This window comes from Convolutriloba macropyga, chromosome 7, assembly GCF_964194025.1.
Source record: "Convolutriloba macropyga chromosome 7, txConMacr16.3, whole genome shotgun sequence".
Classification (NCBI taxonomy): domain Eukaryota; kingdom Metazoa; phylum Xenacoelomorpha; order Acoela; family Convolutidae; genus Convolutriloba; species Convolutriloba macropyga.
Window position 1 is genome coordinate 25,877,928 of NC_134474.1, and position 72,089 is coordinate 25,950,016.

General features: G+C 35.9%; 1 protein-coding gene across 1 annotated transcript; it reads right to left on the reverse strand.

The window, feature by feature from the left end:
• Positions 1-10,732: 10,732 nt before the first annotated feature.
• Positions 10,733-57,446, reverse strand: LOC142342176 (uncharacterized). The gene is made up of 3 exons (XM_075393400.1): positions 56,673-57,446; positions 46,702-47,341; positions 10,733-11,506 (listed from the first exon to the last, which is right to left on the reverse strand). The coding sequence occupies exons 2-3, from the start codon at positions 47,122-47,124 to the stop codon at positions 10,763-10,765; spliced, it is 1,167 nt and encodes a 388-aa protein (XP_075249515.1). The 5' UTR covers positions 47,125-47,341; positions 56,673-57,446; the 3' UTR covers positions 10,733-10,762.
• Between the last annotated feature and the right edge of the window lie 14,643 nt (positions 57,447-72,089).

Here is a 72,089-nt window from a genome sequence, read left to right on the forward strand (position 1 = left end):
TGGACAGATCCATGTGTTCATCAAAGATCTTACCCTCACTAAAGCCTAATACGAAACTATCAGTATCCATATAATGGAGCTGTAAATCTTTGAGAAATGGTTGAAGAATATTATAGAATACAGGTTACATGTGTAATTTACTTAGTTCTAACATAGTAACTTCTACATATACTGGAGAATCATATTCTATTTTTTTCTTTATATATTCAATTTGGCTATAATCCTTATATCTAGTTATAATCTTAGATGTTGGTTTACTTATACTTTTCATTATAATTTCTTCATTGTGTAAGAACTTACTTTGAAGGCAGTCTAGAGGATTCATGCACATTTTTCCATATAGTGAGTTGTTCATTAATTTCCTTACATCCTTTTCCGCTTCAGTTTTAGCTGTTGCTCTTTTATGAGTATTGTTTTGAATATAGTCTCTACATATGTCATCTTGTTTAAATTACTCTATGAATTTTAGTTACTTTTACACCCATCTTAACATAAAACTTTAACATCCTATATTGAACCATATATTCTGTTTTGTTGTTTTGATCTAAGATTAATTTCTCTGTTCTCGCCCTACCTCTCTCTCTCTCTTTCTATGTGGCCAAATTCCTTATCATTTATCTTTCTTTTATTAGGCACTAATGCTTGTTGCTCTGTTCTATCTTTACAACTATTATTACAATTAAAATCACAATCTATATAGTAACCATGATCACTATCATCTGGAGTAGTTAATATTTCATCTAGAGATGTGCTATAGTACTCAAAGTCCTTATGGGTAGCTTTTGCATTATTGCATAGACGTATAGGTTGTTTGCGCCTATGTACCAGATGGAGCTGTTACTTTCATTACTATTAAAATTTCTATCACACGTTATACCTCATATAACAACTCTCTTTGCTTCAACGAAATCATCTAGCAGTTTATCTTGTTATGTATCTAATGTAACACCACTTGAGATTAACCAATAATCAAAACTATAACCGTGGAGACTTACATAGTGTAGAGGGTTGAGACTAAATTCTTTCATACTTAATTTAACACATTCATTCATGCAGTCTAATAATTCCTGTAAAAACTCTATAGTTAGATCTTTACCAGTTTTTTTTTACTGAGGTCTTTATTAAAGATATCGACTTCTTCTTGTGTTTGTAAATTATTAGATAGTGAAGTCTTTTATGTTAAGATTACCTATGAGACTGTTGTAGTCATCTAAACCAAAGTGTTCATATGTATAATATGTTTAAGTTTTACACCCGTATATCTTTGCCATTTGATCTAGAGACATAGCTAAGAAGTTATAACTATCTAAGAACTTAAGACAACCAATACGAAACATCTTAGACTTCCCAACTGCTAGTGGTATGTTATGTACTTTTCTTCTATCATTATTCTGTTTAAAGAGTTCACTATGTAGTAGATTGAAATCATAAGCACTACCATTATGGAATATCATAGGAATTAAGTTTTGTTGTTTGTATCTTAGATTACACATTTTAGGTGCTGGTCCTATATATTTACCAGTTTCATGACAGTGATCTCTTATTTTATTAATACATGCTTTGCCACATGTTTGACAGGTGTTATTGGCTTTGTGATACAGTTTTTCATCTTTATAAAACACCATCTTTTCATTACGCTTGAAATTATTCCTTGTTTTTTTTTCTAATAGATCTTTAGCAAATCTTTCGATACAGTCCACACCAAAGTAGTATTTAAAATTACATTGTCAGATGTAAACCAAAATTATTAGTATGTTTTCGGCTATTACTTATTTACAGTTTTAATTGTGACATCAATGACGCAACATTCTATACCGGCGGTTATAATATTTTTTATATTCTGACGTTTATGTTCATTTATACTAGTAATATGTTTTTTCTTAGGACAAACAGTCTCTGGTTTGAATGGGTCGCTACATTCGTGTTTGTCGTATTTAATTTGAGAGTTAAACCAATATGTACATCTATTATAATAATAGAATTTGTTGTGGCTCTTTTTCGGTCTTCAAGGTTTCTATTGTTTTAATTAGTGCACGGTGTTCTGTTAGTCCATTCCCCCAAAATAATATTCTGACATCCTTTGTATCTTTATCAAAATCATCCACCGGTTTAAACAACTCCACTTTACCCTTACCACAAGGTGTGTATACCTAAATTTTAATATTGTACAATTTCTGTTTTTTTAACATCTAAGCAAAGTCATCTTCATGTTGTTTTCGTGGTTCAATTAGATAATTTACATATTTACTCTCACGTGTTGCATGGTCCATAGCGGGATGTAGCCAAGCAGTAATAGTTAGTTGTAAGCAGTTGTATTTGGAATTGCGTAAATTTAATACTGATTTAGAGTTTTTGAGATCGGGGGTAAATTTATATAACTACCATTAGATGCTTTTTGTTGGTTCAATATTTATCTGAATACTTTTTAATCCAAGAAACTCAAAGTCATAGCCATAACCCTCATATATTTCTTTTTCAAAGTTTCAGCCATTGTGTGAAGTCTCCATTTTAATATATTGCGTTATTAATAACATATTCAATGTTGAGAAAGATTTTAGTAGTTTTAACTTCTTCTTTGGTTCTCTTCTTGTACTCACGTTCGACTGTGATCTTATATTTAAAACTCTTAACTTATCTAAACTGATAACATTCTTTAATTTCTTCTAAAGAGTTTAATAGCTTCATCTATATCTTCAATGTAATTTCCGGTTTTATCAGTATTATAAATCTCTTTCATGTTCTGGCTAGAGTTTACGTCGAAGTATTCTGTGTTTTCTAGATACTTACGATTATGACTATTTGAGTGAGAAGTTAGGGCTATTTTATTTCTAAATTCTGATTGACAATGTTTACCTTCATACTTATTTCCAGAGTAGATATTATCTTTAGTTTTAGATTTGGGTTCGGGTTTAGGTTTAATAAAATCTTTGGTGTTAACTTTAGTTTTAGTTGCAGTTTTAGGAATGAAAAAGTATTCATCTTCATCCGGGTCATACATTATCGCCGTGTTTTCGGGTACGGTTTGGGCTATGGGTGAAGCCCTTTTAGCTTTAGGCGTGGGCTCTATAGGTTCGGCTTCATCAAGATTCTTTATCATTTCCTGGTTCTTTCCTGATGTTCATTTGATAATGTGTGTTTGAGAAAATCCTTCACTGAATCGAAGGATAAATTGCAGACGACACAATCGCTACCTCTATTGACATCCATTTCTTTAGTGAAAAAATGAATTTTCAAATTATGAAAAATGCTTTCATAGTGTCCTAACTGTATGGATAAACAGTGAAAGACTGTTGCTATAAATGTAGAGAACAACCTTATGAGTGTTTTATATGTAATGGTATCATTAAGGAGAGAGAGAGAGAAATAGCCATATAAGTAAGCATTATGAAGAAGCAGGGTTATACTTAACTTGTAGTATGCGTAAGGTTGAAAAACTTATCTCTTATTTCAGGTTTAAGGATAATAAGTGTAGATTGTGTGTTTATTTAGGGTATAGGTTTGGGCGTACTAAGGATAGATTTATTGAGTATGTTAAGATACATACTATCTGCGAAGGGTTTTCGCCCTTTGTCACCCAAGGAGGCTCCCTTTGATTTAGAGTTTTTGTATTTTTGCGCATTATATTTCTCATTAATCAATCATTTGTTTATCATTTATGAAAATTGTAATTCTGTCATGCACCTAGACTGTAACTGACTATCCTTCTGAACTTCTGCTAAGAACATTGTCAGAAAATTTTTCCATTCCGAATAGTAGTCTGTTGAGACTAGGAACCTTGGATAGTTTTCACATGCTTGAGTGAAGTTTATATAAATCTGGATAGTAGAGTAGGAATATCCTTTATCATTCAGCAGTCGTTTCCAGGGAATATCCTTATTGTTCTCTTGATGATCTTGTTTCACGTTCCCCCATATGTATCCTCTGTCAGACATTGTCAGCAGATATAAACGATTCAGCTTTACCTCCATATTGTTGACTGTGGTTAGATAAGACTCAAACTCGCCAACAATGAATGAATTTCTCAGTTTACGGTGGAACAATAAATATTCTGGCATATTCACTTTAAACTTGTCCAGTGTTTCCTGAAGCTCGTAATTCCGTAGGACCTTCTTGAACTTGGTAAGGGATAACTGGAAGAGTTCTGCTTTTGTTCGTTTTCCAGTCTCACTTTCATGTTCATTGTGTTATCGGGTATGCATTTGTTCTCCTTACGAAATGTAATCATTTGATTTGTTAAATTAGTCAAATCGTTTAGATTTTCTGCAGATAAAGAAGTATTTGATAAAGCTCCAGTTAATAAAATCTCGTCAAATGAAGAAAATTGTTTAAAATTTTTCGCTAAGTTTTGTAGTTAAGTGAAACTCATGATGAATAGACAAAAAGTGCTGTGGAGAAAAAAGGTCCGCTCATGGAGAATTATTCTAGAACATTCTTTCTTCCAGACATGTTTGATAACTTAAAATTAGCTATCCTTTCCCAAGTAAGTACCTGTTTTAAAATTAAAGACATAATTAAATCCTTCTATTAAATTAAATACTCAAAATTTTAATAAATACTTACAAGCTTATATTTAAAGGTGTGTTGTTTTCGAAATTATCACTCGTTTGATACCATTCTGCTTTTGGTGATGGTCATTTCTGTTGATGGTGACGACCATTTTAGCATGGCATGCACTTTTACTTTTCATCATTTAATGAATTGTTTACAGATTATGCAAAGTGTGCACGTATTGTGCTCATAGTGGTGGCTATCTTTGTTACAGATTTTTATTTAGAGTTCAGTCAGCTTAATTGTTAAAATTTTAAAATGTTCAAGAATTCTGTAGTTGCACCCTCCCCCACAGTTAGCCATTAAGATCGGTCAAGCAATACTGCCGTAGCGTGATAAAGGTGAGTCAACCTTTTGAACAAGACCTCTCAATACTCGGCTCAAAAAAGTACCCTGATACATAGAATCACTCAGTTAAACATCATAGATCAATCGTCTCCAAGGGTAAAGTCAAAATTATTAAGAAATCTTATTATCCAATTCTAAGCAATTTTGAGTGATTATCAGTTCATCCGTTTCTGTTGAAAAAAAACTTGAGGGCCGGTTAGCCTGATTTGTTTTAGTATAGTTTGGTATATTAGATATGAAATTAGGCTTTAAATTAATTTTGAAAACTTTTGGGTATTTGCGTATGAAATTCATAAATTATACAGGCCAAATACTTTTTTGTACTCAAAATTGAGCGAGTATTTGTATATATATAGTGGTGAATATAGTAGTGGATAAAAGGGGGCTTTCAGTTAGCAGAACGATTTGTCCCGTTTCGACATATACGGTTAGCATATTGAGGAATGGGACAAATTGGGCTGGTGGCTGTAGGCCCCTTTTATCCACTACTTCTGTTCACCCCAAAGTTTACTTCATTAACTCTGCCTCAGATTTATCTATCCTCAATTATAGAACCAATGAAGTCGGTCTGCAAGAAAAATGGGGATTAATTTACTGCGGTGCTACTAAAATAGAGTTTAAATATGGAGTTCGTTCTGTTTCAGGACTGCACTGTCACTAAAAGTGTGAAATTAGTACGTACAGTAAAAAAAATGTTCTCCAAGATGAGGTACTTGACCGGAAAACCGATATGGGCCAGAGCAAACAGACTTGGGTCACCATAGGCCAGACCAAACAGACCCAAGGCCGACACTGCGAAGACCAAACAGAACCAAGGCTGACCCCGGTCCAGACGGAGCAGACCCAAGACCACCCCTGGGCCAGACTGAACAGACCCAAGACTTGAGCAAGACCGAAAAAACCCAACGCCGACCCTGGTAGACTGAGCAGACACAAGACCAACCGTGGGCCAAACTGAACAGATACAAGACCCGGGCCAGACGGAGTAGAGACAAGAATAACACTAGGCCAGACTGAACAGAATTTGGTTGCCTTAAAACATTAGTCCGTTTTAATTATTTAGAATTACACTGAGCGAAAGATGGTTTATGCTTTTCAAAATTTTATCTCAAAAGTTAACTTGCACCGTTTTAGTTGAATTTAAAAAAAATCGTCTGATCCAGGAACCACAAAGTATTCATTAATCGCAATTCAGTGTATGATTAATTGTTAATATTTATGTGGCTAATTGCTAAAGATCGGCTGCCGCTTACCAAGATGGTCAATTCAGGGCTCAATTATTCTTCGTTGTAGAGAACTGGCTAAAGAATTGAGCTGGTAATCTGGGCATTGATCAGTCCAAATAGTTTTTTTGTCACTGATTGGAGCTAGTTTTCTAGAGTTAGCTCTGTTAAGAGGTTAACAGGCTGAATTTTGTCGGGGTTGCACCAGAAAATAGTTATGGACCAGACCTAAATTTGGGCATGGGACGGACCAATCAGACCAAAGACTAGGTATGGGCCACACAAAAGAGACCGAAGACCGGTTATGGGCCAGACCGATCAGATCGAGGATTGATTATGAGCCAGATCAAACAGACCAAATAGCGGGTATCGTCAAGATAGAACATACCCAAATCAGGTATGGGCCAGACTGAACAGATCCAATTCAGGTATGGGCCAGACAGAGCTGCGCGACCAAAAATTTGTCCTTACTATGAGCTCGGTCGTTTCAAAAATGGTACCTATAAATCATTAAAACTGATATGAGACTTTAACTTTAAATTTCCTCTCCTTGCTCCCGGCTGTCACCATAGATCAGTTTTAATTTTGTTTCCGCTTTGAAAAAACCGGAAAATAATTGTACAGTTTGCCTTTTTGTAGAGCCAAACACTGTTTGCCACAGTTGAATTTGTTATCAGGTTTATTCTCTACCTTGTCAGTGTCCAAAACAAAATCTAATTAATTTCGCACAACATATAGTAGTTTTCAAAGTTTTTTATGAGTTACGTAGCTTTTATGTATTATTCATTGGGATTAATTTTGAAAAACAATGATTATGCGTTTCAAGTTTACTCGAAATGTTGCAATCTTAAGAATTACGCTACGCATGAAACTTTGTAGCAAATATGAAATCAATCAATGAAAAGAAACTGATATATCAGTTGAATTTCAATTAGGTATCCAGTTCGAGTAATTTTGGCAAAACTATGTTAGATAAGCGCTAACTAGCGTTCACAAATTAGAAAATACAACGCTATTTATGTCAGAAATTATGTGGGAATAAAGCGGTGAATTTTCAAACTTGTCAATGCTTCTTGCCGCTTATCTTGAATAGTTTTGCGTGTCTAAGCGTAGATTTATCACCTAATTTTGTTAACATTAGGTTCGATGGGCTTTCTAATGAGGAAAAAACAAAAGTACTCAATGAATCAAGATGATAACTTATGGCGCTCATTTCATTGTGATTTGTTGAGTTTTCATCAACAAATCACAATGAAATTTGCTTTTTCTTTTATTTTTTCTTTTGTTGCTTTTTGGCCTAGTCTGAATGATCCATTGAATTTGGGACGAAAAAAAGTATTTACTGTTTCCAGTTGATAGTACTTGATTTTTCGAACTTTCTTATGGTATGTACTCATTAAAAATTGGGGAATTTTTGCGTCTTGCCCATTTTTAGTGTGCAATTTGTTGTCCCATAGCTTAGCTTTGGTAAGCTCATGTCCCAATGCCTTTTTAATAAAACATGTTTGTTAAATCTATTAATTGTTTTCAGCTTAACAGTTTTTAACTTTGTCGACGTGTTTTTCACAAATTATTATCAAATTTTTGAACTTAACCACCATTATTTGTTGTTTTGTTTCGTCGTGCGATTGAGGCTTTTTTGTGACAGTTCCATTGGGTCGTCAGCTGAGATAGTAAAATTGTTAAATGCATGCAGTGTGGTTTTAATTTTTCGATTACTTCTGCACTATGTTTCAAAAGTAAAGTCTGCATAATAACGGGCCTCATCAGCACTCAACTGCTGCAAAATGTCATCCATTTAACTTCTTGTTTAAAGTTGACATTTTTTTTACCTCAGTTAATATTGAAAGAACTTTGCTCGTTGCTTTGTTTTGATATAAAATGTTTTGTTTTGGAAAAAATTTTTTGAAACTTCAATATTTGCTCTGTTGTGTCTGCGGGGTCAAGAACTCCATGAACCATCAAAACGCTATTTTTTCAAGAAAACGTTAATGTCGGTTTCTCATTTTTTACAATTATTTATATTGTTTTTAGGTTAATCTTGAATCACCATGTTTGGTGAGAGTTATTGTATTGGGGTCACCAGTCCAAAAAAAACTCAATTTGTTTTCTGTTCTCCTTTTTTGAAAAAAATGAATCTTTTTTGTTGAAATATTTTACGAAATGTTTACTATTATTTAAGCCAATTTCTGGTTCTGAGTTGGTTTGAGTTAGTTTATGAGTCCTCCGGTTGTTTTTTTTTTAGTTCTTTTGCGTCCCTCTTTTGGTACGACCATTTGATCAAGCTTCCTGAAAACAGAGAAAACAGAGTCAATCCGCTGGCTACGTTTGGTCAGTGGTGAATAAATTTCGAGGAACTTGCTGTACTTCATTATAAAACTTTGACTTGCTTTGACTCCAAAACGCTTTGAAAATGAGCTCTTCTGATTTTTTAACAAAAAAATCTGATTTTGAAAGTTTTTATTGATTTTTAAAGAAAAAGCCAAAAAACATACAATTTTTATTAGGCAGCCATAGCGATTCTGTTTATCCAACGACGCACTTTGTTGAGCAGTTCATAAAATGATTAATTCTTGTTCCTTTTTTCTAACAAATAGAAGAAAATTCAAGAAAAAAATTTATGAAAATGATTTAAAGCAAATATGTCGACTACACTATGGCCTTGTGCGCCTATAATTTTCAACCTTCCTTTTGTGTCAAGGTCGGCATATATAGTGTAACTTTCGTGTCTATAAAAACATCTAATTAGGCTGCTCGATTTTGAAGGTATCCCAATTAATCAGATTTAGTGTGCTCTTCTCAGTGGATCACGTATCTAGTTTTTCTATTGGTACTCAACTATTACATCTTCGATACACGTGTAGTTATTGCTTTCAAAGACATAGACTTCAAATAAACAGCTCGTTAGGCAGTGGTTATTCTCTAATTTTACCCTTTTTGCAGCAAACTTATTTATATAACTCCTTTTGTTTGTTGCTGACGTACTTTTTACTCATTCTCATTCACTTTTTTTTGAATAGTAAATGTAACTTTTTTGAAAAGAAAATTTGTTCAGTGTTTTTTGTTACGCTAAAATGTAGCGTAATTAACAAAAGATTCAATTTGCTGTTTAATCTTACATAGCATAAGGTACATAGCATACATAGAACATTTAGGAGTTTCAAGAAAAATAAATTTTTTTCAATGCGTTTGATATAAAAAGAATGGCGAGAAAAATATTTCTTCGAATTTTCTATTTTTTACTCTGTTGTGTCTGTTGGGTCATGTGCTTCATAGACCATCAAAACGCAATTTTTTCTAGAAATTCTTATTGTCCATTCTTTATTTTTTTTAAAAATTTATTAATATTAATTTTAGGTTACTTGTTAAATCACCATGTTTGGTGAGGGTTATTGTATTGAGGTTCCCAGCCCCGAAAGTTTTCAAAATGTTTCCTGTTCTACTTTTTTGTAAAAATTAAATACATCACAAAAAGTTTGAATTATTCAAATGAAATTTTGTTTCTTTGGTGAGTTCGAGTACTTCTAACACTGATTCAGCTGAAAAATGTGGTCAACAACTTTTCTCACTGCTTTTCGTATGGGTTGATTTGTCATTAGTTTTTTCGTTAGTATGTATTATTTCCTTCAAAAAGGACATCTGCGCTTAGTTCTGAATTAAAGTGGAGAATGATAACAACTCTGTTTTTTGTATTGTACTCTCTTGTTTTTCCTTTTGATGGTATTGTTCAACTAGGAATCTCAGTTCTTCTTGTAGTTCTTTCTGTATCCAACGATGCATTTTGTTGAGCCATTCATAAATTGAGCCATTTATTTTTCCTTTTCTAGCAATTGAAGTAAAATGTGATCAAGATACCAATTTTTTTCAGAAAAAACTATGAAATGTTTTAAAGCAACTATGGCGCCTGAAATTTTTGTTTTTCTTGGATTAATTATTTTTAGCTTTCGAGGTTTTTATGTAACATTAGAGTGACTTTGTGTGACTACAGATTCCTTTGAATTCCTTTTTTGTCAAGGTCTGCATATGTATAATTTCCGTTTCCATACAAAAAAAATCTAATTAGGCTACTGGATTTTGAAGGTACCCCCAATTGATCGGATTTTGTATGACATTCTCCGTGGATCACGTATTACGCAGTTTTTCGTACTCAACGTTTTAAGCAATGGTGACCCCCAATTTCACTCTTTTTGCATCTTAATTTTCAAAAAAACTGGTGACCCGCCATTTCACCCATTTTGCTTCTTAATTTTCAAAAAAGTAAACCATTGCTTTTGCAAAATCATGGCATGGAAAACGAAAGCTTTTGACACGGAACATGAAAAGGAAACCAGGAAAAGGAAACGAGAACAAAAAAAGGAAAGAACTCATTCGAAAAGTTAAGTCGGCAATTGTTAAATTTCAAAAAAAAACCAGCTAAACAGAAAGCCTCATCAAATCCAAATTTACACTTCAGTAAAATTTATGAAGCAATTGAAGTCATGCCTCTCTCCCTCCCTGTTTAGCTATTGCATAATGCATGCAAACTGAATCCACAAATGTAATTTCACGAACTCAAAAACTCCATATTACTCTACTTATTTTCTAGTAGGACTCATTTTAGGTTCTGGAGAACATTAACCAAGAATAATTTATTTATTTCATCATTATTTTAATTTCATTGTTTTATTATGAGTTTTATTATGAGCACAACTTTTAACATACTTCTTAGTTTTGACTAAATAGCCCAACAGACCCTTTTCTTTGAATGCTAAGTGAGAATTATAGGTTTCAATATGACCATCCGCTATTTTAAGCAGCGCATATTCTGTTATGTAACTAGCTTGTGGTTGAGTTGTGAACGGATATCTGCTGAAAAATTTTACGTCATCTGAACCGAAAATGAAAGGCCTGAAATAATTCCGAACCGCTTGAACATAAGTTGAGTTTCTCGGCAGGTCAGTCATCAAATAAATAACACTTCGTTCTTTCGGTACACCCAAGCGTTTAATTTTCTGAATAATTTCATGAGGTGACATTTTTTCCCTTAGACATGGTCGATCCGTTCCTCGAAGATGAATGACAATGAATTTCCGTTTTAGTTTATTTTGTTGACATTTACGATAACAGATTTCTCTAATAGCAGCAGCAGACCTCAAGAAGAAGTCTGAAAATGGAATTCCGTCTGTTGCTGATTTTCCTTTGAGACCCGATGGTTGTTTTCTGTGAGGTAAGTAAACAACAGATTTAGTTGTATTGATATTTTTACCTGTTCGCGTAACTGCCATATTTTTGGGTAATCTGCCTTCATCAATATTTCCGTATTCTATTGTGATAATGCTGTAATTGGTGGAAAGAGTGGAAATTGACTTTTCACGGCTCTCTATCCGAAGTTTGCACACTGTTTCCCTCTAAAAACATAAAAACAACCCAACTAACTATGAATTTCAGAAAAGTTTATAGAGCATCACCAAGACGTTTTCTTTTATCCAAGAAGAAATTTCAACAAGCATTTTTGTATATTATCGAATCGAGCATAATAATGATTGCTGAGCTGTCCCAAATTTTCTTTTTTTTAAATCAAATTTACGATACAGGAACGAAGACGTGTGCATTTTGAAACCACAGTTTCTTTTATAACTTTTGTTTCAAATTGTTGTTGGAAAAACTGTGTATTATGCTCTGGAAATGAAACTCATCAAGAGGACTCGGGCAAAAGGGTCATAATTGACTGCAGCTGTCGAACTAAAGAGGGTAAATCGTTACATGAGCATTTCAGATCTATTTGAGAACTAAACTTGACAAGTCAAGATTTCTAAATTTTAATGCACGATAAAATCTCAATATATGCAATGACTTTTCAGAAGTCTCAAAAAGATTGAACTGAAAGAACATCAAATTCTAAGCAATAATTTTAAGGCAATGGGTTTTTAAAACCTTAAAACTTTGATTTTAAATAAGAAAACAAAAACGCTATTCAGTGAAGAAGAACTTTGAAGGCATTGTTCGTCAAAAATTAATTAGCACTAAAAAGCAAAAAAAAACTTAATCGTGGTGATGAGAGTGTTTGGCAAGGGTCTATACAGAAATTTAAGTTGCTTGAAGAATCAATAATACAACACCGGATCTTAACTTTGCTCTTTAATACTTTTTGCTTGCGCTTGATTTGTGAATGGACAAAATTTTTATGAAATGACTAACTCTTCCAATTTGACGCACACCTGTTGGTTTATCATATTCTTGGTTTCAATTACGACTTCATTACGAAGCAGAAGTATACCCCAAAAATTCCACCCTAGTAAAAGTCGACGAGGAGTCTTTAGCATTTGTTTTGCCAATTCATCTTTTGTTGTGCATTTCGTGCATTGCGTTCTTGCTCTGATTGCGCTGAAGATCCGATTATCGTTTTATCGTTAATCGGCTCAAGAGGAAGTTCTACCATTTGGTTGTCGGGCCGAAAACTTTGTCCAGAATGATGTTTTCCTCGACAAGCAGGGCTATTTTCTAATGTACCCTCAACTTCTCCCGTCAGTGAGGTAGATCTGGTGTAGAATTCTCCCGAAAGGCGTCAAATCCTATTGGGGTTCGTTTGTTTGCTGACTGCATCATGTCGTACTTTATCAAATTACCGTTGGCTGCGCCACGCGAAGACACACTTTTAATTTGTAGTTGGATTTCGCTTGGCGAAATACTTGTCAAATTCAAGCATTGATTTAGGGGAGCGGTATCAAACAGAATAAGGCAACTGGTTTTGAATTAGGAATTAAGTTGAATAAAAGTGAAGTGGTTGTCGACAAATGAAATCAGGTGTACAGGTGTGTCTGATCACGAGGCGGTAAATAACATTCTACTGAATAGAAGCAAATGAAAGCTGGAAACGTGAAATACTGTCTGGAGGTGAAATAAAGATGGAGGGTAAATTGAAATAAGAAATAAATTATGATATCGCACAAATTTTATTGCACTAAAGAAAATAACAATGAATGCATATGTATCACACAACTTTTTAAAAAGCCAACTCATGCTTTGGTTTTGTAGTGTTTCAGACAATAAACAAACGTTTGGAAAATTATTTCTTTCCTAAAAATCTTGAAAAACTCTTATGATCTAATTGCAAAAATTTTATATGAAACTTAAGAACGTTTTATACAGAGAATTATTCAATCAAATTAAACTTAATGACAATTTTGACTGACGAAAAATTTCTCAAATTTTCACTTTTTTAAAAGTTTCCGATAATTTTATGACGAAATTTGCCCTTTCCAAAATCCACCAAGGTATCTGCCTTCACCAATACGCGATGATTTTATTGGTATTTGTAGGAAGAAAGAATGAAAAAAATCAATTTTTGTCAATCTAATTTCTGAAATATGGCTCTTCTGTACACGATCCTACACAAGGCACATTTTTCCAGTCTGTACAGTTGCTTTTGGATCTTCAATTTTTGTTCAATTTCTTATGCATTGCTATTTCTAAACGTCATCACAACAGATTTAAACTACCGATTCTGGTACAACTTGAAAATTATCCAGAATTGTCAATTGCTTGTGTAAACCTCCTTTTGATTTTCATGTAGTTCAGTCCAATCATGATGATGACAGCAGAAAATTTATCAAAAAACAGATTTTCATAAAATAATTGCAAACCTTACAAAAAACTGGAAGGAAAGGACTGCTGAATGAACCTAATTTTTAAAAAAATGTGCCATTGGTATTATCAAACAACTAACAAAAGATCAAATTTTTCCGCAGCATTGCAATATACATCAGTAGATAGGTCTGACAAAAACTTGCAATTATTACGCGGTTACAGAGAAAGAAATTTGAAACGGTCATTTTACAGGAATGACGAATGCTATTTTGCAACCAAATTTCACAAATTGGTGAACACTTTTTTAAATTACAATGATCTTGCGCCAAAAAAGAGAAAAGAATTAGCCCTGAAACATTGGTACTGCTGGAAGTGATTGCACTCAAAACAATGCCAAGAAACGAACACACAAACAGCAAAGAGTATGAAATGAGTAAAAATCTGCTAGAGTATATTGCGCAATAAAACAGCAACAAAATCAAAATACTCCTAATGTGCAACATTTTGAGTCAAATGGCAAATTGCAATGCTCTCTTTTACTATGATATATGCGAACGCACCTAATTGAAAAAAAATGTGTAGGCAACCCTATCGTTATACAAATGCATTTAGTTAGTTTTTGTTTGAAGTGGCTTTCAACAACTAGTTAAACTATGTGTACCACTGATACTCTGGGAATGTTTTCTTTGCCATTTTTGAAATCAACCTCGATTTCCTACATTCGAAAGCAACTGTACGAGCAAACAACGTGTCCCAACATCCAACTTCAAAGTTTCATTTCTCTTTGTTACATCGTTTCTCCAACTACAAAAGAATGAAACAAAATATATTCTAAAACCAATTTTGCCATTTCCACGTAAAAAGAAAGCATTGAAAATATTTGGTTCCAGAGTAAAATTTTTACACCAAAAAACCAGAGATTTGGCAAAAAACTTCTTTTGTTGAAACAGATAACTCAACAGACTGGTTACAATTGCATATACAATATTCTGATTTTAGTGAAACATGTTAAACCTTATGCTGAAAGATTTGATATAGATCAAAAATATAAAAGAAAATTTTTTGTGTTCGAAAAGATTTCATCGTAACAACACAGACAAATCGGTGGTTTTGTACTGTATATACAAAAAAAGAATTGAAAACTCGTCATCGCGATGATTCTAACTGCTTCTGAGATATGAATTTTTAAATTGTACGCTTTGATGGGATGAAGTGTACTTGAAAAATTAGCATTAATTTAAAATTTATTACAATATCCCGAAAAAAAGTTATCAACGCTTTGAATGCGGAAAATCGGCCGTGGGAATTGATTTTGCTATGACAGGAGGAAAATTTGTCGTGATGATTGGAGACTGCAAAATAGACTATAATACAAAAATGTCCTTCTTTCTATAATTCATCGATATATTCTCAAACCATCAAACATTGATAACGCTAAAAAATTGACTAAATCTTCTTCAGTTCTAACTGTCTAAATCATATCATACTATTATGAAGCAAGCAAAAGAGCAGATATAAGTTGAGGAAGTTATTTGGTGACAATCACTATTCTCCATTGTGATGATATAATCAAAAATAAAAAACAACACTTCTGTGACGAAAAAATATTCAACTATAGTGATGCAAAACTTCAATGAAAAATCAGTTTCGAGACGACTTTTAGAGCAATGGCAAGTGATATGATGTTAGTAGAATTTCGGGAACTATTGATGCAGCAGCGTCACTACATGCTCCAATTAAAAATTGTTATGTTATAGAGAACATAAGTCTTTTGGTCCTAAAAATATAAAGGGCAACAAAAAAGCTAAAATTAGTTCCAGCAGAAACACTGTGTTGTCTCATAAGTCATTTCATTACAAAGTGAAAGTTTTGGGATTATACGAAGAAGCCTATGTACTCTCTATAACTACTATCTTCAAAAAAGAGGTTCAGTCAAAATTAGAGCTATTACAATTGCTCCCACAATGACAAAAATGTTAGTTCGTAAACAACAGATTTCCTAGAACCAAAAAACAATAGCTTTCTGCCAGTCAGCGTGGTAAGAAAAAACTTTATTTTTTTTATTTGAAGCCGTCTTAAAGCGCAAAGAGCAAATAGTTGACATCTCAACAGGAGAAAAAGGAATGCAGCTACGTTTATAGATCTTTCAAAGGCTTTCTACCAATTTAACAGAAGATTATATCAGAGCAAGAACGGTTATTTTTGGCCTATACTGAATCAATCGCACCTGATAGGTTTGAAAAGAGAAGGTAAAATCTTTTTGGTCCTCTGTTTTTACCAATTGTGCAAAAAATTGTACGCTCGTCCAGTATACAGAGGATAATTTCATTTTTTACACCCAAATTTTTACAGATTGTCTAATTAAATGACATTTTTTTTACAAATTTCAGTTAATGGTGAATAAGCAGAAGACAGAGTAAATATTGTTCAGCAACAGGAAGAGGTTTGCAGTAACCTTTTTGAAAGTCGACGACAAAAAATATCAGAAATAACTAGTGTGAAATATCTCAACATAGTTTTTGATGGCAAACTAAAGTTTGAAGAGGAAAAGAAAACAAACTTTTCAAAAAATGGCTTATGAAATCATGATTTAATCACACTAACTAAAAACTTGCTACATAAAGCATCAATAAACTTAAGCAATGCGTTTTCAGTGAGCCATTAACATTATCCAGCTTTAGTTCTGCTGGGTATGCAGAAAACTTTAATCACAGCTTTGGAAAGACAATTCAATTGATTAACGATCGGTCAACAGATCTCAAACCTCCTATCAAAACCTTTCTTGTTTCTTCTCTGAAATTACTGTTGCCCGAAAAAAAATGTCTGCTCATTAAGTAACAATGTTCAATCATATAAAATGATTTTTTTCTACAATGGGGTAGAAACAACATTACTGGTCAGACAACTATTTAAGATTTTAGCTGATTATTTTGTTGCAGAAGTCAATCGATATTATAACAGCTCGCTTCCTAAAATCAGACTTAGGACAACACCGAGAGCGTTCATGCAATAGAATTTGAAGAAACATTTGTGGAAAAATTTTGAAGGATTTAAAAATAAATTGATTTGAAAGGTGAGATCTCATTGAAAGTATTTGATTTAGTTATTAGTTACATTGCAAATATTCATGCTATATATTAAAAAAAATTGTAAATGGTTTTTTGCTAGTCTTTACTAATGTAAGCAGCAATTCCATAAATAACAAAATCATTGTTTTTGTTCCTTTTTTTATTTATTCAACAAACTTTATGAAAAATTCTTTTTTGAAATGTACAAAATTGTGGATAAATAAAATTTGCTCAAAACCATGCTAACGTTCATTTTAAACACGAACATTCACTTTGGAGTTCGATTTTACAATCATTTTAAAGCTCCGCTGCAAAGAAATTCTGTTTGAATCTTGTTGAAGCTATTTAGTTTCCCAAATTTCTTTTTTTTGCAACAAGTATAAAAAACTTGCTCAAAACCATGCTAACGTTCATTTTGCACACGAACATTCAATTTGGAGTTCGATTTTACAATCATTTTAAAGCTAAAGCTCCGCTGCAAAGAACTTCTGTTTGAATCTTCTTGAAGCTATTTAGTTTCCCAAATTTCTTTTTTTTGCAACAAGTATATTAAAAATATATCCATACGGTTAAATTTACTTGAAACAAAAAACACTTCAAATCATTCAATCAAAATAATATAGTAAACATCAACAAGTTTCTTAAAGAATCAAGTTGAAAGTTTTCTTTCGATTGTTTTCTTCCTAAAAATAAAAATAACTTTTAAATGTTCCTACGTTACTATTCAAAGGAATTTTTCATGTTGTGAGAGCATGAAATCATTCAACGTTTTTTTTAAAAACGTTTTCAATTTTTGCCAATCGAAACCACTGTGGTAACTTATTCCATTTTTGTACGCATTGACGAACAATCGAATCCATTCCAAAGCTGGTTTTGGCATTTTGTCTAATTATGAACAGCTTTGTTCGAGGATTTTGATGAAAACTCAGATACACGTGAAAATTTTCAGATTTTTCTGGCCTAGCGATATCATAATGAAATTTGATTAGCGACATTTGTGCTAGTATTAGCTCAACTGGTAGGGTCTTTGTCTGGATTAGCAGATCTCTCGCTTTGTCATACTTTTCGCGTAGAAAGCACACCTTTATAACCCAGTTAATCTGTCGGTTCAGGCGTTTTAGGTTTTTTGCAGATAAATATTGAAAAACGATTGCCGAAAATGATAAATGTGAAAGCACAAATGATTTTAGAAGAAGAATGCGCGTGTTCAGGGGATCTTGATGTCTTATAAGGTAAATTGATCTTATAGCATGGGCCATCTTTTTCAAGGTTTTATTCAGCTGCTAATCGGAACTAGGATTCATCGAAACTGTCAATTTGAATACCAAGATATCTGCAACTTTTTGAATACCAATTTGAATACCAAGATATCTGCAGCTGCTCATCGAACTCTCAATTTGAATACCAAGATATCTGCAAATTTTTTTGTGTTGTGAGGACTTCGTTTTTGTAAATATTAGATCCGAAATCAGAATTATCCCGCGAGAAAAAGATTCGAATTGTTTGTATTCGAAATTAGTTTGTTCATCTCTACCTATTCTTCTGTTTTTAGGTAATATTTCCGTGAGTTTTCCATGTAAGCTAACAGACAATACTTGTGTCATCTGCGAATTGAATTGTTTTTTCTGTTGTGTTCATATTAGATGAGAAGTCGTTCACATATAAAAGAAAAATGAATGGTCCTGAAGCAGTTCCTGTGGCACACCATCATGATTCACAATTTCACAATCAGAGAATATGCCATTAAGTTTTACCATTTGTCGGCGGTTGGCAAGAAAAGAAAACAGTAATTCTTTCGCTTCCTGGAAAAACCATTCATTTCAATTTTTTTGCGGAGTGGAATTAAAAGCTTTTTCAAGGTCCAGAAACATAGCAACAGTTTCTTTGCTTTGATCTAAATTAGCCGAAATTGTTCAACCAGCTCTAAAACTGCATCTGTTGCAGATTTTTTTTTCTGAAATCCGAATTGCTCTTAATTTATAGTTTTATGCTTATAAATGAACTCCCTCGTCTGAGTCAGAAAGAGGCGCTCCAAAAATTTTTGCAAAATTTGGAGTTACAGAAATTGGTCGATGATTAGTGCTATCTAGTTTATCACCATTTTGAGAATTGGTGTTACATAGGCTAGTTTCATTTTAGTTGGGAAAATTTTCTCCTTAATGAACTCATTTAAGGCGAACTGTAGATGTACGCCTATAGCTAATTTGCAAGATTTTTTTAGTCGAATTGAGATTTCAACAGGTCCTGCGGCTTTTTTTGTCCTGCGAGTCAATGACTGAATAAAATTCTTTTCTAATCAAAGTTCTGAAAATAAATACAGGTATATTAAATTTATCATGGTTTTTACAAGCAATATCCGAACATATGAAAACACCTAGATTAGCAAATGATCTACTTAAATAATTGACAATGATTTCTCGTTCCATTGAAATTTCGCCACTGTCTAATCTGATTTCATCAACCTGGACACTTTTTTCACTCTGACTGGTCTTCTGTTTAATGAATTTCCATTGCTCCTTAATTTTGGTAGTTTTTTGAAGAAATTGATGCAAAAATTGTTGTGCAACTCCCTCAATCTCCCATTAACTAAGTTTCTTAAACGCTTAAATTCTTTGAACGTCTCATTGACAGGAATTATTCCCCTTTATTGAACAAAAAATGTTTTTGGGCGATCAAATGCTTCATTTCTTGGGTGAATCAGGGCTTAGAACTCTTACAATTTTCTCCCCCTTTTTTAACAGTCTGAATTGGTGCGTGTTTTTCAACTATTTTCTCAAAAATATCGATGAAAAAATCAAACATATTGTCGCCATTCTCACATTGGTACATTCTACACCATTCGGCGAGGGCAAGATCTCTGTTAAATTTAGAGCTTGAGAAAAGTCGAAAATTTCTCATCGTTATAACGTTGTGGCTCTCACATTTCAATGAGAGGTTTGATTTGAAGATAACAAAATATGGTCGGAGTAAAAAGGGGTTGTTGTGACATTGTAGGCAATTATCTGATCTTTCGAAACGAAACAGTGGTCAATAAGCGTAAATGTTTTATCAGTACATCTGGTTGCATCCCTTAGATTAACAATTTCTAGTCCTGAATTTGACACAAAGATGTCTAGTTTAATTTTTCTGTTTTTTTCAGATATTTCAAGTTGTAATCTGCCAGCAAAGTAACGTTATCTGTAACGCTATATGCCCCCCGAAAATTCGGTACTCAACTGATCAAGAAAATTCTCACCAAGACGTTTGTTTGGGCAATAGGAAACGTTAACAAGTAATTTTACTGTCAAAGGGTCAGTTCAAACCAAAAGGATTCCAAAAAAACTCTCATTAACCGTTCCAATGCTTGATTTGATATCGGCGGTAAATTTTTTCGGGACAAAAATATCTATTCCTCCGCCCTTTGAAACCCCTGATTTGTCTGATTTACATTTCCCAAAGAAAGCATGCGATACTGTTCAAAAGTTATTTTCAATATTACAATCAGTTTCCAACCAGGTTTCAGTTACAGCGACAAACGTATGAATGGGAGCTGTTTGCAAAAAGTTTGCAAATTCTTCAAACTTGTTCCTCAAGCTTTGACAAGTAATAAGGTAAAATAAAGGCGAGTGGCTTGATCCTCTGTTCTTTAAGTAACTTGAATACTCATTCAAATTTTCCAGATGAGGTCCTGGGTTCAATCCAATGTCCCCTGACAGCATGAAACGTACAAGTGAACAAAAAACTAACAGTATTAGGAAGAAAACAAAAATATATGAGTCAACTGTTTTAATAAAATAATAAATATTAGGTTTGTTGGAATAATACTTTTCAAATGTTCGCTTATGAATTTCAGTATGATTTTCTCTTCCCATAAGTATACTGAAAATTAAAAAATAATCTAAGCTAATCTTGCAATAATTTACTTGAAGATTAAAAATTAGCAGTTTATGTTGGACTGAAATGTAGTTCACTTTTTCTATAAAAATAAAAAAGGAAACTTGCTAAGCAAACACACTAAGTGGTCAGAAAAACAAGGCATATGACATGTCGTCCAACAAATATCTTCACAGCAGACAAAAAGAAGAACGTGTTTTACAAAACCAATATTATTTGGGTTCGCGTGTCTTCCCCGAAAACTTAAGATTTAATTTCTAAGAGGCGGACTAATATGAAAAATGACTGTTTGTTCTCTGTCAACCATTTCACGTTTGGGTTGAATTACGTATGCTTTATGACAAAATATAATAGGCAATTTAATAAAGAAAGATCGGGAAAGGTTTTAGCTCAATAAAACATGAAAAATTCGTGGTGCCATTTTGCAAGGTTCTTTTAGATACTTAAATCAAAGGCGTTTAACTCCAAAGCGTTTGTTTCCTAATTTCAACAAAGAAAAAGGGTCGTTCGAAACACATTAAGAACTGAAAATAAAAAAACTCAATAGAAAGATTGTTGGTTAGTGTTTATAGAACGACACTTTTGGATCAAAATTCGTTAATGTATTCTTGCGGGAATTTGCAACAATCAGGTCAGATATTCTCGTAAACTTTGGGCATAGTCAAAATGTCTGCTTTAATTTTTGGGCCGAGATCAATGTGCTTATCTAGAGCTTTTGTACGTTTAAATTTCACAGAAGCGACAAACGTATTAATGAAAATGAAGTTCTGAAAATAATAAAAAATGAAATATAGTTCTGAAAATAAAAAACTCAATAGAAAGATAATTTGTTAGTGGTTATATAGAACGACACGTTTGGATCAAAATTCGTTAATGTTTTATTGCGGGAATTTGCAACAATCAGGTCAAATGTTCTCGTAATATTTTGGGCATAGTCAAAATGTCTACTTTATTTTTTGGTTATCAATGTGGTCATCTAGAATTTTTGTATTTTTAAATTTCACAGAAGTATATTTGTCAACAAGAGGTAGCAATAAAAATTATGGAAAATCAGTGGATAAAAAACTGTAGACAAAAGTTTTTATTGGAAACATCTGTTTGGAGTAATAATTAATGTTTGAAATAGGCAATTTATTTGAGAATTAGTTTCAAGGCTACATAAAAAGTACCGGAAGTTTTTAAAATTGACAGGAAAATGTCAAAGCTCACAGCTTCAGAGAAATGATTTCGAAATGATTGTTACTTGAAAGACGAGTGTTAAAAAACTGAAAGACGCCTCATTTTGATTTATTTGGTAAGCAAACAAAAATAATATCCGCGTAATCGAACGAACTAATGCACTTTCAAAGAACACTAAGTATTGCATTCCACGTGACCTAACTAATTGACCTAAAATGATAAAACGGAAGTTAGAAGTCAGCACCCCCCCCCCCCCCCCCCCTCAAATTCCTAAAACAATACTTTCTTTCTCCCAATTTGCTTCAAAACTGAACTGCGGACTCATCAAGTAAACGTGAAGGCAAAAGGAAAAAAGGTGGGCTCTTTTTACAGCCTTAAAGTATAAAGAGCTAGGGCCACTTAATTCTGCGCGCGAAGCAGGCTTATCTCTCAGAATAACCGACTCGGTACAACACTGAAGGTATACTTCAAATATAACGATGTATAAAAGAGTTAACACCGGAGTCAGAGGTAAACACATCCTGCAACTACTCTATTAGACTGACTATAGTTAGTGGGGTTCTTTCTATATAAAAGAGAATAGTGTCTTCTCAGTCTGTGATTGGCTGGAGGTGTATATCCAGTATTTCTACTGCTACATTCATCCGGGGTTTCGAGTTTTAAATCCGAACTCGTAAACTATAGCAGGAATACGCTGGATATGTCATCTTCGTTGAATGGTGGAGTGAAGATTCGTGTCCTCTTTGAAGTGGCGTTGGGACTTGTGCTGTCGTCTAAAATCCTTTGTCAGCAATGTGGGGACTAGTGTCGTCAGTAAAAGGTTTGTCTAATTTTAAAACCAGTGAGGGTGCCAGTTACAGGGTGTGCTGGCTAGTAACGTCAGTCCTGTTAGAGTAGTGAGGATTTGTTCCCAGTTGGAGGAGGGCTTGTAGTCTGTAGTCTCTGTCTGGTTTGTACAAGGAGATTTCTGTTTATCCCCATCTGATACAAGGTTTGAACCAGTCGGATTTAACAGCTTAACTTCTGTGTGAGCTACTTTCCCTACTAAATTTATAAATTGAATTTAATACGTACTTAGTGAGCCCCGACCGGGAGGAAGAAGAAAAGAACTAATCCTAATCTTCAATTGTGGCAAAGAAGAAAGGGATATAAAAAGGAAATAGTGTATATAGAGTAAAAGAAATAGAAAGAAATGAAAATTTAAAAGTTTTAAGTAAGTTTTAAAGATCAGTGAGTCTTTAGTTTCTGAGGTACTGTGAGCCAAATGTTGTAGGACTGTGGCCTACGTCGGATAATCGAACTCAAAATCTGGGGCCCGATTGTCAGGATCACAGAAAAATTCAAAGAATTCCTGATCACGTGTTAGGCCATCTGCAAGTGCACGAGGGAAGAGGTCGACGTTGCAGTGTGGCTGCAACGCAAGGAGAAGATTGAGGACCTGTGTCTCCTCTGCTGACGGTTCCCGATTGTCCAACTTGTCCGTTGTCCAGTCCCTGTAGAGGAGGTTAAAGGTGTTGCCATACATACACTTCGTGGCTCCTTCCTCTACGCACTGGAGATATTCGATTGGAACAAGAATTGGACGGTTGGTCTTTGCATAAAGTGGCGAGGACAGGAAATAGTTCCTTATCGGATCGAAATTGTGGAGGGTGCCTTCACAATAATTTGGTTGAATTATATAGCTATAATTCATGTAGTAGTTTGAAGTGAGTTTTGTGTTAGCATATTGGAGACGCGAATTCATATGGATGAGTGGCTTTGTCCTGTGAAAAATGTGGTGGACAAATAAATAGTTGTGGATCGTTTGTAACATTTTCACTCTATTTACTTTTTGTGTTTGGTTATTCATATCCATCTGTGTAAAAAGACAAACTGAAGATAGAAGGGGTCGTATTTCTAATAAATACAATAAGGGGCGATATCTCGAGTGAAGAACGTGTTCAAATAATCGTTCTGGCGGTCCGCAAGGGCAAACAAGTTTTTGGATTGCTGCCAGAGACGTTCAGTGAAGCAGTGGTAGATCGGAAAATTGAGATACTCTAGTGCGAGGTCTCTATCCCAACCTTATTGGACATATTCATTCTCCAGTTGTCCAAGGGACCAGGAGCTGGCTGTGGGTTTGAGGCTGTGTTGTGGCGTTGTAGATGTGTAGCTAATCCGCTCGGGAACATGGACACCATAGACTGTGTCGATGCCGAGAGCATTTGTGAATTGGTGAAAACGGAAGTTGGGTCCTGGCACTCTATAAGTGATGCCTTGCGTGGGTGCAAAGGGAATTCCTTCATCGCGAGAGGATGAGGGCTCTGGGCCTCTTGGGGGCTTGCAGTGTATCGAACAGGCGATTGTGAAGTCTGGATCGGAGATGAGCGCACAGGATAGATTTCATGTGCTGTGGCTCTTGGGCGTCTTCTGGGTGAAGGGTTGGTACGCAAATAATTGTCCATCGATGTTGGTCGATTGTAGGGTTTGATTGTGGAAAGGATGTCTGTGGTCGGAGAGGTAGAATGGTTGGGCCATGCCGTAGTGAAGGTCCACGTGGTCGTTGGGACAAGCGTGAGGGAATTACTGGTGGTGAGTACACCAGTGGTTGAGACCGGGGTCGAGGTCCGCGAATTTTGCCAGAGTATGCCCAGTTTGCGACAACCGTTTAAGGCGTGGAACGACCTGATTGTTCCGCGATTGAAACCTCATCAGACCAAGAGGAGATATTCATAGGCTGAAGTGGTAGTTGTGATGTGGAGGTCAGTGTGTTTGTGGTTGTCGCGAATGTTGGAGGTGGCTGTCGCACCAGTTGATCTCTTTGAAGGAGTAGCTCTTGTGACGAGCTTGGTGGTCCGACAGTAACCAAGGGGGAACTCGTATCACTCTCAATACAGAGATGGAGTTTTCCTGAGGAAGAGGATGAAGTAGCGGGTGAAGGCAGTGGGTTCACCCGTGCGTAGTTGATTGTGTCAACAGACTGTGGCTGTGGGAAGGATTGAGCCATCGTGAAGAGGGCTGGTGTTTGCTTCTTGCACACTGGTTCTGGTACTGGGTAGGGCAACACCAAAGGGGTGAGCGGCGGAGGCAAGATGTCATCGACCTTCAGCATGATGAGGTCATATGCTGTGGAGGGCAAGTTTGGAGGGATTGGTGAACCTCCTTGTGTTGTCGTGGTCACTGCTGTGAAGTCACCAAAAAGTGCTAGGAGTGCTAGGTAAATTTGAAATGAGCTCTTCTGGAATTTCCTGATAATCAGGATCATTTTCAAAAGTGTCCCTTGCAAATGAAAAACCGCGTGAGCATATACGTCTATTTGGTTGAAAAGTGTGCAAGTGTAATGATCGAAAATCAGGTTTCTTATGTGATGCCACTGGTAATTCCCAGCATTCATAAATAGAGGCGGAGAGAGTAGAAGCGCGATTATTATTTGAGTTTTTGTGTACAGGAGAGTAGAATTTCATATAGAAATTTTCAAAGTTTTTGTGTAATAGATTTACTTCAATTTGAGAGTGTGGAGTGCAACTGTCAACAAAGTGTTTCCGTCTTTTCTTAGGTGATGGTGGTTAATATTGTGTGGAATCGGATTGTAATACATGGAATATTGTCTGTGAAAATACTCCGAAAAATCTAGAGGTAATAATCTTAGCTAATCTGGTATTAGGACCTAAGAGTGATTTGAGAATGTATGCGTTATATGCGCTACGAAATGGTCCGGTTAGGCATTGGGGAAAATTAAATAGAGTCCATATAATAACTATTCCTTTTAATACGTACCAAGGGTATCCAAAGATTCCTATGAGGGACTCTTTAAAATAGTTACTGTTGATTAAATCACGCCAATTGAGACGAGGGCCAAGTGTATATTGTTTGCCGTAAATAAAGAGTTTGTTAACATAATTATTGTATTGGCTTTGTAATTGTGAGATGTGTGCTTGTAATTTTGCTTATTTTGCAATATCTGCAAAGTTTACAGCTTGTGCTACTTCAAATTTCTCAGCGGCGTCATCTACTAATTGGTTAAATTTCACCTCATCAATGGACTTAGTCTAATCGCGTTGACTATTTATGGCGATTTGTTGTGCTGTAAAGTCCGCCTGGGTTAAGCGGTTTTCAACTTCGTCAGGCGTGAAAGGTCTGCCTGGGTTTGGCGCTTTAATTGGATAAGGTGTTAAACGATATTACTCATCGCCATCCGAATCTAGTGAGATTTGCTGATTTCAAAATTAGCTGATTTATATGGTGCCTTAATAGACCAAGGAAAATTCTTACGTGTGACTTGGTCTACAAACTGTAGTTTGTTCTGGTAATGCATTCAAAACATTGTATTTCTAATACAAAAAGTGGTGATGAGACAACATTACATTGAAAAAGTGAAATAACATTTGAGCTTTTAAGTGTAGCGAATGTGTGTTGCTGTCCGATGACAACATATCCTACAAGTGGGAATATTTGTGTTCAAAGAAAAATTGCAGTTTGTTTGAGATAACCGTCCAAATCGCAAAGTTTTTTGTAGACAGATATCCTCCTGTGGTCCATTTTCAGTAAGACTCTGCTAACCATATGGTCGAATTTTGCATCAATCTGTTCATTTGAATGTACGGCACGGAACAAATTCTGTTTTCTAAAAAGTTCATATTTTTGAGATTTACGATAAACGGATGATTCTTGTGGAATAACATATCCATTGCGGATATCTGCTTTTTGTATATGGTGTGATGAAAGCTGCTCCATTAGGAATAGTTATGTGTACATCGTTAAATTTGGCTGATGCTTTGCCTGTGATAAATTTAAAGCCTTCTTGCTATTGAATAAAAATGTTTTGGTTTTGTATAGCATAATAGGGGCGATCTTCCTTACATTTATAGAGAGCCTTTGTGAGAACTCCAAATAGAGAAAGTGCAGATTTATCATAGAGATGTTTTTGAAAGCGGCTAGAATACATGTGTGCATTATGTTTGCGAACAGAATTACTTTCATTATTTTCTGTTGTTTAAATGAAATAGAGTTTTTGAAATCTGATCATGCGTGCATATGATTCACCAACTTCAAAATTACGACAGTGATTGTCTGATTCCCAAAAAACTGTTGCTTTAATAGCGTGATTGGGAGGATAGTAGCCTCTTTCAAGGTCGCATTTAATACCGGTTTTGCCATAGTAAATGTTTTCTGACTTTACAACGAAACTAAGCGTAATGTTATTTAATTGAAGTGACCATCATTGTGAATGAATGACATCATATTCGTGTTCAGGATTTTGACCAAGACAATTAGCCCAGGTATTATCTGTGGCGTTTGGGATCCATTCATGGTCCCCGTGGATTATATACCATGTTTCCGTGTTGGAAAGCAAACGATCTGTACCGATCAAGTTCAAAACGGCCTTGTTTGGCTTCAACATTAGCTTGCCAGCGTGGATCGTCGAGTACATCAAATTGTATTATTTGTGGGTGATAGTGTTGTTCACTTATGAGACCAATGCGTGCAAGTTCTCTACGAGCTTCAATTTTTGTGGGAAAGAAAGGTCCTTCCATATTGTTGACATACCAATTATAGTGACAAAATCGGAAGCCCCTTTTAAGTGATTTTGTGACAAAAGCTTTCTTTGTCGCTAATTTTAGCTTGTATGGCGTAGACAGGTACTTGAAGTGTTCAAGTTTGTGAGAATATTTGTACTTGGGCGGGGAGCATTTGAAAGACTGCTGGTTTGGTCTTAAATTCGTCATTATTTTGTGATTATAATACTACTTATTTATGATATGCTTTTGGGAGAAATCATAGTGTGTGACTCTTAGATCCTGTACTCCTGATTTATGTGCGGAGATATTCTATGTATCAATTTTAATAGGTTGTTTTATCGGAAGTGGGTGTCAAATGAATAAATTAAGCAGTAAGGAGATTAGATTTGTAATGGACCTGTGTAAGAGAGTCGAGAGTGAGGATTGTAGAAGACAAAATTTCGCGCTGTGTTTTTCATCAATCTGTCAATTTTATAGTGTATCTATGACACATAAAGGGTGATGGGTTTGTTTTAAATCGAAAAATAGGTGGTGCAGCGTATTGTGGGTGGAAAATCAGTTTATCTTAATCGATTACAATTTCGACCGAAAATGTCATTTTGGATGGTTTAAGTAAATCTTGTGCTCGTTGTTTCTGTACTGGTGTGATTTTGTATGGTTTAGAAATTCTCTGTTTAGCCCAATTATGTAGTTTTTTACCGCTATTATGATCTCCGAAAAGGGAGCGAGAGGGAACAAAAAATTTTGGGTCAAGTTCTAACGGTATGGTGGGGTACGTAGTATCAGGTTGTTTTCCAAGACACTGATGAGAGTGTTCGTCGAGATATGGTGTAGGCGGGTTTGAACTTAGTGTGGTTATAGGTGGAGCACCTTGAAAACTGAGTGGTAATGAGCTTTGAAATCAGGGTGAATAATTGACTATATCAAAGGCGTGATTCCAGTGTGCTTGTGAGAGTAAGCGGTAATATTAGTTAGTGGTCCTTGTGGTGGATTAAAGGGATTTCTTGCAATTTGGATGGAGTAGGTGAAGAGAATTGAGAGCTAAGTGGGTCGGAACTAGAAGTGTCTGAGATAAGGCCAGTATCTTGCGGTGTATTGTTTATATTTAAAACAATGTGAATTAACTCTGGCAATTCAGAACTACTAGTTTTATCTGCGTTTGCAAAAATTATAGGTTGAGTGGAGAATTGTGGTGTGTTTGAATAGTTAATTAATTCCGGTTGTGGTGTTCGTGGTGGAGCAGGTCTATTTGTTGGTGGTTGAAGTGGTGTGTTGGCGAGAAAACCTGAAGATGGCAATAAGGCCTGAATGTTTATTTGGTTTGGTTGTTGTTGTGCTTGCGTTTGGTGTATCAGCGCTTGACTTTGATAGGTCCATATGGGATTACTGATTGTGGGGTAAAGTGGGGTGGGGGATTTTCCAGTAGGACGAGGTCTGTCTGCAGTAGTAATGACTGAGTAGGGGTGTTCTTCGGTTTCTTGTGTTTGTGATTTTTTATTAAAGAGTTTAAATGATAATATTTTGGGGGTGGATTGTTTAGTCGCTTCATTGTATGAGCAACAAGGTGATTCGGAGACGGGGAGCGCTTGGGTTAGTGTTGGATTGTTGATTAGAGTACGCAGTTGTGTTGTTAATCTATGGCCCGCAGGGGGGCAATTATCACAATAATAGATTTTATAATTAGTGAAAGTTCGAACAACGATTATAAGTAGATTTAAAGTAGGTATACTCACTTGGATTGCTGCAAAGGGTGATTCTGGTGGGAAGACATTGTGCTGGTAGATGAGATCTAAAAATCAGCACAGAAAATGGTTAACCATTCTGCAATAAAATAATTTTTTCGAGCGAACGAGAAAATAAAGTGTGGATATACAAGTTTACTTTGTGAGCTGCTGTTTTGCGAGTTGCTGGTATTGTTCATCCAGCCTAAGAACTTCTTTAATGTATTTGATATCGTAAGAGGCCGGGAAAGCGTCATAATTAATTGTGTATACAATGTCAGTATAAAGGAGTTCAGATAGTTTAGGTGTGGCCTGATGTGAGAATATTGGCAGATGGAAAAGAACAATGTGTTCGTAATTGAAATCTCTAATGTAGAACTATTCACATCAAGTACGTGAATACAATATAAGATCTAAGTTATATAAAATGTCTTGAGAACGAATTTGTTTAGGTTTAAAATTTCGAATATATCTAAAGGTATCAGCGTATGATGTTCTTTTGAATAATATTTCAAGTATGTGTTGTGAAGTAATTTGCATACCTGGTTTTGATAAAGATGAGCTGAACTTTCATTACTGTGAGACTGAAAGTATGAAGTTGTTTTGGCTTTTGTGCGTAGCTCCCCTCTCAGTTGAGTTTCTTTTGCTGTGGTAGCTGGTTTAGAAAGAAAGCTAAGAACTGTGCTGTGAGACAGTTCTTGTAGTTGAGGAGAACAGAGTGAATTCAAGTTTGAAAACTTAGAGAAAAGAAATTTTTCCTAAGTGATAGTGGGAACAGCAGAGTGAAAAAAAAGAAAGTTTTTGAAGAAAACGGAGTTAAAGAGTTTATATAAAGAGTGTATAAAGAGAGAAGAGAAAGAGGAGAAGCAAATAGAATGAGAAAAAAGTGGACTGAAAAGTGATAGTATATGATACAATATAGCTTGATCACGACTTTTTGTTAGGGGAAGAAAAATTTACCGAATCATATCTTGGTAAAAAAAAATGAGGTTAGGAAAACTTTTCCAGGCCGAGCCTTGGGTCGGTTGTTCAGTTGATTTTAAGTTAATTTCTTTTTTTATTTTCGTGGGGAATGGCCTGTAATCCCTTTCCTTTCATTTCCCGATGGAGGGGTATTTGTGGTTCTGCTAAGGTAGCAGGTGATAAGATAGTCCGTGTGCTTTGTTTTTTGTGTTAAAAAGCTTGATTAGTTTTTCCCAGTTTTGTATTAGGGGCGGAGAGGGGTGAAATAACTATCCAAATTATTCCTCTCGTATAAGAGAACGGGGGAATTGTATTTTTATAAGATTTTTTTTTACTAGGTACTTAGTGTGTCATGCTAATTTAAGTCCAGCTAACTAATTCGAGAAGAGTGTTTTGTGTAGTGTAAGAGTGTGTATATATATTTTAAATGTGCGTCGTTCTCGAAGCTGAAACTTTTGACTGTGGTATGAAGACTCTACAGTCTTTCATCGATTGTCGTCTAAGACAAGTATCTCTGTTATTTTAGTTTTTCGATTGACTTTCGGGTATTTCAGATAAACTGCAAGGTGGTTGGGGGTCACTTGTGGATGGTATGTCTAGGTTGTTTAGACTAAACGAGACAGACTTTGACTTAGTGATAGTCGGATTTTTAGGATGAAGTCATAACAAAGAATTGTCCGAAAACCATTTCTCCATTTGTTTGTGAACAAAAAGTTTTTTCGGGTAATAAGGTACAATATTATTTCTATGAGTTATTTGTTTACCAGAGAAATCTTCTAGTTTATAAGTGACCGATGTGAAAGAATCAATTATTTTGTAGGGTCCGATTTTTTGTGGTTGTATCTTTTTTGATATTCCTGTTTGTGTGGCTTTATTTACAATTAAAACATAAGTGTTAATTTTCATTGGTTGTGAAACGGCGATTTATGAATCTGCGTAAATGTTTATTCTAGTTTAAATAGTTGTGAATTTCGTTATAAAAATCTGATTGTATCTTTTCACGATTGAGAAACCAATGTGCAAAGGTTCCTGTCTGTAGTTTTTTAATTTGTGGATGATGACCGAGATCGTCAGTGTGTGCGTGGGACAGAAAATAAAGGGTGAATTTGGCGAAGGTTTACATTTTTTAAAGCTATGTGTAGTGGAAGATAGACTAAACATTATTGGTTTCATTGGTTTCGGACCAAATACAAGTTCATTTGGTGACAAGTTCATATTGGTTTTAACATGTGAATTGAATGTAAAAGAGAATACTCTTACATTCTGTGACCATGTGTCGTATTGTGTGTCTAAAACTGTGCAAAAAATGTGTTGAGTTGACGATTACTATTGTCAACAAGTCCGTTAGACTATGGTGCGCTTGGCATTTGTGGTTTAAATTGTACATTATATAAGCGACAAAAGTGTGTAAATTCTCGGTTAATATATTCAGTTCCATTATCTGTTCCTAAAATATCATGTATCTAATAACAGTGATCAAGTAACACAGTGAGTGAATTTGCTGCATCTTATTTTGGAGAAGGGTAAAGGACGACATAATGTGTGAAGGCGTCCACTATAACATAGACATATGAATTTCCATCCGAAGACGGAGAGATTGGGCCTATTGTGTCCATTGAGATACGGTGATTAAAGTATGGTGGAACTTCTAAAAATTGCTGTTGTTGAGCCATGAGGAGATTTGGCATGGATTTGCTTGTTTGGCAATTCAAGCATTCTTGTGTAAGTATTGTTTAGCGATCCATGTTTTAATATTCGGGAAATAATAATTTTCTGTTTTTTAGCATACATTTTTTCACGACTGGGTTGGCCTGAATGATCGTGAGAGTGTGCAATATAAAATACTGTTAGAAGGAGAGAGAGAGTGGTAAACAGATTTTTGGTGAAGTAGTTTCTTGTATATAGTACAAGAGATGATTTGTTTCATTTACACTTAGGTCTTGGAAACGTCGATAATAATGTAACAAGCTTTTGTTTGCTCGAATGGTTAGTGAAGGGACGGGTGTGATTTTTATATTTTTCCAAAAGAGACCTTGTCTAATAAACGGGTCCTTGTGCTTAATACAGAAGTGTATCGTTTTAATACAGAAGTGTATCAAAATCGTCCAGTGATGGGAATGAGAATTTAATGGTGTTCATTAACTCTGCATAATTTGCATTTTGAGTAGACTGTGTAAATGGTTGTGTTCTATTTGTGTTCAAAGTGACATCCGTGTGTTGTACAATAGGATAGTTTCTAACAATGAGTGTTTTTGTTTAAATTGTTCTGTTTTGTTCTGTTGTAATTGTTCTAAAGGTTGTTCCTTTGTTTTGAGTTCGTGATACAAGACAGGAAGATAGAGGTCATTTTCGAGTTGTGCATTAACATAGTTATCTTTGATCTGTAAGTATATTGGAAAATGTGGTGATTCTATAGTAAAGGCTGGAGTTTTTCTTTTAATATATTCTTTTGAGACATCATAGTGACACTGTATAGGTTGAGTATGTTGGTGATTTGTCATGAAAAAGTTAATAGTGTCGGGGATTTCAACTGTTCGAAGACAGTGTTCGTCTTGTGTTGTTGTTGTTAATGAACGACTCAATAAATCTGGCAATTAAAGATTATTTCCTACCGTCCAAATTATGTGTAGATTTGGGATCTTCTCTAAAATTAATCGAAATTTATCATCTCTGTGTTTCTTTGTTCTTTTGTGTGAAAAAAAGAGAATTGGTTTGTGGTCAGTGTATAAAATAATAGGATGTGGTGATCCTTGAATGAGAAATTCATATTCCAAAAGTGCATAGATTTTTGCTGAAAATTCGCGAGTCTAAGTTCCGTGGTGGAAAATAAACGAGAGTTTGCTGAAAATAATTCCATTTTCCCAAAATGATTTTTTTGGAGAAGAGCAGCTGCAATGCCATGCTGAACATTCACGAGTCTAAGTTCCGTGGTGGAAAATAAACGAGGGTTTGCTGAAACTAATTCCATTTTCCCAAATTGATTTTTTTGGAGAAGAGCAGCTCCAATGCCATAGTTAGAGGCATCGCATGAAATAAAAAAAAGTTCTTCTGAGTTAAAAATGGTGAGACGAAGTGTTCCGTCTGTAGGTTCCTTTTTTACTCTGTCAAATGTTTGTTGTAGTTAGGTAGTTGATTTAAAATCTGTTGTAACCCGGAGATAGAAATGCCCTATAAACAACTTGTAAGTTATAGATATCGTTTGAGATGAAAGTGAGAAATCCAACGTAATTTTGTATTTCTTTTTTATCTTTCGGTGGTTGTAATTTTAAACATCCATCAGTTTTGGATTTTAGTGGGTGTATGTGGTTTTTTTTTGAATTTGGTGTCCTCAAATTTATCTGAGTCTAAGGAAAAGAGAGATTTATCAGAAGCAGCTTTCAGGTTTTCATTCTTGAGAATTTTGTGATATTGGTCAAGTGTTTGTAACATTATGTCTGTTGTAGTGTCTTGTATGAATACATCATCAAGATATGTGATGATTAATAGCCGCGAAGCGATAGCGGCTGTTATTGGAGACATCGTTGTTGTTTTTAATTCGTCGTCTCCATCGATGATTCTTACGACCTGACTTCTTGGAATTGACTTTTTCGGTGATTTCAGTGACTACGGTTGAAATTTGTGTACGGGACGTCATTTCTGTTTTTAGGTCAATTGCGTGACTTACCTCGTTCAAAAAAATGATTTCTTAACTCTTTTATGGAACCCTAGAAATTTTGAACATTTACTAGTTAAAGATCAATAGGGTGCATCTAAGTAGTGCCAAACTTGTATGCCCTAACTCTTGAGTATTATTAGTCTCGAGTTTTTGATTTCGAATATCAATTTTGAAAAAGCTCTTTTAGGGCTTTTTCCGGATCTATTCTGTGTCGCCCCCAACTTTTAAATATCCAAGTTACAAATTACATGTTGTTATATAGCACGTTACTACGTAAGAAACAAGAACGTGCACCTGGGGGTCCGTATACGTCATCAAATTGACAGTCCGAATGTAACCCACAAACTCTAGTGGTCTAATAATGGACTGGTGGTCAATCTGTCTACCTTATTTGTTTAGTTGTTTCAATTCATGGAAGGTCACAGGCGTCCCTCGCGGCTATTTTCCGGCAATTTGCCGGATTTTTTTGCGGATCAGTGGTTTGAAAATACTACTCATAAAGGAGGAAAAGCTACAGGGCCAATTTAATTGCCGTAAAATAAACTTTTAAAGCAGTGTTGTTGTCCTGCTTTGAAAAAAATTTGTGAGTCTTGATGACGGTTTGTCGAGCGGCATCTGGTTGTATGCGCTCTTCATGTCGGCTATATTCAAATCGGTCCTTTAATACGTGTTAGTAATATTTGGATTGGTTCAATGGGCCAGCTGCATTTTGTTTCGTCAATCACTGTGTTCAGTTGGTGAGCATCTAAAACAATTTTCAGAGATTCTCCTTTTTAAGAATAATTACTGGACTAATGAAAGTGTTTCTTTTAGTGAGTGAATCTGTATTTACAGGTGATATGATATCGAAGTTTGGTCAAGTACTGAAAAAGTGTTGCACTTGGTCTGGTAATTGAAGAGGGTTGCTCTCTGTTTCATAAATACTGCTGTTGCTTTCGAAGGTAGGTTTAGTTCTTTTTGAATTTTACCTACATCGAATTTAGACGTTGTGTAACATTGTCTAAATTTTGTGAGAAGTTGTGCTAATTTTTTCAAACTGTGGTTGTGTTAATTTTGTATGGAGGTGAATTGATTGAACAGTCATACAATTTTAGTGGTTACATTTGATCTCTAGTATATGATGAACATTTTATCAACTCAATATATTTTTCTCGGAAGGGTGTTCTTAGAATTTTGAATTTTGCGTTGGGGACGTGAAAGGTAAGTGTGACACGACATTTTTCTGACAGATCTAATTTTTGTTACATCTGAATAGATGGTAGAGTTTACAGTGCCATTTGATTGTAATTTAGAACTATTTGCTGCTGAGAGAACAAATAATGATGCTTTTAGTGGTAATTTGTGTGTTTTTTTTTTAATTTCGTTCCCAGAATCATTGTTTAGGTTATTAAATGTAGCGCTTGAATCTATTATAAAATCGATTTCAAGGTGTAGTGGAGAAACTGTTTTCGTATGATCAGGTGTTTGTTGTGTATATAATGCTAGTGGAAATACCAAAACACTACTTTTACATGATGTAGTAAGAAAGTATTCTTCTGTGAGAGTGTTGCATTCTTCTTGGCAGTTAAAATTTTTGTCTTGAGTATCTTGATTTATTTCTAAGAGTGAGGCATTGAATTGTTGCTCTAGAAGATGTTCTTCTGAAACGTTTTGTGTTTCTGTATTTTCTGTGTTAGACATTGTGTTTTCTATTTTTTCTTGGTCTAAGACTGAATTAATGTAGTTTCGTACATTGCGATGTCGATTGCGTGAAAATGGTTGTCGTGAACGATTTCCATCTCTATTATAGTGAGGTGATTGTGGTCCAGAATTATTTGAAAAAGTGTTAGTAGTGCTATAAGTAGGTTTGTTTTGAGAGTTAGAGGGTCTTGGCTATGGTGAACCGTTTCTACTCGGTGGTTTAAAATTACTGTTAGCGTAATAGTGTTTTGAGTTTGAATAAGGAAATTTATTGGGCCTACTGTGTCTTTTATTATCACGGTGATCTCTACTGTTGCTTCTAGAGCGATAAAAAAAATGGTAGTGGTTTAGCGGTCATATCGTTTGATGTGATTTGTTTGTTTGGAAGGTTTTGGTCACCTTTTATCGCTTGATTAAAAGTTTGTTTTCGAAAATTAGGTTATTCGAGTGGTTTTGTGTATCTTTTGTCATAACATGTAAAAATGCTGTGTCCCGACCGTGAGCATTCCTTACAAAATTTTAGGAAGAGTGGTTTTCCTTTACAATTTGGATCATTTGAGTACTTCTGACGTACTACATTGATCCCACGTGCAATGTCTTGTTCCATCATATGTATATCATCTATTGTGTGATGATCAATATCTAAAGAAAAGTTATTAATAAGTGAAGAAAAAAGCGGAATTTGTGCTAAGTTTATGTCTATATAAGTGTGTTCTCGTGATATCTTCTTGATGTATTTTTTCTACTAAATGTGCGAATGGAGGCTGTGGTTCCAATGCAGTCCATTTGTGGTTTGCTGTCTTTTTTAGAGCTATTCTGGCTAATTGTTGTTCAAGTGCTTTGACAAGTGCGTCATTCATTTGTGCATTACGCATATCTGGAGCGTTATTAACATATGCTTTCCGAGTCATTTGTTCAATTCTAAGTGCTAGTGTCTTTATCTGTTCAGCAGAAGCACGTGTTATGCTTTCTAATAATAGTTTTGCTTGTGTTTGCGATTGTTGGTTATCGAATGTCTTTTGAAACTCACGGCAAAACTCGTGCCAGTTCTTTTTTATTTCTAGTGGTAAATATGAGTACCATTGTTGTGACGGGCCGATTAGGGCCGTTTGTATCGTGGCAATTCCTTTCAGGATCCATGCTTTATGATGTGGTGAATCAGTATGCTCTGGTCTTGCCGTCATTACCATATTTGCTGTGATAGCATTTAAGAAATCCTCTGTTGTGTGAGTATGATCAATAGCATCAAACGGTCCTAGAGACTGTTGCATGGGCACTGAGCCTCCCAAAAAAACACATCAATTGTGTATTTCGGCAAGCTACAGGTGACGGTGTTTGTGTAGACGCCGCCTGTAAATAATAATAAGGAGTTAGGGCGTTTATTGTTTGTTGATTATTTTGTGATTTAAGTTGTCTAATTACATTTACTATTGGTGTGGAGTGATTTGAATATTTTGGTTGTTAGCTAGAGTCGGTTTGGTTGAATTATTTAAAAAGACGGTAACAAAATTAAAATGTATAGAGTTTCATCTTTGTAAACGTGGTAATGGTGTGTTTACGTTTGGTAATGCAGGTAGAGTTGTATATAATGAATCTGAATTTTTTGTCAATTCAGTCGAATTCACAAGTTGTCTGTGTTGGTTATTCTGATAAATAATTTTGTTGTTACTGGTATCATTAGTGACGTGATTGTTATCGTTAGGTTGATTATTCGTTTGGCCATTATCGTCAAGGTCAATTAATGTGGTCACTGTATGTGTTGAAAAGAGTGTTCCATCATCTAATGGTGTGGAATTAAAGTCTGTTTCTGTAGTTTCGTTAATGCAAGTGTCTGTAGGTTGTGTGTGGATTATTGTGTCCATATTTTCAATCTGTGATGCTTCCAGAGAGGTATTTGTGTTCTCTGGGATGTTTGTACATGTGTAGACAGGCGGCGTTTGTACATGTGTTCGTATATTTGATTCTCTGCGTTAAGTTTTTTTTATTTCAATATTGTTATGGTTAATGGTTAGTTTTGTATAGTTTCCGATGGTACTTCTGTGGTATTTACGAAAATTTTTGGGAATCAGTTGGAATCATAAATAAAATGTAGTGTTTCTGGTAGTTTAGATTTTAACTGTGAGTATGTCGTAGCTATATATTTTGTAGCTGAAAAGCTGTGTCTTACGAGGTTTTTCCAAAATTTGTGTATGTACCATGATAGAAGTGTAAGAGAATCGAGAATCTCTTCTTCATGTAAGTCTGCGTCTTTGACAGAGCTACATATATTTTAGAAAGATGAGCGAAACCTTCTACTTTTGAGTACGCTCTCTTTTCGTGACTGTTGAGCGGAACTATTAAGTGTGGAAGCAAGACATTTCAGAAATTCAAAAGAAGATTTTCTAAATACACCCACTCTATCTAAGGGTTGTAATTCTCACCATACTCTGTTAAGGAACTCAAATAGTGTATCTGATAGTGGGTTAAATAAAGTGTCATATATGATATATATATATATATATATATATATATATATATATATATATATATATATTGGTGTGAGGATCACAAAAAACAAGAATCGAGCCTTTTGTGGGTTGAGTTCCATAAATTTAAATTAGATATGAGAGAAACGCAGTTCGTAAAATTTGTGGTGCTTTATCTGGTAAAGAAAGGAGAGGCTGTTACTCTGCTGCAAAATAGTGATATTTGAGTTGCTTTGGTATGTTTTGAAGCAAATTTAATTCTTCTTGGTGTCGGTAGTGGTTCCCTTCAAAGGGTGAAATGTCACGTTGAAGACGTTTTTTCTGTCGTGTAAGAACAGCTAATTGTATTTCGTCAGAGTGTGTGTCTGTTTTTGAGGAAGTTTGACCAATGTGATGGTTCATTTTCGAAATTTGTACTTTCTTTTTGTTGGGGTTGTGTTCACTTTTTTCTTAAAATTTAAATGATTAAAAATTAATAGACTTTATAAACTGTTTCTAAAATTCTTTCTCAGAAGAGATTAGTGTGTTTTGTGTGAGTTCTTTTTACGGTTAGTTTGTTAACTCACTGGTCGCACCAGTTAAGGCAGCCCGATGTGGGCTACTTTTACAGCCTTAAAGTATAAATAGCTAAGGCTATTTATTTCTGCTAGCGAAGTAGGCTTACCGATATCTCTCAGACTAACTGACTCGGTAAAACACTGAAGGTATACTTCAATTATAACGATGTATAAAAGAGTTAACACCGGAGTCAGAGGTAAACACATCGTGCAACTACTCTATTAGACTGACTATAGTTAGTGGAGTTCTCTCTATATAAAAGAGAATAGTTTCTTCTCAGTCTGTGATTGGCTGGAGGTGTACATCCAGTATTTCTACTGCTACAGAAAAGCGACTTTCCTACTGTATGAAGAAGCTGTTTATTTTCATTTTCTAGCAAGATGCAGTAACTGACTACTCCTTTTGCATTCTCGAAAAAAAAACAAAATTTTTATCTGAATCAATTTGATTATTCGAAATCTCACTAAAGCGTTGGATAATCAATGGAGATCATTTCACAATAGAAACAATGACGAGGAAAAAAATCTTACACAAAAAAATGTTGGAAATTCAATGATTTCGTGACTTTCGTAATCACTGTGGTCGCAAAGAATGTTTTTAAAAACTTGATTCCAAAATAGCAGATCTATATTCTGCGACATATTTCCAATTGATAAACAAAGTATTTGAAAGCATGCAGGTAGTTGCGCATGAATGGTTGACCTAAAAATATGAGTTTTGTTGAATCTTGAAAACACAAAATCGAGAAATATTGTATTCTGGTCAACTTAGGAAACATAAAAACAAGTTATGCCACAACTGATGACTGGTCTTTTTTGTCCACTGTTGCACTCAAACGTGAGGCAAAAAGGTTCTAAATGAAACAGACAACCGCTGATAAAAAGCGATAACGTTGAGCACCCTCGGAAAAGGCTTTTGCGGAGCATTTGGATCTCTGTAAGAGAAAATATCCTTTGCCTAGTTGCAATGAGTGAAACTGCAAAGTTAACTTAAATTGTTGATTGCGAGGACGAATAGACCAAACCCATGCATATTTTTAATATATTTTATCATTCTGATAATTACATTCTTCTGAGCTTTTGTATAGAAGGACATTTCATGGTATCAATTTGCGGCGCCAAATTAATTAGTCTTAATTAATTCTAATTTAGTTCGTTTTCTAGTTCAATTCAATTGTCAAATTTATTCAGTTCCAATTTGAAGATCAAGTCGTGCCGTTGATGCCTTTTTCGATTTGTTTACTTAATGTTGTGATATATTGTCTGTTCATGTTGTCTACCTAACTGTTTTGCCGCCAATTTCTCTTTTAGTTGTAATTGTTGCATGATCAAACTGATGGATAAACTTTTAATTAAACTCTGATATTCATTCTTGCTAATCCTAATACAGTTTTCAATTGAATCGTTTTTATTCGAATTTCGCTCTACAAAACGATCAAACTAAAAGAGCTACTTAATTTTGACATCCGCTAAGCGAATCAATATTCTAAAAGTAACACCTGTATCCAAAGAGCGAATACCACTGAAAACTGGTACGCGAATAGAATTAATTCCTCTAGCAGAAAAAGTGTGAGTTCGCGTTGCGATTACACAAGAAAATTGGAACAAATAGTTTTGGCAAATCGCCTAGCGAATCAACTAACTAATACAGAAAACGAAATCTGTACGACATGGCAGAGTCAGTCCGCGAATCTTGCAAGACTCCACTCTCAGTCGGACCCTTTTGGGAACGAGCTACATCAGACTCACCGATACAATGGGAAAAAAGCCGAGTTCAAGTGAAGCTAAAAATTCTCGCCAGAGAAAACTTAACTTTAGATACTTTGCTTCAAACAAAGACGACTCACGTTAGATTGCAACCCAAACCAAAATACGAAATAGCTATTGAGGACGCAATCGAACATACAGAGCGAGATCGACAAATTCGTAATAATCAGTTGAAACTTCAATAGGAATTAAAAAGTTAGAAAATTACTGAAGCAGGCATTCCGTTTGGCGAAAGACCGTGAACATTATGTGACCAGAAGTGTGTCTTCTTTCTCTATCTCAGCATCGGAACTGAAGGACGTCGCATTTTGACGCAAACATTTCCACACGACAATATTTACAATTTTTCAACTCTGAAACTCTGGAAAATGATGGAAATAGGCTTCAGTCGGCCTAGAAATATCACTTCTGGTCGCTATGTCATTTTTCAAGATAACAGAAGAAGAGAAAAACGGTGGAGCATTTCTTTAGTGTTTTCATGGAGCTGGCAGAGAACTGTGACTTCAAAAACCGCGAGGAGGTAATCATTCGGGACTTTTTCATTACCAACATGCTTGATGACGACATACAACGAGAACTTCTAAGAGAAACAGTGAAACCCGAAAAAGTTCTAAGCATTGTTGTCAACATGGAGAAGGGCCATCAAAATCAGCAAAGAATCTCGACCAACAACAACAAAAGCAACGGGATTAATGCAATACAACAATTCAATCGATTTTGCGGCGCGAATGCTCGAAAGAACCAGTGGAACAGAAATACATTCAATCGAGCATAAACCGGCCTATGTAGAGGTTGTGGACAAAATTGAACACCAATGCATCACCAGCTTTGCCCTGCATTGGGTAAGAAATGTAACCAATGTGGCCTGCTCAATCTTTTTGCAAAGGTAAGTCAGAAAAAAAACAGAATAGTTCTAAGCATTCTCAACGAAGTAAACGCATCAATAATGTCAAAAAAACAGAGACAACAGAACAATCAGAAATTCAAAATGTGAACTTCATAAACTATAAAGAACAGTATAATTCTGAATACGATTCATCAGACGACAATTAAATTGCAATGATAGAACATAATAATCCCACGCCAATCGCTCTGCAAAACAAGACAATAACAATTGGCAACACAGACTTTCATTTGCTGCTCGATTCCAGCAGTGGGTGAACTATAATATATATGTCACTTTCAAATTAAATATCGTTCAACTGCATTCAAGCACAGTGTTCAGAGAAAAAACCACTCGACTTAAAATCTTTCTAAAATGATATTGTGGAAATGTTAGGAACTTTGAAAACGCCAGTAAGTTTTAATGATTGGAAAATCCTAAAAGCAAAAATATGAGTCATTGCTGAAGCTTTTTGACCCATCCTAGGACGAGATTTCTTCCATTAGCTTGAAAGAACAATTTCACAAAAGCTTTGTCCAAAAAGTGAGGTAAATGCAATCAATTGAAAAACCTCGTGTGTTAAAACAATCACTAGCAAAAAAATTTCCAGAGTTAATCTCGAGAATTCGAAAATCTAAACACAACACGGTTAACTCAAATTTTCACAAAAACTATCGTGTATTTCATCAAATGGGAAGAAAAGTACCCATCTTCAACAGAAAGTAAAAATTGAACTTGAAAAACTGCTAAATGAAAAACATATTGAAAAATTCTCCAACTGTTCTGATCAGTTTTTCATCTCCCCAATTGTCATTACTGTCAAGTAAGATCACTCAATCAAAAAATCTAATTAAAGCATTTCACATGAACAAATACCTAATGCCCAACATTGACTCACTAATTCAAACAAATTAATTGACTCATCTCTCAAACACTGTCAAACGCGTCGCAAAAGACGGCTTATTTTACAACCTTAGACCATACGCATACAGTCAACCTAATTTTCACGCTGATAGGGCCCGCCATTGCAATTTCAATACTGTCAGCGGCGATATGACGGGCAGTCATTGTATCAAAACAGGCTTCTATGGATTGACTGATATGCCGGCCGAATTTCAGAAAGATATAGATTGTACGCTAGGCGGTGATAAAATGTTTAATTAAACTCGGTCAAGTAAATCTTCGCATCAATTTGGCTAAATGTCATTTCGCAAAAGATCAAATTATTGGCTCGGTCATTGTATCACACAGTCGAACATAACTCCATTATCAAATAAAACCGGTTCAATTCAACAACTCACATCACCAATAAACTTTAAAAAACGCGATCTTTTACGGGATCTGTTCATCACTTAGGTAAATTTTTACATAATTTGTCTCAACTTTGCCACTCTCTTCGACCATTATTAAAGAAGAACACTGAATTTGATTGGACGGATGAGCACGAACAACACTTTAACACAATTAAAGAGAAAATTGCAGAAGCAACAAAAAATAAACGTTTTAATCCAGAACTTGAAACAAGGATTAAATGTGACACGTCTCGAAAAGGTTTAGGTTGCGCACTAGAGCAGCGAACTCCAGATTGATGGAATACAGTGGCATTCGATTCACGTTTCTTGAATTCCACTGACGACCGTTATAGAATAAATGAACTCGATCTATTGGGAGTAGTCTGGTCTATTGAATATTTTAAATATGATCTCTACAGTAAACGTTTTACTGTCATAACGGACCATAGAGCATTTCTGTTCATAATGAGAAAGAATAGAGCTCATTAATCTTATAATAGCTGTCTTACACGATGGGATGTTCGTCTATTACCTTTTGATTTATCGATGGATCATCTTCCTGGTTCAAAAATGGGTTTAGAAGATTATATTTCACGTGAACGACAGCAAAAAGCTGTCAATACCTCAAATTACGACGAACAATTTATAGTTCCTAAATTATACTCTATTAAACGCAGAGCGAAACGCTTTTTGCTGAATACGGAATTTTATACTAATTTCGCGGAGCGAAATCCGCTAATAAAATCGGACGCAAATATTTTAAATTTCAGCGACAAATTATGCAGTGAAATTGCACCGCGAAATCTCGAATACTCGGAAATTACAAATAATGACAACATTATTAGCGAAGTAACACCAAATTACTGTCATTCTTTTACCACAAACGAGACAACCCAGATTCTAGCCTCGCTTTTTGCCTATAATTGCTCTACTGATCAGTTGAAAAAACATTCCTCGAAGTTTAAGCGAGTTGCTAACTCCTTTCACAGAGTAATAATGACGTCACAATCAGATGAGGAGACGCTATCCAAAATCAAAAAACAACACTGTTAAAAAATCGCTTTGCTGATAGAGCCGGCCATCAGCAGCACCATCCGCGCCTCAACACCCTCAACACCGGGAAAAGACATCACTAATGTAGCTACGCCATCCAGTGACGACTTGTACACAGATGCATTCAACACTTCAGCCTCGAAGATATTTTCGAGCACCCTCATGGCCAGCCTGGCCTCAAATGATGCCATACTTAAAGAGTTGAGGGACTGTGTCAATACTGGTAACGAGGACCGCTGCCGCCAAATAAGTCCATACTTCCACAGCTACTGGAAAGACCTAAATGTGAAGAATGGCTTTGTTTGTGTGGACGATCAAACCGCCATTTCGAATTCCATCAACGATGCGTATGTGGAAGCCATAAACGCCACTCGTCAAGTGGTTTGTGGGATGACAGACAAGCCGGTGCACGTATTATGGCTGTTCATGCATCGTGATCTACTCTCCAAGAAGGCCAGGTGTAATCCTTGCGTCAAGATTGGTAACAAACTCAAATCTACAATACCCTCTAGTAAATGGGCACCACTAAAATATATAAAGTAACCACTGAAAAATTTCAAATAAATTTTGGTGGACCAATCTATAATGAACAAAACCATGAAGTTTATTTCCTTGTATGTAAAGACAGTTTCTCTGATTTTCCAATAGCAGAAGTAATTGACAGAGCAAATGCACCAAAAATATTTTGAAACTTCTTCAAGACTATATATTTTTGCATGGGATTCCTCGTGTGACAAAATGAGATCAAGTACAGTATCAAATCGGTCAGCAAATTAAAGCCTTTTGTAATCAAAATGATATACAGATAATTGAAGCTCCAATACACGATCACAGAGCTATTGGTTTAATTGAGAGGCCAATACAAACAATCAAGAGTTGATTAGCTTGTATTAAAACAACTTCAATTTGAAAACGTCAATAAATTCAGTTATTTATCAACTCTGTAAATGCCGTCAAAAGACAATCAATCTTTCGCCATTTAAGGCACATTTTGGACGAAAATCCAGCACACCTTTAAGCAATATTTCAACTGAACCTAATCCCAATACTCTAACATATAAATCAATTTTACATAAATAATTAGAACTGAAGACAGCCCGCTGGGACGAACAAATATCAGACGAGCAATGGGATGACGAGACGAGAAATGATTGTTTAATTTGAAAAACAGCGGGACAAAATCAGTAGAGATGCTAGAAAACGTTGCAACGAGGATGCAAAAAAGGCCCGCACTCTGACACAACCAAATGTTGGATTGCCGGTGCCAAGAACAGAGGCATCCTTGACACTCAAACTGGCCAAAAATAAGCCCAAATCAAAATGATCCAAGAAGTGTTTACACGGGTCGTATTAAGTACTGGCTCCACGGTCATCTGTCATCAAATCCAATGATCATACTTCCATAATCAAGAAACTAGGCAAAAGAGAAGTCACCTTTAGGAATTCTGATCTTGCAAAATTCGGCACTAAAGCCGAAAGACAAACAGACCTGAAACATTACGCGGAGCGTAGACCAAAATTCCAACGGGGAAAATCGCAGAGGAATCAATCAATGGACATGCGAAAGAGGCCAAGCGGAAACTCGAAGGCAACAAGAAAATAAAGCAGAGACGCTTCAACGACGATACAAGTTGTGTATCGTCTATTCATTCCAAGGCGTCAAGAGCACTGCTAGTGAGAATGCCCACCAAACCGAAGGTAGTTTTACCCGCGCCGCCAAAACCACCATCCGAAACAACTACTAATTTCAAGCTACCGATGACGCTTCCACAAACTTCAATTATAATCGCGGAACCACCAAGTCGGCCCAAACGCATGGGAGCTATGAGAGCTACAACAACTACTAAACCATCACAAAAACGGAGAACATCATCGCCATCGATCAACAAATCAGATGAATTTATGGCATCTACTCAAACTTGCACCACAAATCTGTCGGCAAACAACGCCCTATCACGACAAAAGAGACGCCAGATGCTGAAAAACAGCAAATAAAGAACAAATCCGTAATCTCTACAATCAAAAATACCGCTGCTCGTAATCAAGATACAGAACAATTAAATTTTCAAGTGCGACCGTGTTCACCTAATCAGCCGCACCCGAATCGATTTTACGTCTTCCCCATTTATGAAGGGCGAGAAAACAGCATGACGGTTCAGATTCCGATTCAGATTGAACATAAGCTCACTACAAAACACTATTGTATTATTTTATTAACCAGTACATATTCTATTAATCTTTTGCTATAAACAACACTTCGTCTCGTTTATTTTGCTGAGGGGGAAATGTGGGATAGATGGACATTTCATGATGTCAGTAATCTTATTTAATTCTAATTTAGTTAGTTTTTTAGTTCATTTCCATCGTTAAATTTATTCACTTCCAATTTAAAGATCAAATCTTGTCCTTCGTTCTTTTTTCAATTTGTTTACTAAATGTTTTGAGATATTGTCTGTTCATGTTGTCTGCTCAACTGTTTTGCCGCCAATTTCGTTTTTAATTATAATTGTGGCATGATGAAATTGATGATCAAAATTTTAGTTAAACGCTGATATTCATTTTTGCTAATCTAATATAGTTTTCAGTTGTATCTCTTTTTTATTCGAATTTCGCTAAAAAACACTCAAACTAAAAGAGCTACTTAAATTTGATATTCGCTAAGCGAATCACTAGTCTAAAAGTAAAACCTGTATTCGCAGAGCTAATACCACTGAATACTGGTACGCGAATAGAATTAATTCCCCTAGCAAAATAAGTGTGAATTCGCGTCGCGATTACACAAGAAAATCGGATCAAATAGTTTTGGCAAATCGCCTAGCAAATCAACTAACTAGCACAAAAAACGAATTCTGTACGACATGAGCATTGACGTGATGGTGGTTAAACCATATACAGAATAATCAGATTGGTATTTGTCAGTATAATTTGACAAAAATTACAAGCTGTAAATGGTTTTTCACTTGCAAAAAAAAGAGAAAAAAGAAGCCGTTGGCTTCCATTTCTGGCTTCGCGAAAGTGTTATGTATCGATGTAAATGGATCATCAACTTGGTTTCTATTTCAAAATGAAAGAAAGCAAGCAATTATTACCTATGAAATTTTTGGATATATAATTTATGCATTTTGGTTGTCGTTATTAAACCTATTTCAAGGCTAGTAGAAGAAAAATAGGATGGGGGCTTGGAAACTAAGATATTTTACGCATCGACCCTAAAAAACTAGATACCCACTCACTACATTTGCCTAATCAGGTCATGTGAGAGTTTATAGTTTTGTGATGACCTCATAGAATATGTGGCATGAAAACAATTATTCATATTGGAAAAAAATCATTTAACATTTGTCTTGAAACATGCAACAAACCTGCTTAGATTTTTTGGCAAAAAGAAATCTGCTCATTTCCACCAGGTTACCAAGTTTCCATGAAGGATTAGCTATAACTCCAACTGACGCGGATCTACCCAAACTGGGAGAGTAATCAATTAATCTTCTGTCAGTTTCAATCGCCATGAAGCCCATGTGCAGAAAATCAACCAATTTGTGGAGGAATCCATTGCCATAGATGTCAATATCGTTGAAATGAAGGAACCGGGTAGAATTATGTTGACAAAAATAATCGTATGGATTCTCTGTTTGAGGTCTGGGCAATTTCATCAAAAAATACGACGAGGTTGAAATTAGACTGCTTTGTTGAAAATATGTGGAGAGGATCATAAGTATTATTATTATAAGAACTGTAATAAATGGTCGGTAAAGTATGTGATGAAACTCGGTAGTTTGTGACATGTTAATTTTGTAAACTAAACAGGGCTAGAATCAATCGTAAGGTGTTTCGCAATTAACAAAGAAATAATGTGTGAGCGCAATGTGGTATGATTTATATGAAAAGAAAAGCAAATAAATACATAATCAGCTTCGATGAGCACCATTGACGTTCCATTTGTCTTGTATACAAAAAAGATAATGCACGCTATGTTTATCCTTGGTTAAATTATCTGTCCCGCTAACGAAAAATACACAAAAGTAGTGTCGCATTTTATTGTAAGCAAAGACGATATTCAATACAGATCAGCTGCTGGTTTAAACTAAAATCTTTCGCTGGCACAGAACCTTACACGCATTAGTAGTGAATATATATATATATATATATATATATATATATATATATTATATATGTTATATACATATATATATATATATATATATATATATATATATATATATATAAAAATATTTTAATCTTTCTGATAATTATACTCATTTCAACATTGGCATGATGATGGTTAAATCATATACCCGCACAGTCAGATTGGGGTTTGTGAGTTGAGGTTGATAAAAATTGCAAGCTGTGAATTGTTTGTTACACCTCTTTCATAGGAAAACTTACAAAAAGAGAAAAAATTTGTCCCTGGCTTCCATTTCTGGCTTTGTAAAAGTGTGATGTATCGATGTAATTGGATCATCAGCTTGGTTTCTACTGCAAAATGAAAGGAAGAACCAATTATCAACTAGGAAATTTCGGATATATAATTTATGCATGTTTGCATTTTGGTGTTGTTATCAAACCTATTTCATGGTGAGTAAAAGAAGAAAAACGGTGGGAGCTCCGGAACTAAAATATTTTTTGCACCGGCCCTAAAAAACTAGATACTCAGTCACTACCTTGGCCGAATCAGGGAACGAGAGAGTTTGTAGTTTCTTGATGACGTCATAGAATATGTAGCAAAAAATAAAAGTGTGACTTCGAATTGTCTGTTAAATTGGTTAAAACTATGTGTACCCAACCAAAAAAATACGCACATTAGTAAAAAAAAAACTCCCTTGCAATATTAACACACTGTCAAACTCTTCAAAAAATATTCCGCTTACGCTAGTTTTAAGACTCAGTTATTTAATTAATTAATCATTACGATGGAGACAAATTGATGCGTAAAACATTTGGCTCAAAGTGCAACTGTTCTTCAAGCATCTTGATCAAGGGACGTACTAAAATCTGACAAATCTTGTAAGATCTTGATAAGTTTCTTGCCAAGAAAGCATCAAGATTTCTGCAAACTTTGTAAGCTCCTTTCAGAAAAGAATGAAAATCTCCATAAGATAGATGCACAGTCAAGAACTCAAACCAATATGTCACATTTTGGATTTCGAAAACAAGTGCCAGCAAGATTTATCAGTATTATCTAAGCAATTTCTGAAATAATGCTCTAGCAAAATCCAAAAAATTGACTCTCCACTATAGATACTATAAATTTTTCCACTATAGAACGTGTGGTTTTTCCTCTCCGGTGTGACTCGAGCCATGCGAAGTGCTGCGGCAAAGTTACTGAATTACCTTATTGGAAGAACACTAGCATGGTAAAAAAAACTTATTTTTGCTAATTAATGGCCAACGTAGGATTTTATTTCAATTTTTTTTTCAAATTTTTTTCAATATCTAACTTGGTTCAGATTCGTTCAAATTACTTCAACTTGTTTGGTGCGAAGTTTTAACAAGGTGTAAGCAAGTTGACAAGAATTTCGATCTTACCAAGTTGTTCCACAAAAAGTTTCCCTATCAAAATCTACAAATAGCAGTTTTTAGGATGTTAAATGACATGGCGTTGTACTCAAGTTTTACCACCCTGGTTTGCCAGGCAAAAATTAACTCCAGAAACAAATGAGTGATTTACACGGAGCAATTGAACAACTGATCCTATTGAGGAACTGATCACGGGAACCAAAAGAAAAAAGAAATCCTCCAAAATAATATAGAAAAAGTTTTGAGCTAGGAAGGATACTAAACAAAGTCAATGAGTATACAAGAGAAAAGACGCAATTAAATCAAATAAAAAGCATAAATAAACAAGAATTGATCATCTAACTGAATTCTTCAAATCTACAGCAAAAACCCCAACTTTACTTCACCAAAAAAAATAGGATGATAACTGAAAAAAATTGATATTTCTGCTGATGTCGCTAAAATTATGAATGCTACCGATAAACTTTTCAAATAAAAAATGGCAGAAAATTAGTAATTGCAAAACAAACAAAGTATATGTACTGGCTATGACTAGCTAGTGATAAAGTAACAACTTAAAACACAAGCAAAAGTTTGTTGTTCAATATTTCGTACCATATTTTGTGCAGTAAGTCTTTATTGTTTTTCAGTCAACGTCAATGTCGTTAGATTGGTCTTCTTCATTTTCAAATGTGGATATCACCGGGCTTGTAACACCATTATTTTGATCTTTTGGGTCGTAGGGTGATACACATCCTACCCGGGCCCATGTGTCCACCCGTATTCCACCGTTATTAAGCGATAATAAAGATGTAAAGTGATTTCCACTCTTAAGTAGCAGGGCAATGAGTGTAAGAGTGTAATTTTGAGAAAATTACACTTTTTTGCACTCTTTACGCTGTTTACTCCACTCTTATTACACTCTTTCCTCCACTCTTTTTAATTAAACCAGTAAAATTACACTTTAAAATGGAATTCCACCCTTAATAAGGGGGGCGCTAACGGTGTAAAAATATTATTTTACACTCTTTACACTCTTTCCCCGTTATTTTTTGGGCACAATCTTCGGCCGGCCCGGGTACGATTGGCGGAGCAAGTTTGAGGACCAGGAGACATAATCTGCTAAAAGATATTCCCTCTCGTTTGATCTATTGACTTGTTGGATGAAGAGGTAAATCCAATGATTTGCGGATTATGTCTTGTACGACCACACAGTAACGAACTTGATGGTCTGGAGGGGTTTAAATAACTGAGAGTATCACGTGGTGTAGTTGGAAAAATGTTAGTTTCTCTTGGTTTGTGAGAAATTCGAGGAAGTGTGATTTTCATTAAAGCCTTTTTGTGCAGTTTTGCCTATTTTACTGGCACTTTAGTTATGCAAACACACACTTCACGAGCCACATTTGATTTCGTGAAAACAAACAATGCTTTCATTGTTCTTTTATATGCATTCCATTATCTTGGAGCCCATGATTTAAAAAAAACTCTTCTGTGCTCATTTCTTGCTCAATCGTTTGATTAGCCGCACGGGGGCCTCTCCGATCTACACACTTCTTCACAGCCGTTTCTTTTTCTGCTCTTCACGTTCCAATTTTGCAAATTCCTTATGCTAAAAAATTGAATTTTTCTGGCAGGTGGACTTGAACGACTCACTCTTGACCTCAGGCCAGGGTCACATGTTTTCTGTGTATAATAAAAACGAGATTCCCATCAGTTGCTTCATATTTTTAAAACTCTAGTCACGCTCCATACCACTTTAAAATCACTTTGATGTTCGTTCGCTACCCAGTTTTCTTCGTCTAACAATATTGACGAACGCATTTGTCAGAGAAATCAAAGTAATTTGGTATTTCACTAATATTGATAAACGGACGATTTGCTTTACTACCGTAATGTGCATCGAATAACGGGCCAGTTTTTTATTGCATATTTGTAACTGACATCAATTTTTAAGGAGTGGAGATTTTCTATTAAATGTTTGACAAGTTTTTAAAGATGCTTTACAAAACCGATAATCTTTTCCTTGCCGTTTGTTTTAATATTTCTACAAGATTGGTTGCCCTGTGATCATTTGTTGGGCCTATAAATAGTTCAATATATGAAAAATCTTCCAAAACTTACCAGTTTAATCGCGGTTAGTCCAGTATAATTGAAGCGAATTGAATTGGGATTTCCCTGATTTGATTTGAGATGTAGGTTTCTATGAGACTCATCATTTTAAATCCGTTGATCGTTTTTTTTGCAAACTTCCGTTGTTGAAAATTATGAGAAGCGATCTGTTGGTGCATCAAAAGTTCAATTCGTTTTTCTCATAGTGAAGGCGACTGCACAAATTATTTGGAGTTCCTGAATGTGATTGGTACACTGTTTATTTGATTAAAATCGAGTAGTGGGAGTGACAGATTGAAGATTATTACCCATTGCAGTGTAATATTTGCGCCCTATTGCCCATGACAATCAAGTCACTATTCATATAAAGCCAACACCATTGCGTGGTCATGTATATCATGCCCCGTGACCGATCAGGGGCATCCGATTTTCGATTAACGCTTCTGCGAGTGCGTTGGACTTTGAGATCTTGTTATCAATGCATAACACCCCCAAGCAAATATGTGAATAACTTCGATAACAACGGAAGTGCGCATTTAGTTCTCCCATTCTGGCCTCGCTATTTTGCAAAACGATATCCTGTACCTTTTTTAAGGCGGCGTCCTTTTTTGTCAAAGATTCAACTTAGGACGAATTAATTTGGGCCAATTAATTTGGGCCAGGGAAATAAAGTCTACTTAACTCTTATTTGCGCCTGGCAAAAAAATTAATTTTTGTGGACTTGTTTGCTCATTTTTCAACGGTTATTTTGCTGACCCGCTTCTTGTTTAGAGTCCTTAAGTTTACTGGTACCACATTGATTTATTAACACAAAATTGGAAAACTCTTGTATTTGTAGATCTGGTAAGAAAGTAGTACTGTCGTTAATGGACTAATGAAAATCTTAGCCTTCATTTGCCGTAACAGTTTTACCAAAGGGTCTTTTGTTTCATTAAAGGACTAATAATCGTCATTTTTAGAATGAAAATTTTGCAAAGCGAATGAGAAGTTTTTTCAAAGTCGTTTATTAAATTGTTTATTGTGACGCAGAGATATATTAATATGCGTTGAATTTTTGCTGCATCTTTAACTTGAGATAATGTTGAGAGAATGTGGCCATTACTAATTTCTCGAAAGCTAACGAAATTTTTGTAGCGGCCTATTATGGACCACGGAAATTAATTCTATTTAACTCCTATTCGCGCCTGAAAAAATTTAATTTATTTGTGGTTTATTTTGTACGTTTTCCAGCAGTTACTTTGCTGGTCCGCTTTCTGTTTAGAGTCTGTAAATTTACTGTTACAACTTTCATTTCTTAACAAAAATATTGGTACACTTTTTTACGTGTAAATCAAGTAAGAAAATGTAAAAAGTTAGTGTCGTTAATGGACCAATGAATTTGTTAGCTTTCATTTGTCGTAACAATTTTACCGAAGGGTCTTTTGTTTTGTTAAAGCTGACGGACTAAGGTTCGTCAATTTTAGAAAGAATGAGTATTTTGCAACCTGAAAGAGATGTATTAGTAAAGTTTTTATTAAGGTTTTTAGTTGTGAGGTGGAGATTTTCAGAAATTTTCTGGAGATAATGTTTGTTAGTTTCTCATCAAATAAGGAATTTTTAGTAGCGATCTAATTTGGGCCAGGGAAAGTCTATTAATATCTTATTTGCGCCTGGCAAAATACTAAATCAGATTTTAAAAATCAGTCAACGCCACGTGTAAGAGGACAATTCTATGTTTCATCGGAACGAAGTTGCTTTAGTGTTGAAACCCATGTTCAGTGATCAATAATCAGTTTAAAGTTTAGCCAATCAAACGATTTTTGTGCGCCATTTTTTATGGGCCAATTAATTCCCAATAGTACCAATTCGTTAATGCTATAATATTTTCAAAGGAGTTCAGAAATAGCAGCCCAAAAGATATAAGTTTGCCAACGCCAGAGTGAGCCGTTGAATTACAGCTTCCTAATTTGATTGAAATCCGTTGCATTTAACTCGCGTCTCAGATAAAGAAGTAAAGCGAGTGTTTTCAAATGAATTTTCAGTTTTGTCTTCACCTTTTGAAAGGGTATTACCTGTTCAGATAATCAAAAAAAATTTAAAATTTTTGTATATTAGAGGGAAGGCATTAATTGGAACATTAGGGAGAAGATTTTTAGATGATATACCATGCTTAAAAATGATATCAATTTGTAAAGTGATTCTGGCTGTGCGAAATAAATTTTTGCTTTTGCAATCATGTTTTGCAAACTAGCACTTTGGTAAATTAATTCCGGAAAAGTCTCAATTGATTTCATCAAGTCCTGCAAAATCATGGTTCAATTGATTGTCATCAATTGAATTTTTAATTTTGTCTTTCACCTTTTGAAAAGGTATCAACTGTTCAGAAGATCATAAAAAGGATCTATTCTAATTCTCCCCCAGTTAATTTTTAACTGGGGGCCATAAAAAGCACTGGGGTGGGGGACAGAAGAGATCCCATAAAAAAATTATGATTTTTGCAAATTAGAGTTAAGGAAAAATTTGGAACATTAGGGGTAAGACTTTTAAGTGATATACAATGCCCAAAAAAGATATCAATTTGTAAAGTGTTTCTGGCTGTGAGAAATATTTTTTTGCTTGTGCAATAATGATTTGCAAACTAACTCATTGGTAAATTATTTCCAAAAAAGTCTAAATTGATTTCATCCAATCCTGCAAAATCTGTGTTCAATTGATTGTCATCAGTTAGGTTTTCCATTTTTTTTCACGTTTTGAAAAGGTATCACCTGTTCAGATGATCAAAAAAATTATAATTTTTCTACGTTAGAAGGAAAGCAATATTTGGAGCATTAAGGGTAAGACTTTTAAGTGATATACGATGCACGAAAAATGATATCAATTTGTAAATTGTTTTTGGCTATGGGAAAAAACTTTTGCTTGTGCAATCATGTTTTTCAAACTAGCTCATTGTTAAATTAATTCCAAATATGTCAAAATTGATTTCATCCAGTCCTGCAAAAGCTGGGTTCAATTGATTGTCATCAGTTGATTTTTCAATTTTGTCTTTCACCTTTTGAAAAGGTATCACCTGTTCAGATGGTCGAAAAAAATATGACTTTTCTAAATTAGAGGGAAGGCAATCTTTTGAACATTAGGGTTAAGACTTTTAAGTGATATACGATGCCCAGAAATGATATCAATTTGTAAAGTGCTTCTGGCTGTGAGAAAGAGTCTTTTGCTTGTGGTTCAATTGATTGTCATCAGTTCCTTTTGTATCAATTAAACATTCGGCAAACAAAAATTTTTCAGACGATTTCATATATAGTCCAATGAATTTTGGAAAGAAGGCGGTATGTCAATAAGGGCGTATTCGCCACGTTTGAATGTATATGTGTTAGTCAAATCTCAATTAGTAATATTAAATTTTTTTCTATGTTTTTGTGTCGGCTATAGTTGACTAATAATAATTTCAAACCTATTGTTGATAACTGAGCTGTATTTTAAGTCGCAGAATCACCCGCAATTTTGGTCATAAGATAGTTACAATAGGTGAGGGTATATATGTTTGGCTTTTCGTATTTAGTTCTGTGTTTTGATTTGTTGAGCTTTCAAAGCTGAGGCAAGCTTAACTGTCTCATTTTACTGCAAAAGTTTAACGAGAAATAAAGTATTCGTCAGAGCATCCGGAGGGCTGGGGAGAAGACCCCATCTAATATAATAGAGTATAACGCGTGGCCCTCGACAACTTAGTGTCCTACTTTAATACAGTTTTAATTAGAATGTATTGAGATGGGATAAAGCTGACTTCATGTTTTGAGATTATAGCCTGCTCCATATATTAAGATTATAGCCGACAACAAGCACAAATGTAGAAAATAGCCAACATAATTTTAAAAAGAGTTGTTTGACTGGTTTTAAGTATAGGGGTCAGTTGTAGTCTTCTACGAGTTTTATGATTAGTTCACTGGTTTTTATGCGTTAGCAAAGATGTTTTTCATGTTTTTAGATTAGCTATAGTTGTTCCAATGTATTAGGATAGGGTGTAGCCGACTTTGTTTTTTTGAAAAGATATGGTTCCTTGCATAGTTTTTGTTTTGCACTAGTGTACTGTTTGTCAAATGACTGAATCCTTTAGTGTGCGTAATCAGTCAGGTTTTGACTTCGGCATCCAATTAGTAGTTGCACATTGATCCAGCTGAAATCCTATTATTAATTGGTTGGTTATTGACCTACGTCAGAATACTATGAGAGGTACATGATAATCATTGTGCTGACTGACAGCTTGTTTGCGCGGTCTAAGATGTTTGGGAAAAACGTCAAGATTTTTGAAAAAAATTAAGCTTTGAAGGTTTAACAAACAGACATATTGGCATCTAAGTGCATTATATGTTATTTTAAACAAAACCAGAAATTCTTACATCATAAAAATTTATTTTTAGGACAAAAATGAAACAAATCTTATCATTGTTTGTTCATATGAAGCAACACAGTGATTGATTCGTCGAAGACCTTTGTTCGTTGGCGTTAATTTGACATTTTAATCCGTCATTCGTCAAAATTTGTTGCCCACTTTAACACATAGAGGTTGTTTTGTCTTAACAAAGAGAGTTGGATATAATTTTAATACAAAGAGTAATCTTATCACATGCAGTCAGGTATAACCTTAACAGACGCAGTCCTGTGATTACATGGAAATGATTACGCTATGATTACGCTTGGCATTAAACTCAATTGCAGAGGCAGCTACGACTGTCCTATTTTATCACATCGAATCAATTTATCAACATAGAAAACCAGTATACTCAAACTTTAACCATGTAGACAACTATAAATAAACTCCATATATAAATGTTTTTTGTCGAAATCTTCCTACTTCAGCACATTGCTGACAAACGCATCTTAAAGAAAAATTTTCAGGCTAGCAGGCTCAGCTTTTTATACAGAACACAGCTAAAAAAGAACTCCTGGTGTTACAGTATGCATTATGCACCAGAATGAGCTTCAAAGTTTTAGAACAAGAAAATCTTATGGGACAAGATCTGTATGGACAAAGACCGACCTCAGGTAAACTGAGAAAATGTTTGAAAAGATTTCACCAAAAATAATAGAGGGACGCTAGTGCTGAAAAACGATTGAAAAGTTTGATCAGAAATATGAAAACTCCGACCAGGATAGCCGATCAAATTCAAAATCCAAGCTTGTTACAAAAGTCAAGAATGAAATGAAAATAGAAAGCAGATGAACAATGGCTGAAAACCGTTGTCAAGATTCTGCATGGCGGTGTTCAAGCAAGCCGATAGGCAAGCACGCCGAATTTTGAAAATGAGGTTAAGTAAGCCGCAAAATTTTGGGATACCCGTATTTTAAGTTGCCCCTGGCGGTCCGGTGGGCGCGCTTCGCGGGCGTCGCGGCTTTGCCGCGATAACCGGCCCGCGGTTTCCGGATTACATCCCACAGCGGATGAGAGGCATGGCCATGGACAGCGGTCCACTAAGGCCCGTACCCACTAGATGTCTAAAAATTGACGTATTTCTGTTTCTTTGGTGCATTGGAATACATTATGCACTATAATACTACGCGCAGTATTGATTGCAACGGCTAACAATGTATTATTTCTGATAGATTACATAACTGTTGCATAACTTTCGACTTGCTTCTCTGTCGGCTTACTTTTACTTCGGCTTCCTTTGCGTTCGCCATTCTGCATATAAAGTCTGAATTTTTTAGCGATGGTCCTTAATTGCTAATATGCAAAACTAAGCAAACTTACATGATGTGTCTTGTACGAATAAGTGTCTCTTGGACGCATTTATTTACTTCCACAAAATTCAAGCACAGTATCTGCCGTAATGTTTTGAATCATAAGGGCTTCTTCAAATAACGCTCGGCAAGACTAACTAAGGTAACAGGAAAATTCTTACATTAACTTCACAACAAATAAAATAAAAGAATGCTTTGATTATAGTAAGTTTTTATACGCTTTCTGGCTAAACTTTCAAACGCTTCGTTGTAGTTAAACATTCTAAACATGTTTTTTGTCTCTGAATTAATTATTGTTTTTTTATAAAAAGGTTGATTATGATCTCTAACTTATAACATCAGTATGCGGTGTTCAATATAAAACGTTTTCAATCATCTAAGACTGACGTGCCATATTTTTGCATAATGATTAACTATGCAAGGGCACGTGCTCTATATCTGGGGGTGTATGGCGTACTGGGGGGTGGGGGCACAAACGTAACAGATCTAAAATGATAAACAACTAAAATTAAATATGAGCGGGCATTTCTATCGCAATGACTATTTCTAACACAAAGACAGATTTTTGTTGTTTCTGTCACCACGAAAGTAACCCAACGAATTTGATCTACAAATCATGAACAGTTCCCGTGTGTTGGCGTGAATAAAACTAAAGTATCATCAACAGCGTATATTGCGTACATTGTTAACTAACCGTCAGAAATAATGGAAAAAATTAATTAAAAACAATGAATAGTAATGGATTTAAATACGAAAACCAATAATTGTTATAAATTATACCAAACGGATTTTGGCATCTAACCTAAACTGCCTTTTGTAGATGCACGTGGTGGGAATCCAGTTCTTGAATTACGTTTGAGTTAAGCGCAAACAAATTATTTGTTACAATTGGAACTGTTTTCTTTTCCCCGGAGGCAGTTGTCCGTTTATAATATTGTAACGGCGTCTAACACCTCGTATAAGGCTATACAAGCCCTAATCCTCGCAAAACACGACCTGGTTTGTCACAGAAATGTATGAAAATTTGATCTTTTCAGTTTTGATCCCCAGCTTAGTACATGGACATAGATCTTAAAAATTTCACATCTCCCACGCAAACAAACACACACACACACACACACACACACACACACACACACACACACACACACACACACACACACACACACACGCGCACACACACGCAATCATGGATGCCTTGTTTCACATAATATTAAACTGCGTGGGGTACGGTGCAATATTAATATGTTTTGAACTGAAGTTCAATTTCCTTGCAATTTTGAGTGCGAAATCTCAGCTCAGCTGTCGTTCTGTAATATTAAACCGTTAAGTCATGAGCTTCTAATTCAAAGTATGCACAAGTACTGTTTTGAAAGTTATTAACGTTATAGTCACCGCTTAAAAAAATAATCGGATATAGCCGCGGTTAAATGAGCAGCAACAGAACAGCTCAATTTTGTTACGTTTATGAAATTGTCACGAGCAGACCGTCGTAACATCCGGTGAGATTGTTGCTTGCACCACAACGCAAGGGACCACCTCAAATATAAGCTTCTAGCACTTGAAAAATTAGACGGAATTCAGGTCGATATGCTCTCAATATAACTCCAACTTTGGAGCACAATTTCAACAAAGTTAATTTCTCATGAGTATAATCGCTGATGATGTGGCACGAAAACAACAATTCAAAAGTCCTCTACATTAGCTGAAATAAGAAGTATGATACAAACTTTGATCCCTTTTCCGCTTTGATTTACCCACACGTCGCTGAAAAAAATTCTCTGAAATGAGAGAAGAAGCTAGTAGTCTTCTTCAAAATGGTTTTCAATACCCAGGACAATTTAAAAGAATTGGTTAATCTCCAAATCTAATTCAGTTACTAATAGTTACTTAATAGTTACGTAATTCAGTTACTTAAAGCAATACTGATGAAAGAAATGTCTCCAGTTAGTGTCTCTTAGCAATATGGTGAGAAAGCAAAGCTTCAATGGGATGACAAGGTCTTTTGTCAAGAATTGGTTGAAGTTCTCAAGCTTCGTGATATAATGGAGTACTGAACATTTACCGCAATTTTAATTGCAAAATACCTAAAACATTCACATTTTAGCACAGAACGTTCAATTAAATTGAACCAATGTCAAAAAGAACTCAAATAATACGAGTGACAAAATTGAAAGAGACTCTAAAGTTTCTTGTTAGCTCAGGAACACCGGGATGAGATTTCAACCCTTGATTAGAGTAGATTTGGATGGGAAAGCTCAAAACTCAGAGATTCAGTTTCAACGGTTTTGTTCCTATCCAAGTTATTCTGTGTTACAAGTTATTTCGTAATACAAGTTGAAATTAAAACGTTCGTGATTCTGTTCACTGCTTTGAGCCGCGATTTAAGGGTAAGACCAACAGACATTGGTGAAACACTGAAAATCACTAACAAAATCTTAAAGCAATAGTATGCCCGACAGAATATGGCTTAGATCAATTATTTTTTTAAAAGAAAAAACAACAGTTAGCAGGAAAATTTCTTTGTAGTTCAGAAAAATCAATAAACTAACTCCTCTGCTAACTAGGCCTGTGTTAACTAGAGCTAAAAATACATTCAATTCAATCAATCGGAATATTTTTTTCCAAATGCCAAACAAAATTTCAAGAGGCCCACGTTTATGTAGAACGGTTCTCAGCAAGAGTGAGTCCTTATGTAGATTATACACATATAAAGACGGCACAACACACGGAAATCAATTTTAATAATTAATTAACGGATTTTCTCGGCTGCCGTTGATCTGAGCGTTGCCTAATCTCAAACGAACGAATTCAAATAATTCCACTAATCAAGCCAAAACTTGCCTAAACTGTGAAAATTTTGGTCTTGCGTGGATTTTGAAAAAAAAGGTTAAAAAGTCTCCTTTTCAAAAGTGCTCAACGATGGTTTGTTCGCTCAATTATAGATGTTAAGTAGTAACCCGTAAATAGTTCTTAGTGAAGAATTTTGTATTTTTTTTTGTTAGAAGGCTTATAGCTGGGGACTGGCTATCGCCCGAAACTCTATCAAAATTCTGACAGATTTGTTTGGTGGTTCGTCTTGTTGCAGGGAGTGTACAGCGTTGTCCAAAAAAATGTTGCTCTAAAGCTGACAAAATGCAGTTTTTCGTAACTTTTTCAATTCTAAGCAAACCACGAATAACTGTATTCAACCACGTATTAAGGCAATAGCATCGTTTACTTGGAGGCAAATCTAGCTTGACCTTTTTTAGCAGGTCTTAGTCTAGGTCACCGATTTAAACTAATCTGTTCAAAAAACCGAATTTGTTAGGCTAAGCAATCAGTTTAGAGCCATTTTGGAAGTTATTCTTAGTGGGAAATCGGCCTTTGTATTTCTCAGAAATAATACGTATGTTGCATTTAGAACGGAAAATCTAAGCCAAAGTTTTGATATAATACGCACAAAAATTCTCTATCTAGTGATATAATTTATTCAATTCAATTTACTCGGTAACATCCTCCGGCCCGGAAGATAATGTTGGGAGGATTGGTACAAGCTTAACGAGTGGGCGGACGAGCGATCCGGATGACGTGCGCAAGACGGCGGAGCGGGCGACGCTGTCGGAGGCGTACCGAAGTTCTTCAATCCGAGCAATTGGATAGTAACCCCTAGGGTTGCTTTCTTCAACGATCCAAACTAAATCACCGACCTTGAGGTGCTGCTCGGCAGGCGTCTGCCACTTAGATCTACGGTTCAGTGCAGGTACATACTCCTTGAGCCAACGTGCCCAAATTGCATTGGCGTATGACTGTGCACGGGCGTACCGCTTACGATGATCAAACTCGTCGACGCCAACGATGGACGGAATTCTGGTTGCTTGGTTACCGAGTAGAAAATGATTAGGTGTTATTGCGCCTAGGTCGGACGGGTCGGCGCTTACGGGCGTTAAGGGACGTGAATTTAGTGCGTATTCGACCAGACAAAAAGTAGTGTTCAACACCTCATCTGTGAGGCGACGCGTACCGAGGATAGTGTACAGTACTCTTTTAAAACTACGAACTAACCTCTCCCAGATGCCACCTTGGTGTGGCGCACTGGGTGGATTGAACTTCCACTTAATGCCCTTATGTGCAAGTTCGGCAGCGATATTAAGCGTATTCCATTTTTCCACACATTCACGGAGCTCTTTCTCCGCTCCAATGAAGTTCGTACCATTATCCGACCAAATCATAGCAGGAGTACCCCGACGGGAGACGAACCGCTCAACTCCCATTACACAGGAACTGGTGTCCATGGACGGTGCAACTTCAACATGGACAGCACGAGTAGTGAGACAAGTGAAGAGAAATCCCCACCTCTTCTCGGTAGTCCGACGAACTGTGACGTAGAATGGGCCGAAGTAATCAACCCCGGTGTTGGTAAAGGGAGGAGAATGGGGTAACAGATTGACGTTATTCGCCACGGGGTTAGTGGCTTGTAGTGGGAGTGCTTGTGGCGGCGAAGGAGGAAAGCCGAATGCTGGTGGGATTAACGGAAAATGTGGTGGTGCGGGGTTTAGGACGGGGGATGGAGGGGCTGGTACATTTATGTGTGCCTGTTGCGGATTAAGTGCTAGCGGAGCATTAACAAGTGTGTTTAAAGGTAGTGAACGCGAAGGGCTGACTAAATTCAACTGTCCCGGCATGCTCGACCTGCGAGGGAATTGATGATCTAACTGTAAACCATCGAAGTGCATTGTTGCTTGAGAAAGTTGTCGGGCTGTGTTTGGGGCGTTTAGTTGAGTTGGCATACCAAAATCTATTGGTGGTGATGGAGGCGTATATTGAGGCTGTCGCTGCTCTTGCTTGATGTTGTTTGCAACATGTGCACCATTGGTTACACTGGTTCTACTACTTGGTTCATGGACAGGGAGGTTGATGTTGGCCTCAACTTGACCATGTGTATTGAGACTGAAGTGTGAGTTTGGAAGTTGAGCTGAAGAAGGTCGTTGGACAATTGCTTGGTTGGATTGGGCGATGGAACCAGAAAAGTGCAAACTCGGTTCGTTTGCAACATCTGCCATGTTCCCGGCCGGTGACGAATTAACCCAATCTTGAACAAGTTTCTTGCTCTTGACTGAACTTTTTTCCGTAAAGAGCCCGCTCATTTTGCCTGTACCAGACCCGTCTGCTGATGATTTTGTCATCAACTCAATTTCCTCAAGTGCTGCAGCAGCTACTTCCTTGCGATGATCCTCCTCAAGCTGCTCAATTTCCAATTCCCGCAATTTCGTTTGTTTTTCAATTTCGAGACGCTGTCTAGCAATGCGAAGCTTTGCTTCATGTTGTTTCTCAAGTTCTTCCCTTTTGAGTCTTGATAGTTCTAAGTCTCGTTGACGCTGACTTGATCTTTTTGAGGAAGTCATATGTGAACTTGATTTTGAATGGTGAGAGGTATACTGCTTTGCTGTCTCTTTGTCATGGACCAAATTGATATACCCTCGAGCAGCAGCAATGAACTCATCAGTTTTCTTTGTTACAGTCTCTAACCATTTTTCAAGGTTCTTACAGGCAGCATCTGGATTTTCAGTCTTTTGTGCCTCAGTCTTTTGTTTTCTTTGTTACAGTCTCTAACCATTTTTCAAGGTTCTTACAGGCAGCATCTGGATTTTCAGTCTTTTGTGCCTCAAAGAGCTCTTCATTTTTATCAACTACTCTAATAAAAGCGTCTTTGCACTTCACAAGCAGACGTTCGATCTTAACTTTCCTATCTTGCTTATCCACAGCATTGTTAATTTCACCATAGATGTTGTTAAGTTCAGCCTCTAATTTTGCCCTCGCACTATAAAGTTTGTTGAATTTGTCCTGCAAAGTTGTCATGATCTTAAGAAAAACAGGAACCACAAGTTTAATTTGGTACTAATATAAAGTACACACACATGCAACAGCACAACACAAAGGGGTTATACCGAACCCTAGTGTGACGGTTTGGCTAGCAAACCGCCAAAGAGCAAAGATGTTCGTCGAGAACAATAGTACCCGGCGAAAGAAAGAAAGAACTGTGCGCAGGAAGCGCGAAAAGGGGCAGAACGGGAGACGGGACGGACGGGAAGAGACGCCGAACGAGTAACGCACGACGCAACGGGAAACCGGACGGACAAACGGGAGCGTCGGGCGAAAAGCGCGCGACGAAGCGGGAAAATGGCACGGGCGGGGCGGAAACGTCGGGCGGATGGCGCGCGACGAAACGGGAAAACTTGCACGGGCGGGGCGGAAACCACAAGCGAGCAGGCGGGAAGATCGATGCTAACAGACCACAGCAACAAACTCAACCAAACAAGCTAGCCGTAACTCCAGAATAAACTTAAGTCACACCCTAGAAAGAAGGAGAGGAGCTACTGCCAGACAAACTAGCACAAAACATTATGGGGGCTTTATCAACGGCATCAAAACATCAAACATGAAACAATTTAAGGCAACAGTGTAGTATAACCAAAAGTCGAAAAGGTCAGGAACTTTACTAGCCGTAACTCCAGAACAAACTTAAGTCACACCCTAGCAAACCACCCTACCCAGACAACAAAAGTGCATACTACAAAATTAATAAAGCCACAACAAATTGCTAGCAAACCAGTGTGGTGAAAGTCACGAAACAAACCAGCCGTAACTCCAGAATGAACTTAAGTCACACCCTAGCAAGGAATGAGACTACACAACAAACCAGCATACTAGCAGAGAGAAATTTTACTACAGCAGAAACTCAACAAACTACATCATACAACAGATAAACGGGGGATAGAAGGAAACAAAGTGACAAGGAAACAAAAGGACGGAAGCGGAAAATGAAACCAGATAACCTGCGGAAAACGGATGGTAGTGAAAAACTCGAAGATTGGGGAGAGCGAAACGTTTAATAAAGCGCTAGCGGAGAGAACCAACCACAAACTAACCCGTAACTCGTGAGTTAACTAAGTCACACCGCCAGTCAGCGGGTAGACTCCCACAACAGCGCAAGACTAAGTGACATTCAGGTTATCAAAGGCTTGGGTGAGTTCCGCCTCCTCGAACGCATGACGGGTGCGAAGCGTTTTACGACGGCGCTTTGAAAGTTTCTTCGGACGGGAGCGTGCTATCAAGGACCGGAGGTTGTTCTTACGAGCTAAGACTATAGTGAGTGTTTTCAGCTCAAGCGCAGGCCTTTGGTGTAATGCTCTGTACTCTTTAAGTAAACTAGGATCTTTCTGTTTACGTCTAGACACAATGTCTTTCACTAAATGGATGGTAACTAGAGTACTACGCTTGAGCTGATTATAAATATCAGGAGTTCCCTCTCTGGGGCAATACACTATAGCTTCTATGCGCTCCTGATACTTTTCAAGCACTTCAATAAGCTGCGAAGGTGTTAAAGGCTTATTGTTGTTACTGCGATGACGGGACAATGAATTGTTCACCACATCATGCCAAATAACGAGCCTCTTTTTATCACGGAAGAAGTGACTTAATTGAAATTGCGCGGTTTTTCGGGCTTTCAAAGCGTTAGGATTAAAACTCAAACCCGGTAATGCGTAAATTCCTTTTTTATAATGGTATTGTAACGCTTGAGGCAAAGTTTTTATGGCGTGATGCAGTGAACTTGCAGCTAATATAAAAACCATATAGTGTTTTTACCACATAACTGATGTGAGCTTTGCTCAAACTCCGAAACTTGATTTTTAATGCGCAATTTTCACGGCTTTTCAAGAATAAGCGTTTATTTGAAAAATCAGGAAACAAAATCAGTTACCTGATCTTCTTTTTTTTGTGAAGTTTGAAAAACTTGACCAAACTTGTTTTTACAACGTTTTAATCTATCTAACTACTATATAAGTATGCTAGAATGATCAGATACATTTTTTCTCAATTTTTTCAAATCTGGTCAATTTTTTCAAACTTTTTGCTTCGCGTGATTTCTTTTTTTCGTATAAGACTTTACCCGTTCCAATTACTAGTATTTAGCCTTTAATGGTCAATTCCCAAATTTTGACCAAAAATTTTCAAATTCGATGTTTTTTCAATAGAAAAAGTGTATGAGGTGGGTTATCGGTGACAGTTATTCAAAAAAATCAGTTTATAGGAAATGAAACCAAAAATATAAGGGGGGTTTAGTTAGATTTGCCGGTTTCTGTTATATTAATTTACTGCAAGCAAAGGATTTCAAAAGGTCTTGTCTTACAGTTTTTTTTCAACTGCGTGTCGTAGGATCTCTTATTCAGTCATCTCGTTTGCTGTTTCTCTGTGACATCAGATTCATTTCGTTTCGGGTTTCCAAGGCTGTTGGCTCGTCGGGTAGTCTACAATAGAGGGTTGTTGTCTACTTCGAAGGGAGAGGGTAGCGGGCAAACTGCATTCAATACAGACGGGTACAATGCCTTCCCTTTCAGTCCAAACGTGAGCAGAAATTGAACTGGTGTAGTTTTTCAATCTGTGGCACTTGATGGGTTAGAAATGGAGAAAGGGCGAGAGGTAGCATGGTTACTAGGGTGAACTATCACACGTAATCTATCTTTATTCCCACACCTTAACACACAGGTATGCGCATACACACACTCCCACAGACAAGGATGATTTCACTAGGCTGGGAAAAGTAGATTATATCTAGTTGATAAGAAAAATTTCGTCAGAGGTTTTCACTTTTCACTCCTTGCTTAGTGTTTTCGCGTCAATTTGATATAAATATACTTCCCGTCATTTTGAGATAAATATATACTTTACTTTATGGTAAAAAGTAATGTTCTTTGATTATAAAGTTGTATCGATCATAAATCGATATGTAAGTTACGATATTGTTTACTACAAGGTCTACTTCGTAAACAAATAAACAAGATAAACCTGAACTTGTAAATCAAAATAAACCTTTGCTCTTTAGCAATTCTTCAGAATTGATTCACACGAACGATGCACATTTCACGTTCCTTCACATGCATCTATTTTATGATAAGTTTACCACTCTATCCCAACACTTAGGCTCTAAAGGAATAAGGGTCGCGGCGCCAACATAAAGCTGACAAAATGCAGTCTTTCGTAACTTTTTCAATTCTAAGCAAACCACGAATAACTGTATTCAACCACGTATTAAGGCAATAGCATCGTTTACTTGGAGGCAAATCTAGCTTGATCTTTTTTAGCAGGTCTTAGTCTAGGTCACCGATTTAAACTAATCTGTTCAAAAAACCGAATTTGTTAGGCTAAGCGATCAGTTTAGAGCCATTTTGGAAGTTATTCTTAGTGGGAAATCGGCCTTTGTATTTCTCAGAAATAATACGTATGTTGCATTTAGAACGGAAAATCTAAGCGAAAGTTTTGATATAATACGCACAAAAATTCTCTATCTAGTGATATAATTTATTCAATTCAATTTACTCGGTAACATCCTCCGGCCCGGAAGAAAATGTTGGGAGGATTGGTGCAAGCTTAACGAGTGGGCGGACGAGCGATCCGGATGACGTGCGCAAGACGGCGGAGCGGGCGACGCTGTCGGAGGCGTACCGAAGTTCTTCAATCCGAGCAATTGGATAGTAACCCAATTCAATTTACTCGGTAACATGCTCTCTGGGCTGCTTAATAACTTCGTTCGCTCTTGATAATTGAATTAATAATCAAAAGCTGTATTAGCAGCAACAAGTAATGATATAGGCAGAGACAGGTAATTGAGTAAACTCAACAATCAAATGGAAATTGTCTCTCAAATTTAATTAATGGTTCACACTAATTCAAACCAGTTCAGTCAAATTATCCGCAGTTATCCAAATCTCATGCAATTCTCTTCCAAATCCAAACAACTACAATAAATTGTGTCTCCTAGTAGCTACGTTACCGGCCAGAAACTTATAATTTTCGCAACCAATGATTTTGGATAACTTTGCATTTTCATTCACTGCAACTACGCAACTATGTTCTTTCGCAAAGCACTCACTAAACAACTACAGTTTTCTCACTCTGAGAACCAACTGCTCAGCTTGAGCTTTTGCTCCTCTCTGTACCTATCAATGTTTGTTTTAAACCACTTTTTAACTGCTCTCTTATGATCACAATGGTGGAAAAATATGGAAAACTTATGTCTTTCTGCCATTTTCTGTGCAAAATGTTCGTCATCGTTATCCTATTCAAACTGAGGGATAACTAGTTTGCGTTATTCACAGTTGACCGTAGTTTTTGGTATTGGTAGATATTTTGACTCTCGTAAAAGTTTGGTTTCTTTCATAGAAGCACAGAAAAATTCCTTAATCCTCTCTTTTTGTCTTTTTTGTTTGTTTTGAAAGGCAAAACGAATTGTTTTGGGTTCCATGAAAGCTTTTTTCTCAATGCATTTGCAATTGTCTAAATAGTCATTAGTTAAAATTTCAGCTCGATCAGACTTGGGGTAAAAGGGTTTTTGGGGACTTGCTGGGTTGATTGCGAAATTATGGACGCTTATATACTCAAAAAATTAGTTCTTTTCTGCCAAAATTCCTCCAAAAATCTTTGTGCACCCTCGTACTTAAAAACTTATTCTGTAGAAAACTTCAAAGCAATAATTAGTGCTCTCTCTAGCATGGAACTCACTTCATAACTCGTTATTTCCATGCAGAAATCTTGATTCAAAAATTTTTCTCTGTTAAAATGTCCATTATTTAATATTTCTTTTTGAAGAGCAGTTTTGACTCTCGCTACTGTACATGTTAAAGAGAAATTTAAAAAAAATGTTTCCTGGCTTAGATTCCACTAAGACACGTTAATTTTCCCGAATTCCACCTGATAAATTGATCATGAGTGGCAAAATTAAAATAAACGAGCTTTAAAAATTATTGGCGTTAACTTCCAAGATCTATATCAAATTTCGCCTGCAAGTATGGAATCAACTTTGATATTTCACTCAAATTATTTCTCTTAAAAATAAGTACCGAGCATGGATCCAAAAAAACTATAGCAAAAAAGCAAACACTTTTCGAATTTGTTTTATTTTTACCTTATCTTTTCTGCGTGCATGTCCCGTCAGACAACTTCTTAATCTGTTTTATCTTGATATTGAACCATGCTCGTTTTCTTGTTGTGCATAGAAGTCAAACACTTGCTGAATTAGACCATAAAAAATAGTTTTTTTTCTTATTAACGGTTTATTTCTACCATTCGAATAAGATTTGATAACAGTTTTATCTCTTTTCCTTGGGTTTCTAATCTCCATACTTTGGGTAATTGTTTAGGCAAACAAAAATCCTTGGTTTTTGGAAACATGCAGAAATCCAACAAATCCTCGAGAGCACAGTCTTTTTGTTCTTATCCCTTTTTATGCAGCAGTTTTTCGTAATTAATATACACGATACATCTTTCCGATAACTCTTATCAATGACCCGAAATAGTTAGCTTTATATACGAAACACATACTCCTTTTTATTGTACCAAAACGGCTTATATGGGTGCAATTTAGGGATTTGGGGGAATTTATAAATGAACATCATTTGTTTTTCCAATCTCTTGCGATCTTTATTTCCAGCTTTAATTATACATGGTTTAAAACCTTCCGTTTAATACCTTCTGAGTATCAGTCTAAATTTGTCTGAAAAACTTGATCACTTTGTGCAGCTAGTCTTTCTTTTGTTGACATAACAAATAAAAAATAAACTAAACCCAAGCTTACTTCACTCAATTTAGTTCCTTTTGTTTACATTGTCAATATTCTCAAGATTAGCTCATGAACGTTGCAAACTCTTTGACTTCCGATTGTGAAGCGTAAATGTCATGTAGTCTCAATTAATTTGTACACAACTTCCACATTCCCTCCTCCGAGGCTCTTATTTTCCCGAACTAAAATATCCGTCGGTATCTGTGTACAAGCACACTTTCTCGTTGACACAGGGTTTTTTCAGGACGTTAGTGAACCTAAGATAGTTCGAAACATTTACATAGAGCTGCAAGTAATGAAGGTTAGATAATGCCCAGAGCAATGTTTAGTGATTAAACAAATACCAGAAGATATAAGCAGGATCATATTTTTAAGTCCAACAGTCAATCTTTTCTTTTTAAGAAAAAGCACTGCCTTTAAAGAAGCTCAAAATTAGAACAATTATAACCAACAACCATAACTCTGTCCAATATTAACCTAACTCCTAACATTGTAATCAAAATGGCTATCTTTTTGCGGATGTGATGTATTCACACGCTGTCAACCTTTTAGAGCACGGCTTTCCAACTGTTAATTCTTTTATGGTAGTCGGCTCAAAAGATTCAAATTTAATGTGCCATTCTCAAATGTTTGGAAGGAACACATCGTGGTCAATGCAATTAAATATTTTTTTCATCTTCGCTACCCAAGAAGCTTGTTGTCATCACTAAAATTGCCGTCAATAAAAGTTGCATCATCCTCCAACTCATTGTTAGCAATTTCCTCAAATACTTTGCTTCTCAAAACTGCACGTTTTATGTTCCTTCCAATGTCCCACCGTGCAATGGATCAATCCAGCGTTCCCTTGAACTGTTCATCTTCGGATTTGGGCTTTGTCATACTCTGCTCTTCCACTTCTCCGTCAAAATCGTAATTTTGACTGCCAACAGTAACGTTTGAATCAGTAACAGTCTCCACGCCAGACAAGTTGTCAGTCCACTTTGAAGTGCTCACTTGCCTTCCGTTTTTGACCTTCGGTTTCTCTTCAGGGACTGCTTTTACTCCACACCAACAGCTTTTTTGCTTGAACAACGTTTAGTTGAAAAAATTTTTGCTGGCTTTTTGTTCATAACTGACTTGACAACAACATCAGTTGAAACTCGTTCTGCTTTTTTTCTAACTTTCGGGTAACTTCTTGGTCGCTAGCAATTTTTTGTCAACAACGTCACTTTGAAACGCCGATTCGTCGGGTTCACACTCTAACACCGCTTCCTTTTTCCTCTTTTTCTAACAAGTCTCCTTCAAAAGCATATTCAAAAATCTATGGAAAATTGGAAAGTCTGAAGTCAAAGAAAAACAAAATTTCTTGAAGAGTCCAAGCACGATACTTTTGATCGCATTTCCAAAATTCATGATGCAAGTAATTCAAAGCATCATGAGAAGAGACCAACCACAAAACTTCTCCGGCAAATATCTCTCCAATTCTTCTTTTATTCACTTGAGCACTTCACAAACATTCAAGTAATAATCACGCCAATCCTCCCAATCTTCATATTGAGGCGAATGAAAACTTTTTTGTAAACCCGAATCCTGTCATTGTTTTCCAAAAAAAACATTCTTCTACATTGAATACTCATCTGAGGCCTCAATATTTGATGCGAATCTTCTTTGCTCATCTCGTCTCTCTTTGAGTAATCTACGCAATCTACCCACTCGGATACTTCTAGAGCACGTACTCCCAACTTCAACTCGAATCGATCTACGAAAACACAATTAAAGGATCATCTGCTCAATCGGAACGGGAAAATTTGGCTAGAAACGCACATTTAATAATGTATTCGAAGTCGCTTTCAACGACAATCGTCTAGAAATTGGCATCATTTGTGGTGATAAACCATGGAACCAAGCAAATCAAAAAGACGTTTCTATGTTATATCTTAGCATTGGAGGAGAAGAAAGGAGGATTACATGCAACCGCAACCCGCACTTCAAGATGGATACGTTGACTACTATTGAACTTTGGCAAATCATGGAGGAGGCTTTCTTTCGACAAAGAAATATCGATTTTTGATATGTATATGCTTCTTACAACAAAACAACTAAACGGGAATCCAATAAACACTGCAATAGAAAAATTAAAGAAATGTCAGAAAATTGTGAACTTGGAAACCAGGATGACACTTTAATCAGACATCTTTTTTTTGCCAACATCAGGATTCTAAAATCCAGACAGAGTTTTTGAAAAAAACGGTCAAACCTCCCAAGCATTACGTTTGGCAAATAATGAGGAACTTGGTCAGCGAAATCATTTACAAATTATTTACACTCAGTCGACCCCAGAAAGTGAAGGCTATAATACCACAACGTCAACTTAGTAACTCAAATCAACGTCGAAGTTTTTGAGCACAAATTCGATCGGCGAATCAACTGTGTCAAAACTGCGGTCGAGCTTGGTCGACTAATCAAAAGGACAAATGTAATGCTAAAGGCAAAACCTGTAACAATTGAGGTATCCAAAACCAATTTGCTCGTGTGGGCTGCAAACCGATGTCTACTTCGACAAAAAACTGAACTCTATTGATAATAATACAGCTGACAACTCTGTTAATGCTGTTTTAATTAAGAATTATAACCAAGAAAGTGAGTCTGATTACGACAGTTCTGATGACAAAATGACGGTCAGCATTGCGAGTAACACGCTTCATACTGAACCAAAAAACACAATTCTGCAATTTGGAAATACAAAAGTGTGTCTTCTCATTGACTCTGGAAGTGTTTTCAAAATTCTAAAGGAATCACTTGCTGAAATTGTTACGCAAAAATTAAACTAAATTAAAGGCAACATAATCACTGTTCAGAGTCCATTGAAAAGCAAAGCATCATATCATATTCCACATCTTATTTCACGCATTGGAAGATCTGACGTACATATTTAAAAGCAAAATTTCAGAAACAATTTCAACCAAAACATCATAAAGGTGGAAAAGTACCTTTCAATTTAGAAGGCCGAGATTCTGAAGAAAATCATATTAAATTGGTCACAAATTGTCTTAGGAAATTGGAGGCAGACAATCTTCGCATGAATTTACCAAATTGTTGTTTCGCCAAACAAAAATTTTCATTGATAGGTTACAATACTTCTCCATTTGGAATGTCACCTCTTGAATCTAACACCTCTGCCATTCTTACACTGCAACCACCTAACACAGTTAAGAAACTGTGTTCTTTTCGGCTCTGCGCATTACATTAGTAAATTTATTCCTAACTTAGCTCAACTCTGCAACCTTTTATGACAACTTCTTCGTAAACCGACTAAATATAATTGGACAAAAGAACATACTGTTCAATTAACTGCTGCTAAAACACGCATCGCAAATCACATTGAGAACACTCACAGCAACCCGCAATTCAAAACACGCATCAACTCTGATGCTTCTTGTTCAAGTCTTGGAGCAGAACTCGAACAACTGATAGTTGATTGTTGGAAGCCAATATCATTTGCTTCTAGATTTTTAAATAGTAAAAAAGAAGAATACAGTATTAATGAGCTAGAATTAGTTGTAGTAGTCTAGTCTATAGAATTTTTTTTAAAAATTACCCTCACGGAAAAAAATCAGCTATAACCCACCAACGAGCTCTTATTGAAATTTTAACAGAAAATTGTTTTAACAAATCTTACAATAATCGTTTGAAACACTGGTTTGTCAATTTTACACTGTAAAACCGCTTCCTTTTTCTTGTTTTTCTAGCAAGTATCCTTCAAAGGCATATTCATAAACCTATGGAAAATTGGCAAGTCTGAAGTCAAAGAAAAACAAAATTTCTTGAAGAGTCCCAGCACGGTACTTTTTA

Bases quoted from the DNA above. Each gene is read 5' to 3' on its own strand.
- LOC142342176 (XM_075393400.1), bottom strand. From the start codon at position 47,124: ATGTCACAAACTACCGAGTTTCATCACATACTTTACCGACCATTTATT. The intron at 11,507-46,701 runs GTTTGTTGCATG...TTATGTTTTTAG, and splicing joins TTGCCAAAAAATCTAAGCAG to AGGGAAACAGTGTGCAAACT.